At 42.0% G+C, this 72,089-nt stretch overlaps 2 protein-coding genes across 3 annotated transcripts; one reads left to right on the top strand and one right to left on the bottom strand.

Annotated features, from left to right (window-relative positions):
• Positions 1-12,888: 12,888 nt before the first annotated feature.
• On the top strand, positions 12,889-27,190 carry cracr2aa (calcium release activated channel regulator 2Aa). Of its 2 annotated transcripts, none has more exons than XM_068723510.1 (18): positions 12,889-12,984; positions 15,916-16,311; positions 17,790-17,901; positions 17,991-18,180; positions 19,193-19,339; positions 19,460-19,550; positions 19,659-19,754; positions 21,183-21,370; positions 21,742-21,813; positions 22,162-22,207; positions 22,401-22,489; positions 22,601-22,931; positions 23,068-23,200; positions 23,968-24,049; positions 24,275-24,389; positions 24,676-24,777; positions 25,094-25,170; positions 25,721-27,190. In XM_068723510.1, the coding sequence occupies exons 2-18, from the start codon at positions 16,090-16,092 to the stop codon at positions 25,806-25,808; spliced, it is 2,181 nt and encodes a 726-aa protein (XP_068579611.1). In that variant the 5' UTR covers positions 12,889-12,984; positions 15,916-16,089; the 3' UTR covers positions 25,809-27,190. The 2 variants fall into 2 exon arrangements, with proteins under 2 accessions (XP_068579611.1, XP_068579612.1); XM_068723511.1 differs by lacking the exon at positions 12,889-12,984 and adding an exon at positions 13,205-13,685.
• Positions 27,191-27,653: 463 nt separating this feature from the next.
• LOC137881849 (protein arginine N-methyltransferase 8-B) lies at positions 27,654-54,900 on the bottom strand. Its single transcript, XM_068724000.1, has 10 exons — positions 54,267-54,900; positions 49,143-49,388; positions 45,867-46,022; positions 41,014-41,077; positions 40,011-40,153; positions 38,773-38,860; positions 37,438-37,553; positions 34,193-34,343; positions 29,611-29,732; positions 27,654-29,124 (listed from the first exon to the last, which is right to left on the bottom strand). The coding sequence occupies exons 1-10, from the start codon at positions 54,333-54,335 to the stop codon at positions 29,041-29,043; spliced, it is 1,239 nt and encodes a 412-aa protein (XP_068580101.1). The 5' UTR covers positions 54,336-54,900; the 3' UTR covers positions 27,654-29,040.
• Between the last annotated feature and the right edge of the window lie 17,189 nt (positions 54,901-72,089).

Raw genomic sequence — 72,089 nt, 5'->3', positions numbered from 1 at the left:
ATCCTGTGGAGTTTCAGGGTGAAAATATATTTATTGAGAGAACTTTCAAACCATTTACATTGTGGCATTTCTCACGGGAGATAGTAAATGTGTTGTTTCTCTGCAGCCAGATGTAATGAAATTCACTTCCAGAAACGTATAATAAGATATGAAATTATGTTTGCAAGTGAGCAAATCAATTGCACATTCACATTCACATTCAAGTTTCTTTAATATTCTGTACAAGGTATGAACTGTATAATGTGGCTTCCCAAAGGTAGGGAAACATGCACTTCCATTTCAATAAAATTGAACACAGAAATGAAGCCCACATCTGTTTGTAGCACTATCATAACTGTTTGTCCAACAACTACTGCATTATTAATTCCTCCCTGGATTCGGCCACAAGATTAAGCATTACTGTTCCAGAAATAAGCAAGATTGATAAAGGTATCGTTTACACATGATACTGTTCTATGCCTGGAAAGACTTTCTTCTTACCACAAGAAACAAAGCTTTGAGCTGTTATTCTTGTGATTTCACAGCTTAATTTAAACACAAAATACAAATGAAAAATATCACATTATATAACATTAGCTAACAGTGCAAACTAACGCAAAAGGGCTGACAGAGCTAAAAGTGTTTACGTAACAGCAACGTGGGTCGGGACTGCTTTATCAGCTGTAATCACAGTGCAGAGTGGCGGCCATGAGCTAACCAGTGCACTAAAAGTATGCTGTTATATTAATACTCTAAATATTGAATTTAGCACCTTTAAATTCACTCATTTAAAAAAAACAACTGCAATAATTGTTTTTTGCTGACCAGCAGAAACCAGCTGTAAAAATGACGGTGAATTATCATCTTTTAAGTTGCTATGGCTAATGTGTTGGCACCTATCTACACATGCAACAAATAAAGGGCAACATTAGCATTCCCTTGTTGTTGTGTATCTGGAAACCTGTTGAATGTCAGTCCAATGTTCTCTTTTTAACTCTCCGCTAACTTTCATCACTTACTTTCTCAGCTAGTTGCTAACTTCTTCAGTTTGTTCCTTATTTTTCTCAAATGATTTCTTGGAAAATAATTGAACCTGATTTTCATCACTAATTCCAGTGTTTATGCTCTCACAGCAACAGTGAGGTGATGCCTGCTGGCTCAGTTCATTCTTTAATTCCCAGCACTGGAGCGGCTTACAAACTATTTATTTTGGCTAAACGTTGCGAAGGAATTCATTCTAGAAAACGCTGGGACTTCACACAGAACTTCTGAGCAGCCTCTCATTTTTCTGTGTGGAACACCGAAAAATAAGACATTTGTAACACTCTACTCACAAACACCCGATTCTAAAGAGAGGGCTGTCACATTCTGGGTTTGTTGATCAATTAACGCGTGCTGCTGCACACAGACATCTGAAACACTGCTGACTGTAGGGGAACTTCACAACCATTTCAAGATGTGCAGTGCAGTTTGAGGTATCCTCTGCATGCTATATTGACATGTACTTTATTTCATCTTATTCACCTCTTTAAGTTTTTTCCTTATGGCACTTACTTTATCTTTTAGCAATATGATTTTGATCTGATCATCCTCAAGAGGATCCTATCAAATCCTTTGACAATTTGTTTGTGATAGACCACAAGATCATTTATATTGCATTGAGGTAAAAGTTGTGGCAGACCAAGTGAATTTACTACAGACAACAGAGGAATGAGACTCAAGCACTAGAGACTGACCGACAGAAGATGAATTATTTCTCCTGGCTGGCTACCAGCTTCATAAATCAATCAAGTATCTACGGTCAGGTCTTTAAAGACTATGATGGCTACTATGGAACTATGATTTTACATAGTACCACCTTGCATATTCCTGTGTATGACGCTGATATAAGCTGGTTGGATAAGTTTAGGAGACACTCAAGAGGCCCGCTACTCTAATAGGTCAAAGGTTGATCAAAAGTAAGTGGGTGTTAAAATGGTGCAAGACATAGAGTTCACTTTTATTACCGGAATCACGTACATTTAAATGTTAGTGTACTTGCAAAGAGGTGCTTGATTGCGTTACAACAAACCGATTAAGTTATGAAATGTGGTGCTTTGCCAGCTAGTTTTGACAGAGTATGTTTCATTTCACTGCCCACTTTATTTTATCATTCACCAGAACTAGACAAATGTGGGAGAACCTGTTTCTACGAAGAAAAACCTCTGATGTAATGTTCCTCTCTGGAACAAAACCATCAGCTTTCCACACTCAACTGGGCAGTAGACCAGAGGTGAGGGGAATTTGGTTGGAAATATGCTTTTACATAAGTGATTGTAGCAGATGGGACAGGTTAGCTTTTCTGCACTACATTTCTACAATACTGTATTGTATTCTGGCGACTTGCAAAAAAGCAGCATCTTTGTAAAACTGCAGTGTGAAATATACTGTACAGGTGAAACTCGAAAAATTAGAATATCGTGCAAAAGTTCACTTTAAAGGTGAAACTAATATATTACATAGACAAATTACATGCAAAGCAAGATATTTCAAGCCTTTATTTGTTATAATGTTGATGATTATGGCTTACAGCTTATGAAAACCTCAAATTCAAAATCTCAGAAAATTTGAATATTACATGAAATCAATCAAAAAAGGATTTTAAATACAGAAATGTCGGCCCTCTGAAAAGTATAATCATGCATATGTACTCAGTACTTGGTTTGGGCCCCTTTTGCACGAATTACTGCCTCAATGCGGCGTGGCATGGATGCGATCAGCCTGTGGCACTGCTGAGGTGTTATGGAAGACCAGGATGCTTCAATAGCAGCCTTCAGCTCTTCTGCATTGTTCGGTCTCATGTCTCTCATCTTTCTCTTGGCGATGCCCCATAGATTCTCTATGGGGTTCAGGTCAGGTGAGTTTGCTGGCCAATCAAGCACAGTAATCCCATGGTCATTGAACCAGGTTTTGGTACTTTTGGCAGTGTGGGCAGGTGCTAAGTCCTGCTGGAAAATAAAGTCAGCGTCTCCATAAAGCTTGTCTGCTGAAGGAACCATGAAGTGCTCTAAAATTTCCTGGTAGACGGTTGCGTTGACCCTGGACTTAATAAAGCACAGTGGACCAACACCAGCAGATGACATGGCTCCCCAAATCAACACTGACTGTGGAAACTTCACACTGGACTTTAAGCATCTTGGATTGTGTGCCTCTCCACTCTTCCTCCAGACTCTGGGACCTTGGTTTCCAAATGAGATGCAAAATTTGCTCTCATCAGAGAAGAGGACTTTGGACCACTGAGCAACAGACCAGTTCTTTTTTTCTTTAGCCCAGGTAAGACGCTTCTGGCGTTGTTTGTTATTCAGGAGCGGCTTCACAAGAGGAATACGACATGTGAAGCCCATGTCCAGGATCCGTCTGTGTGTGGTGGCTCTTGATGCAGCAACTCCAGCCCCAGTCCACTCCTTGTGAAGCTCTCCCACACTTTTGAATGGCCTTTTCCTGACAATCCTCTCCAGGATGCGGTCATCCCTGCTGCTTGTGCACCTTTTTCTTCCACATTTTTTCCTTCCACTTAACTTTCTATTAATGTGCTTTGATATAGCACTTTGAGAACATCCAACTTCTCTTGCAATTACCTTTTGAGGCTTTCCCTCCTTGTGGAGGGTGTCGATGATGGTTTTCTGCACAACAGTCAGGTCAGCAGTCTTCCCCATGATTGTGAATTCTACTGAACCATACTGAGAGACAATTTAAAGGCTCAGGAACCCTTTGCAGGTGTTTTGGATTAATTAGCTGATTAGAGTGTGACACTTTGAGCCTACAATATTGAACCTTTCCACAATATTCTAATTTTTTGAGATTTTGAATTTGGGGTTTTCATAAGCTTTAAGCCATAATCATCAAAAATATAAGAAATAAAGGCTTGGAATATCTCACTTTGCATGTAATGAGTCTATATGATATATTAGTTTCACCTTTTTAGTTGAATTACTGAAATAAATGAACTTTTGCATGATAGTCTAATTTTTCGAGTTTCACCTGTATATCTGAAAAGCTATCCATGTTCAGCTAAAGCATTACTAACAAAAATAGTGATCCAGCTCTTTCTCTGTGCAAAATTGTGAAATTCAAATGCATCATTACTCAGGAAGGGTGTATTCCCAGCTAGAGTGTGAACTACGACCTTATCCTACAGGAAGAATGGAGATGTAGTTTTATTCTGGTCTCTTCTGTGGTAAGACAGCAAAAAGATCATAGTTTGGCTTAAAAAAATTCAGACAATTTATTCTAAAACAGGCCTGTGACATGATTGAAAAAACACGCAACTCATTTCTGCGAGGAGCATTTATCTTGAAGCTGTGCAGGCCAGAAAATGTGCCTTTTTATTCCTCCGAGTACATGATTTGACTCCTGTGGGTTGTAAAACGGGACTTGTGAAAAGCTTGAACCAAATAAATGATAAAAAAGATAATGTTTTCACTCACAGAGGTTGTGGAAGTGGCTGCAAATAAAGCAGCTGGGACACGTTTGTCAAACCTCACACTTGGTAAGTAACTGGGGAAACGATTCTGCAAGGCTCAAGTGCTCTTTTATGAAACAAAAAGTGCTTTATTACAGGTCTAAAAGTGAATCTGGTCCTTCAGATTACAGTTAATCAGGTTGGAATCAGCTTTGTTGCTTAAAGGATAGTCTACTATCAGTTATGGTTGAACGTGAAAAGATCATGATGTTAAAGTGTAACTTCACCCCCAGGTCTGAGCCTATAAGTCCACCCACTACATCATTTTGAGAAAAGGGGCTGAGAGATGAAACCCCGTCCACTTCTGTATGACGAAAGCCTCAACTCATCATCAACCATAGACCTTACATAAGAAGTCGACGTAGTCATCGTGACGTCACCCATTGGTTTGTGAACTGTCGTTTTGAAGCCTCGAGTTCGGCGACTTTGCTGTCGCCATGTTGTTTTTTTCCGCAACCAATGAAGAGAAGTTACCATATTTGGAATGCGGAGAAGTGACGTAGAGACGCTGTATACGGCTCCGGTAGCAGCAGCGACATGTCAAACACAGTAAAGCATACTCCACTTTATGTTCTCTTTTACTTTAAAAGAGAACATCATTTACTAACTGAACATCATGCTGTATTGAAGAAGACTTGAAACTAGCGATTGACACCATAAACCAGGGGTATTCAATTAACATTCCAAAAGGTCCAGATTGAGAAAATTTCCTCGGGCAAAGGTCCGGAACATTACAATAATATCTAACTTGCGCTATTTACTGCCATATATATATATATATATATATATATATATATATATATATATATATATATATATATATATTTTATTTGTATTTTTTTTCAAGAAGCCTAGTAGTAGTAACAACGTCTCTGTTGTTTTTCAGATGGGATTTTAGAGGAAATGGTGCATAGTTACAAAATCACTTCACCTCAGGTTGATAGCAGACCACCTCAAGGTTCCTCTCAAAGAGAACCAGGACATTCTGATGTAGCATGCGGCGCTGAACAAGTGCCGTAAAGGCTGGAAAAGCTGCGCCAGTTAAAATAAAAGCGCTCCGTCAAAATGTAATAATTCTCACTTGATTTATTCTCTCAGTAAACATTGTAAACATGAGTTTATGGCAGGGGTCACTAATAGGTGGACTGCGGTCCGGATTCGGACCCAGACGCCGTCTTATCTGGACCCAGGACCTAAAACTGATAGATAATTGAGAATTATTAAATTTTGACGGAGCGCTTTTATTTTAAGCAGCGCAGCTTTTCCAGCATTTACAGCACTTGTTCAGCAGCGTAAATCACATCACGTGATGCAGCTCAGCCAATCAAATATGGGTATTCTGACAAGATTCCTGACTCGAGTGAGATGTAGACACACGGGGAGACGAGGAATGAGAACGAGGAGTATTATTACGTGAGTCAGAGAAGTTATTTCACATGACGTTCTCCAAAGAGAGAGAAGTGGTCAGAGAGACCAGAGTCTTTTAATGACTCTTTCAGAGGTTAATTCTTCCACGGACAGTTTAAACCCAGTGTGTCTCATATGTTCAGAGACCGTGACGATTATTAAAGGCGGTAATGTGAAGTGCCACTACAAGACAAAGCACAATTCTTTTGAGCAAACGTACCCACTCACATCTGAAATGAAGACACAGAGAACAAACCTAAGAGCCCAATATGATCAGAATCCTAACACATGAAGTCACTGACCAACTATGATGTTAACAGAGATAAAAGAGCTGAAACAAGTAGTTTAATAACCACAGAAAAAGTCCATGCTCACACATTTCTCTTTTTAGAAGATGAGAAAAATATAATATCGTGGCTTTTTTGATTGACATCACTTCACACCTGAATAAACTGAATTTAAAGCTGCATGGTTATTTAGTGAAATACATTTTAATTTTTGAAATGCTACATCAGAATGTCCTGGTTCTCTCTTAGTGACACCTTGAGGTGGTCTGCTATCAACCTGAGGTGAAGTGATTTTGTAACTATGCACCATTTCCTCTAAAATCCCATCTGAAAAACAACAGAGACGTTGTTACAACTACTACGCTACCATATATATGGCACTAAATAGCGCAAGTTAGATATTATTGTAATGTTCCGGACCTTTGCCCGAGGAGATTTTCTCAATCTGGACCTTTTGGAATGTTAGTTGAATACCCCTGCCATAGATGCTGTGGGGAGAGGCGAGGAGGGGGTCTGATCAGAGGACGTTCATTTTTTTTTAATTTTGCGATGTAGATTAGTCCCCAGTCGACTGAGGATATATGCCACATATGTCTACACTAAATATGAAGCTATTGCTAGCAGGTGATTAGCTTAGCTTTGCTACAGCAAGTGATACTTACATGCAATCATGTCTAATGCAGTTTCAAGAAGGAATGGAAATCCCTGATGCAAATGTATAGTAAGGCAGTGTGCAGATATGCAACGCTGGTGACCATAACAGCTTCTCTAATCTATTGAAGATGTATTCATCACAAAGGCCGACTGGGATGGATGTGTGATGCAAGAGTGTCAGCTTTCCACTATGTCACACCCCAGGCTAAACATTCTGCCCTCAGTGTATCAGCAGCCATCCTGTAAATGGAGCGTGTGATAGCTTGTCTTACACAATAAGAGGTTGTGTGATAACAAGCGGTTGCAACAGCATGCTTGCTTTGCATGTTAGGCAGACTAACATGCTTCCAACTCGGCAACAGTCAGGGGGCCAGGTTGCCACATGAGAGCGTGCCAACCATCACCACATCCTCGGAAAATAAGTCCTATTGGTCAGATCTTTCATCGTTGCACTGTAAAAATAGTTAGACATAGCAGCGGAAAGAGGGAGAGCATTAATGACGGAGTTGTTTGTGACAGAAGTGCCACTTGTGGTATTTCGCTGTAACAGCAAATTACCCATAGCTCGCAGAAAACACCAAAAGAAACTAAATCTAAAAAGGCAAAGTTTCCATTTCATATTTACTCTGCCAGTAAACCAATGCACAAAGGGTTTGATTTTCTGTCTAAAAATAATTGCTTTTTATGAACAACACATTAGAGTCTTCTCTTGCAGAAATGTGCGGCTAATAAAAGGGAAGAACTTGGACTATCCATTCATAAAAACATTTCCAGCACTTAGCAGCGATAAATTAACTATGACACGCTCCATCTCCATATCCAGAGCTCATTAGTGTGAGCGCTTTGGCTGCAAATGAAGTCCACAGGTGCTGAGCTGGGCGTTATCCCAGCATTAACCTACTTTTGAGTGCCACCTAGAGGTTGTGATGAGAAAGTGAAACCCCAGTGGAGGAACCCATTAAAGGAAATTATAGATGGAAAAACTCAAAGATTATAGAGTAAGGTTAACTTATTGGGTTAGTTTTTGTTAAAGTTCATATTCAAATCTCTTCTGATGAAGATACAAAAAATAGGTTATATGCAAAAAATAAGACATTTGTGAAGACAATTAGGCTAAAGTCGTCCTGAGGCTGCGACAGAGCAACTGTCAGTGAACCTTAAAGGGGCAGTGAAGTAAATAAAGCCAGTTGGGAACCTCGAGGTGAAGATAAGAGCAAACACACTGTGTCATAGCTGTTGGAAATGGCCTTGTCAGTGACAACAACCCTTCGAAGTAGGTCTGACCTAAATTTTAAATTGTTCACCCAGAATGCAGAGATGCATTGACAAAAGATTTAGCACTCCTCATGAAGTTTTTCATTCTTCTGCAGCACAAAAAATGGGAACGAGTTCCTCAGTTTTACTTGGCACAAAAATCCGAGACTGAGAGCACAAAAGAGCAACGGCTGTACGGACAACCAAAACCCAAACCCACAAAGGCCGTGGCTTTGAGTGGATGAACCGTCCACATCCCCAGGCACTGGAATATCTGTGATCACAGCCACATAGCGTGATCCCAAGGGCACTGAAAGATCGTCTGAAGGAGCGCCACAGAAGACTCCAAGCCCCCAACCACACACCCTCCCGTACTCTGTAATGCAGAGCAGAATGAAACTCTCCAAGTGTGATGTCAGTCCTTCCAAGGCCTTCAACCAGAGCAGTGTGGTGACACTGCTCGCTACAGTATGTCTCTCCCTTCCTCTCTTCCTCGCTACCCTGCTGGATACTTCTCCTCTCCGCCGGTTGAAGTTCCTCCTAGAGGTCCTGCAGCAGTGGATCTGTGCTCGACTTCTGAGTGCGGCTGTAGCTTCCTATCACTGCGCCTGCTTCATGGATGAAAGGGTTTGGAAGAAATGTATCCCACTCATGAAAACTTGAGGAGACAATCAATGAAGTTCTTTAAAACAGATCATTAGAAATACTGCGCGGTGAAAAATATCACATTCCCTGAATATAAAATGTAAAACCAGTGGGATCAAAAAGAGAATTATCACAACAATGTTCTTGCTGCTGTCTGCTTTCACTCATGCAAGAAATGAATGCTTTTCCAAAGACTATTACTCAGTGTCTCAAAGAGTAAACACATCTGGCTCCGAAACCTCAGCTGGAGCATCGCCTCCCATACATCTGTTTGCTGCAAATCAGCCTTTACAAAACAACTTGACAAGGAGACAGTCGAAGCTCAAGGGTCCTCATCATCCACCACACATTGTGGAACATCCATGTTGTTTTTAGTCCAGGAAGAGGGAAACTGCAGCAGACCTGCCTGCCTGTGTCCTGGGAGAGTTTTTACACCTGCTTGGCTGCTGTGCAATGAAGCAGACGCAATTTTTATGGGACATTATGAGACCGTTTTCCCTGTAGATTCAACCCAATTGTTACAAAGGGCCCAAGCTCATCCGTTCCATTTATTAGACTATATCCGTCCAGATGGACAGCATAAAACCTGTTGCAGCATGTTGGAAGTTCAATATGTATAATATTTACTTTTTCAAAAGCAGCTGATTAAACATGAGTTTCCTGGTTTATAGTGGAGGGAAAAAAGTGTGGAAATGCAATTCATTTAATTTCAATGAATTCATAAATGGCCCTTCACTGCCATCATCTGATGGTCATTGGTATTACAACTGCACAACACTTTATTGCACCCTTTATCAATTACCAGTGCAGTGTATGTTCAAAGCATGCCTGTTCAGAACAGGCTGAATGCTTGGCCTGTGTTGTTGCTGCTTGCATCTCATACAAACAATTTCACACTCGACACTGCGCTTCTATTGGGTCCTCAAAACTCCTGCCATGACATAGTTGCGTCACACACACAAGTTGTGGCTACACACGGCCAGATACACCAGTGACAGCATACTCCGCTTTATTTGACTCCAAATGGGACCATAATTTGCGAAATGAACATCATGCTGTATTGAAGAAGACTTGTGATTGAGACCATAAACTCATGTTTACAACGTTTACTGAGGGAATAAATCAAGTGAGAAGTGGAGTAATTTTCTCATAGACTTCTATACAACCAGACTTCTTTTTACAACAGTAAGAGTCGCTCCCTGGTGGAAAGTAGAGATAATCCAAGTTTTAAGACACTTCTGCATTGGCTTCACCTGTCAGAACCGGAGCTTTCTGCCTGGTTGTATCCCTTTCACCTGAGGTGATTCGTGTTTGCCTCCAGTCTTTCCTTTGCTTTGCCTCCAACTAACACTGTGACGTAATCGTGACGCCGGCTATAAAAGCAGCAAACGTAACCGATCGGTCTGCAGAAAGTGGATTCTGTGTGTGCTTACTGTTACTGTGATTTCTGGGCCATTTTTCCTTCTGACTGTAGTCAGTTTGATTACTTCCACAAAAAGTAAGTAAGGCCTCCTGCTGCCACCTGCATCATTGATAGTAACTAAAGGATAGGATACAGTATATTGTCATGTTTACTACAGCTCGGTATTGCATGTTACATATGTTCATCTCATTGATGTATTGTATTTCAGCATGCTGCAGACCTGTTAAGTGGTCAGAAACATGACTCTAAATGAATGTTATATTGCTCCGTGTCTGAAGGTGTAAAAAGGCCTTAGAGGCCAAAGCAAATGTATAAACCAGTGTTATCTGCTAACCGTGTTCTGATGTTTTCTGCCCTCTAGTAGCTTACGCATTGTATTTGAACACAGACGGAGCACTCTCCATTCCAATCTGTTATACTACTAACATTATCAAACTAAACAAAAAATGTGATCATGTTAACAAGCCTCCTATATTTTGCGCACTGGTTACAGGTTTACGTGGAACACGACGTCCTCTCCTTCACTGACAAAGCTTTTGTTGTCTCCATGTTTAGTTCTTTTGAGACAAAGAGGGACCTGTGCAAGAGGTTGCTTTGGATTGGTTTCATTAGCCAGGGTTAGTTAACACTAAGGCTTAGTGTGAAATACAGCTTTTCTTTGGAATACCCACCCACACCGTACACATCTGACACACTCTAAAAAGACTCAAACATTGCATTTGACCTGACACTTACTGTCCTAGGTGAGTATCGTGCCACCCTGCTGCAGCACCATGAGTGTCTTCCTGTGAACAGGGCCCACACGTCTGTCACAGAGGCAGCACAGCTACGGCATCTTAAACAGAGACCTCAAACCCAGCATGTGAGTCCTCAACCCGACCCTTTGGAGAGAAAAACATACACATTATTTGTATTTTTTGTGTGTCTGTTTTTAGGTCGTCCTTTCTTACTGTTGCTTGGTTCGTCCTGCTTTCTGTTCTTGCACGGTAGTATTTACAACATCGGTGTGAATTCCGAGTAAAAGTGCTCAGTTCCTGGAAAATCAAACTCAACATAATGTTTTTCTCTTGAATCTCCATGTGTTTCGCAGCCAAATGCCCGTGTCCCCCTGCACACTGTTCAAGCAGATCCTGCTGTCGACAAAGTAAGGTGAAGAAGTTGCAGGAGGAAGAGAATAGGGAAGAGCTGGAGCAGACTGTGAGGACATTGATGAGGCTTATTAGGAAAGAGGTCTTAGAGGACCTCTATGATGAAGAGGAGATAGGGATCCGTCCTGGGGTTTTCCTTGGCTACTAACTGTTGATGTTGTGCGTCTATAAAGATGTTTAAAAAAAAATACTACAATATTTACATGTTTCCATCGAATACATTGACTATGTCAGGATTAATGTGCCTTTCAGAGGGTAACTTTTTACGTGATTACTTTCCTCATTCAATCAAAACACCATATTCTAGATTTACATATTTTGTATTTACATTCAATTATTTAGATATCAGATCATAAAGTGCAACAACATGGGACTCAGTAATTAAATCAGCAACTGGTGGATGTAATTACTTTGCACTGTCAAGCTAACTGAACTAACAAGTGACTTCACACAGCTGGTTTTATAGAATGAGCACGCTCTGTCTGCACAGAGAAAGTTATCGGGATAGGACATAAACCCCCATAACCTCACAAAGACAGGCTCCTAGATGTGACGCAAGAAGAAGAAATTGCCCAACATTATGTTATAAATAATAATAAATAGTTCAGATAAAGTCCACCTCAACCAGCTACAGCATTAAAATGATGCTCACACATTTACAAACGTATTTAGTAACAATATGTGACAACAATGATAAACGGTGTATGATATAACAATAGTGCCATAATAGACCATTTTTGCAGCAGATATTTGGACTGAAAAACCAACAAGTATTAATAATAATATTAGTGATGACGGCTGTGTTCTATTGAAGTGTACCAGTAAGCCACGACAGTGAACCTGAAACTGAAGCAGCTAAATGGAATCCAACCACTACTTTTTTTATCATTTCCAAGTGTGCTTTTCCAACTGTGACATGTCAAAATGCTTTTACTTTTGATACAAAAAGTAACTTTTGTTCTGATAATATATCTACTTGAGTGATGTTTAATGCAGGATTTGTAATTGTATGGGCGCATAACAGAAAAAAAAGGCACATATGGTTTTCCTGCTATGACATGTCAGATGTCTAAGTAAATTGTTTCTTTACCTAATTAAAGGATCAAAATACTTCCACCAGAGCTCCACCAAGGTCAACAAGAGCTCTATCCACATGACAGCACACTGTGTTCTTATACTGGGACAACTTCATCTCTATAGGCTCTATGTTGACATTTGCTCAGGTTACTTCCTGATATGTTAACAAAGACACAGATCACAGAAGATGTGCAACATGTTTTACTCTACAAACAGAAATAAATACAGCCTCTACATGTCACCTGTGTGTTTAATTGAGAAAAGAATAAAACAATGTCACATAAGATGTTGCTGCCCTCTCACACATAATGTGTTATCAGAGCAATACTGTGTCCAAATCTCTATAAAGGAAACCAGGTTTTGTTTTGTTTTCCATTTCTAACGTGAATTCTGACAAAGGACTTCCTGGTTATTGTTGCTACGGTTACCATGGATGACTTCGTTGAAGCCCCTCCCCCCCGGGTTGTGCCTCGTCGGTGCTCCGTCAAACATTCCTGCACTCAACAAGTTGCCTCGTAAACAGCGAGGGCAACTGAGAACGGATGAGGTTGATACAAACCAAGTCAATGAATTCCTCCGACTTGAATTTCACTTTTCACTCACCGGCCGGTACGTACAGTTCACTTTGTTCCCCGACAGCTGCTAAAGAGCCTTCAGTAGCGCTAAACCGGACTTAACGTTACGACTGTTGTTAACCACTGTATTAAGTTAAGTTATTAAATGCTAATGGAAGTTAAAGGAAGGTCCTTCTTAGCTTAGTTTATGTCAAATGTGGATTTACACTACAGTTTCAATGAGGCTTTATCTGTCACAGGAAGTTTCACAATAAAAGAAAGTGTCACTACGGGGAAGGAAGTAGACGTTTTATCTTATTACACGTGTTATGTGAAACTGTAACTACTCCTTTCTGCTGGCATCAAGTTTACATATTACAAGCGTTTGTTGTCTTGTTTTTTTAATGACATTTCTGATGCCACACTTGAAAAGTATTTGGCAGGTGTAAGAGGAAACTTCAGTCTCGCAAAACGCCCCCCAGTAGCTGCAGATGACGCTGTTGTGATTGTTGATACAAGTGGAAATGGTCGTGAACTCTCTCCAGGAAGTAGGCGACGAGTTTGGCGACTCGAAGTCACTTGAAATTCCTCCAGCATGTCGGACAAATATTTGGACAATTCTCAGTAGCCTACATTAAAAAAAAAAAAAAAAAGCCATCCCGGACCAGATTTGTTGAACCGTGCTGGATAATTTACTTCACAATATGTTATTGCTGTGAATATTGCTGTGAAAACCGGAAAAAAAGTTGTTGTGAGGTAGGTTCAAGGGACAGGTGTCGCAGCAGCTTCATCTCATTGTAGTTTATGAAATGTAAAAAAAAACAAGGAGAGAACCGAGCAGCATACAACACTCAATCTAATCTCATTTTTATTTATATGTGCATTTATATTTTATATATATATATATATATATATATATATATATATATATATATATATATATATATATATATATATAATGACCAACTTTATTTGTAGACGGTTGACATTGTTGATTGTGGCTTTTTAAATCATACCATTAATGTTTATAGTGACAAGACTTTTTTTAAGTCGTTAAAGTGTGCTTTGCAGAGACCCGGTGAGGTCACGACTATAGACCACAAACTGTCTCTGACCACTAAGTCAGTGTCTGCTTAAAATGTAGCCGATGATTACTGTGTCTCCTTTGACGAGAGAGACTCATGTCTGCTGAAGACACAGAGTCTCATTTTGAGGTATCCTGTAGAATAGTAACATATTGACAGTCATCTGTCAGCCTGATCATTAATATTAAACACATGGACGTTTCCATCGATGTTTCTGCTTTTTAGTTCATTTGTGTTTCATTAAAGAGAGTCTTAGTTTCTGGCTGGACTTGTTTTGCTATCGCTCAGACAGCTGACAGCTGTTCCATGTCAAACCCTGAAACAGATAAGACAACTGCATGCAAAGCAGGAAGCTCCGTCATTTAAACGTTAGGCCTTTGGAAAACGACAAATACTTTAGTTTCAGTACAAATATTTTATAATTGATTGTGGTCAGGAGACAAATAGTCTTTTCATTGCCCAGTAAGTATCCACGTAGAAGCATATGAGTGTTTTATCTTCTCTGACATCCTTCTACTCTCCCTAGCTCTCTAGCCTCCTGCCTCACCGCACTTACAATGTTTTAACAAAGGAGCCATAAACCTTTCTACTCTGTAAAGATTGGACAATATTATGCATTATCATGTGCCTGTGAGGACAAAAACACGACATCACTCTTTCCAAACACCAGTTCACCTAACTTCCCTTTCTTATTTCCTCTGTCATGCTGTAAGCTGTGTCTCTTGCTCATTGTGGGTTGATGACTTTCCTTGTGAGGGCTGTTACGCCTGCATGATGTTGCATAATGTTTTGGCTCAAACTTGCAAGCATGCCGTATTCATTAATAGCAAGTAAATTATAGAAATGTTGAGACGAAAACAATGTTTGTACACTCATCTTCAAGTACTTCTCTGAAAACAAAATGTTTTCTACGCACAAATATACATTTGAATGGTTATTTTATTATCGGGGGTCCAGTATATATTCATATAAATGGCAGATACGACAAAAGCGAATACATTTCAGATTAACTTAAATGCTTCAGTGAGCTTTATGAGCAAAAGATATAGATTATGTTTGTGCCAGTACTATAGTTACACGGTTTGTGTGTGTATTGTGTCTCTCTCCCTGCATTCTCCTCCGTTGTTCTACCTGCCTATACATGTCTGTTTGACTTATACCAGTGGGTCAACACACACACACACACACACACCCACACACACACACACACAGTCATTAATCGACTGAGCCGACTCATAGTGCACAACAGCCCCCGGAAGGCAGTCTTCCAGACCAGTGCACAGAGAACAGTAGTCCCCACCAAACCCACCACTAACTGAGTTATGAGTCAATATTTCCGGGCAGACAGGACCCTCCTCGTCATACCACAACTTTCTTCTCAGTTTTTTTTTGGCTTTACTTGTCAGGTGACATTAGTGTCAGCCGGGGCCATCGTCCCCTGAAGTAAAGGAGAAGAGCAGCAGTTGTTGTAGGTGTACAGAGCCCTGTGAGTGGCCACCTGTTTGACAACGCAAAATGTAAATCGCACTGATAATGTGTGAGAGAGATGGCAAAAAGTGCGAGAACGAGCACGAATGCACAAAGACTATTGCATAAAGACACTCACTGGATGCTTTTTTTTAATGAATAATTAACAGCGTAACTAATTAAAAACTAAATCAAGGTGCTCCTCTTAGAAACAAATGTAGTAATCAGATCTCTCAGGTCTGTTCCTTTAAATGCAGCTGTTATGGAGTTATTTATATCCTGGAAACAAGGATGATACTTCTCCCTCTTATAGACTTTACATTTTGTTCAATAACATGTTTTTGATGCAGCACCTACATTTAAAAAAAAAAATCTATTTCTATCGGGCAAGGAGCTTATTTAAACTGAAGACTCTCCTTCCGTCTCTCTCCTAGGTTTCATCGACTAATTAAAGAGGCGGTTGCTAAGAGATGACAATCTGTGACATTGGTGAGAGTCTCTGATGTGGAGCAGCCTGAAGCTCCACTTCTCCAGGTTCTCTGTCCTCCGCGCGTCTGTCTGTTATCGGCTCATGCGAAGGACGCAGAAGGAAGAGACTCACAAACACCATGGCAACTTTTACTGCTGCTCCTTGCACCAACACCACCAACACCAACACCACCAACACCACCACGACCCGGACAGCGCGGCAAAGCCGAGGAGGCAGCGACAAGGCGGGCAGGTGTGAGAACGGGGACGTGGGACAAAACACTATCGTGGAGAAAACCCGGGAGTTCTTCCAGATGTGTGACATCGAGAACAAGGGCTTCATCAACCAACGGGACATGCAGGTGAGGTTGCTGACACAAGTGGGACTGAGCTTTAAGAAATCTTTGTTGCATGAAAGTAATTCAAACTTCAACGGTGTAACGTTTGCTTTGGATTACATTTAGGGTCTTACCGACAGAAACACATTGTTACAAACTTTAAATGACTTGTGATGACAAAGTATCAGTGCAGTTTTAGGACCAATTTTTGTTTTGCATCCACATTGGGCATTTTTAGAGATAACAACCTCTTATTCATCCAGAACGAGTGTGAAGCGCAGGCATGGTCTGTGCACTCATCAATGATGCTGAACAGGACACAGGCAGGACATGTGCACCTCCATTCAAAGCGCCATGAAAGAGACACAGAGAGCCATGCGGAAGCTTTGTCATGCAACTACTCCACTCACATTATTGTGCAGATTTCACTTGCCCGTCTGATATTCATCCCCGCCGCGGCTGATCCTTTGATGAAGCATAAACACAGAGAGGGGAAGCTTTGATCTGGTATTTATGATAATGCCTTGGAAATTAGACAGCGGTCCGGTCCTCCCTTTCGTCTATTTATATGACCGTCTGTACTGAAGAGTAAAATATGTACTTAAAAGCAGCGCTTGTTGCTGTTATGATGTCACAAGCTGAATGAGTGGTACTGCTTACGGTTGTGTGCACTCTTGACACAGCGGGGGGGGGGGTTGTAGTCACTAGATTTTCACAGCTTAAATGTACGTTTCACACTGCGACCACCGGCACGCTATAGCTTTTACAATTCTACTGTTTGCTGACGTCAGGGATATGTTCTGCCCCGATAACACACTTTTACAGGAACAGCTGACACTGTGGACCCCTCCCCTGGATTGTATGGGATGCCTCGGTCAACATTTCGCAGCAGTGTAAACACGGCGTAAAAAAAAAAACCCGAAGCTGCTTACAGAGGTGTGGCTGTGTTTGGCTTTTCTTGTTAATGATCCAGCTAGTTACTGTCATGGTCAGAAAGGGAGGTTCTCTCTCTGCCGTGTGCTTTTGGATTAAATCCTTAGTTACAGAGCAGCTGTCTCTCCTTCCCTCTCAACTAGCATCTCTACTTAAAGTCTTCTGTTAAAAGACTTTTGCCAGTCTCACTTGAGCCAACATCTGTTCCTGTGGAGCTGCACAGTGGTCAATCATTATTAAGACTGTAGCTGCACTGGGAAGATCCCAGGTGTCAAGGTGTTTCACTGTGTGCGTGTGAAGCCCTATGTTGCTGAAGGTGATAGAATAACAATGAGAAAGAGGCTATTTGGAATATAACTGACATCCTGTGTTAGTTCGGCTGCTTCAGTCTAATTATGAAAATAACGGGGGAAAGAACCGCCAACTGTTCCGTTGCACATGATAGCCGCTTGGCTAATGACTGTCCTTATGAGTCTCGAGCTGTAGTTGTTACAGCTACAGTATTGTTACAGTCCTCGAGGCTTTGTTTCTTCCCAACAGCAGCTGTGTTTTGTGTCTTTTTTAAATAGAGGCTGAGTGCCGAGCTCCCTCTCAGCGCGGAGGAGTTGGAAAACGTATTCGTTACCCTCGATTCCGACGGCAATGGATACCTAACGCTGGACGAGTTCTCCTCCGGCTTCAGTACGTCTACTTAAAACACCACCGCTATCACCAGTAGGTGTCGCCGGATGTTTTCGATTGTGCACTTGAAGGTCTTGGTTTATTTCTAGGTGAGTTCTCATTCGGTCGGAAGATTTCTGCAGCGGAAGGCATGGGGGAGAAGAACGCCTGTAAAAGCCCAGCAGAGGTCCTGTACCAGAGCCAGTGGGAGGAGAGCATGGCAAGAGGAGACGAGGATGAAGAGGAGAAACACTTCTGCATGCTTATGGAGAGCCTGGGAGCCAACAACGTCTTTGAAGAGTGAGTACCGCGTGCACGAGTGTGTGCTTGTGTTTTACTCTTTGCACGCTTTGTTGACGTCTGCTTTGAGTCTATACCTTACTTTAGGTGACTTAGCCTGAGACCATAATCAGCTGTTCAAACGAAACAAGAGTTGGAAGTTTCCACTCGCAAGCAAAGCTGTTCCTGTGCTCCCTCTCTGAGCAATCTGTGCTCTGCCTCTCTGTAGTAGAACGGGAGTGCTTGAGTATTCAAGTCTGTTTTAATAGTATCGTGTTTGGAACGTAGAAATCGTGTGTTAAAACACACAGATTTGTGAGGAAGCTTCACTTCCAGACAGCATTCACACTCAAAAAGCCTTCGCAATCTTAATCTGAACCATCAACGTCAACTTTCTCTGCATCGGTACGTCATTCAATATTCATTAGTAACTCTCGTTGAGCTCTGTTTAGACATTGCTTTGTTGGACTGTGAGATGTAGTGGATAATGACAGGATCTTATGAAATGCATGACTAGACTCACCTTTAACAAACAACTCCGACTCAAAAGTAAACAGCTGTGGAGGTGGATGCCAGATTTACACATCCTATTGGCTTCCGCCTCCTACCCGGTTAGCTCCAGCTGACATTTTAGATGCTCAGATCAGTTTGTGCAGCACTAACTGATATTGATGTTGACAAGACTTTTAGGATAAGTACTTGTAACTGTTGAAAAGTCTTCCAGGGATTTGTTTGACTTTCCTTACCTTATCATAGCTCACTGTACTGGCACAGTATGCAGCAGACGAGCAGTTATGACTGAAGTGTCCGATTTTTCTTTTTTGCTGCAATAATAAACAGATGTTTCAAGGCAAAGAACGTCATGTTCTTTTAGAAACCACAAGGATCTGGTAGCTGAGCTGCTGCCTCTATGTACGTTTATGTGTTGGACTGTTGCTGTGCTTGAATTTCAGCCCATGTCCTTGAATTCTTCTGTTTGTCTTAAAAAAAAAAAAAAAAAAGTTCCTGTTGACTCCTGCTTCTGTCCCCTCAGTCGCGCTGAAGTGCGCAGTTTGTGGGCCCAGCTGAGCCGAGATGAACCCCACCTTTTATCCAATTTTGAGGACTTCCTGGCCAGAGTGACGTCCCAGATCATAGAGGCCAACCAGGAGAAGAGGGAGATGGAGAGAGCTCTCAAGAGGTCAGGGACACATGTAACTCGGGTCAACTACCGTTTCACTTCAAGCGTGTTGTTCTAGGCAGTCTAGGCGGAGTTACACACTGTACAGCACATCATCGCATCTGAATTGTATCCATACAGGAAAGCAGCAACACACGATGATGAGATCCAGCGCCTTTATGAGGAAATGGAGCAGCAAATAAAAACTGAAAAAGACAGGATTGTGCTGCAGGTACAAACCTACCTTGTTGCTAAATATATCAAATAGCGTACATCTGCCTCTTCTTCATCACACTTGCACTCTGTCCTCCCGCCTCCCTCCTTTATCCCTGCACTTAAGGACTATGAGCACTTTCTGTCTCGCAGTCAGGACATGGAGCTGCAGCTGTCTGGTAAGGAGAAAGAGCTGGAACAGCTCTTTCAGAAACAGAGACGGGTGAGTACGAGATAGGCCTAGCGAGAGGATTACTCAGAAAGTGCACTGCAGTATTCACTCTCCACGAGAAACACTTTACATTTTACACACACTTCCTGGTTTCAGTTGTCCCATAGGGAAATTCAGCTGTCAGAGCAGCAACCCACGTGAAACACATTAAACAAGACGACAGATAACACAATGCTGTAATTAAGCTAATAAAGCAATTTAATGCCACTGTGCCATAAACGCACCTATTAAACTATCATTACACAGTGATAGATCTCTGAGCCCAGTAACCTACACAGACGTTTTCTCATGTTCAAACACCAAACAATAAAAACTGTACAATTTGTCGAGTACTTAACATGCATGAGTTGGTTTATTTCTCAGACTATGATCCTGCTTGTTAGGCGGTGCAGTCTTTACTTGATGTGTAGAAACAGGATGGTATGGACTGAGACTGATGCTGTAATATTTAATCATCACTAATGTTGCGGCTGTTAGGGGTGGAGTTAAGGGACTACGTTATATACTGGCTGGTAGCTTGATCCATGATAAAACATTATCATTTATTAGTTGATTTATATTTTGTAATATTAACCTCAACATTACAAAGTCAAACATACCTAGTAACTAGTGTCAGAGAAATGTAGTGGAGTGAAAAGTACAATATTTGCCTCTCAGATGTAGTAGAAGTATAAAGTAGCAGAAAATTAAAGTACTCAAATAGAGTTCAAGTACCTCAAAGTTGCACATAAGTACAGTACTTCAGTAAATGTACTTAGTTACATACCACCACTCGGGTTAGGATCTAATCGATGCTTCTCCAGTGAGCTTTTCCTGCAGCAGCTTGTGTGGATAGATACTGTTCGATGTTAAGAGGTTCTGCCACAACTCCGTTTACAGACGTGCACTCCGGCTTCTAATTGGTTAACTTAAATTAACTCTGGTCACACCAACGAGGACTTTTCTTCTTCTCACAGCACCTTAACACCTCTAATTACTCTGCTGTTTACCAAGTGTTTGTGGAGGACAGTTGTCCACACAGTGGCATACAGGCTGGTCCAGCTTTAAAAGCCTTAAGTACGGTTCTGCTCACCATTGCACCTGTTGATGGAATTCATCACAATATTTAAAGGCAGTCAGCTGTTTGAAGGTATTACGTCTTCACATCCTGCCGTCTCCTTACGTTCACCCTGTGACTGTGGGTTAAATAGGTCACTGTACATTTAACGGCCGAGAGCACAATGGTTGGAGTCGATTGTGTGAGTGTGTACCACTCGGGGTCGCTAATGTCAGACATTTTTATCTTCCTTCACATAGTGCTCCGGATTGTATTTATGTTGGTGTGATCAGAGAGGGGCTTCGGGGACACGTGATTGAATAGTGTTAAGTTAAAGGTCAGTACTGCCACAAGAAATGGGCGCGATCTTTTTTTGCCTCCAGTTGGAGCTTGAGTGCCAGGAGCTTCAAAGTGAACAACATGTGACCAAGGTGGAGAACGTGAAGCTGAAGCACAAGAATGACGAGTTGGCACGGGAGCTGGACCACACCAGCCAAGAGCTGATCTTGGCGCAGGACCAGCTGAATGTGCTGCAGGAGCAGTCCACGCGGCTTCATGAGGACAAGGAGATGTGAGTTGCAACTTTTCCTTCTAACTCGAGCTTCACTATAACTCCTGCACTGATTGGTTGGCCTCTCGGGTTCTTATTGCTTGCTAATTGGTCAGGATGCGATCACATGTTTTCCCTACAAACCAAAGTGATAAATACTTTATACACAATTTATCCTGTCAATAAAAAATGATTAAGATCATATACATGGTAATGCTGACAGTCTTACTGTCTTATCTTTATATACTGCGCATCTACATTATATTATAAAAGACAAATGTTGTGATACTTTATCTTGATTTCCTCACGAGTTTGAAATAAAGTGTTTTAAGTGCATACTGTGGCTGGTCTTAGAGTGTTTGTAATAAAGCATGCGTTGTTGTTCAACACAGTGAAATCTACAGACTGACTGAGGGACTGCAGCGAGAGCGAGCGGGCCTCCTCAAACAACTGGACCTCTTGAGGTTTGGATCTAGATGTGCAGCTGTACTGGCCCCACTTAAGACAAAACAAAACGCAATACAGAGACAACCACTGCTCCAGGGATTCAAGCTAATGCCTGCTAATCTTTACTCAACTGACATATCGTGTTTAGCCAAGGAACTACCTTTTCCTGTATACCTGGGGAGAGCAGGATGCTCCAGAGCCACCATGGCTTGTTTATTGTTCACCAGAAAACAGCCTATCACACCAGGCCAGGCATTCAAATTGATAATGGCCAGTTAAACAATACTGAAAATTGTGTAAAAGTTCAATTTAATGAAAAGGTTCTCCCTCTCTCTTTAATATCTTTATTTCTTTGTTCTCTCCAGGGAAATGAACAAACATTTACGGGATGAAAAAGACATATGCTTCCAGGTATGTGCCGTTTATTATAGCGGAATGATGCACTGTATTACTTAAAGTTCCGCTGTCCGCACTTTATATGGCCTCTTTTTAAAGATTGTAGGAATTGAAGAAAGATGCAAGCTCAGAATAGCCATCCCAACCAATCCAAATCCTGAATCTCATGCTGTAGTTAAAGCAAAAACTTAATGTTTCATTTCTGCAGATTCCAAATAATTCTACGAAAACACCAAGTTTGAAGCCGAGGCCTTCCATCAATGTTGTGAAACACACAAAAACAAATACCTTCAAAAGGTAAAGCATCACCCAAGCCACAGTTTGTACGGTGCATGTTCTGCTGTCATCATCAAGTGTTGTTTCAATTAGCACTGTTGTGTGTCCCACAATGTCACTTTCTATCTGCAGTGAGGATGAGGAGGAGCTCACCGCCAGCTCTGGGTCATGCCAGTCCTCTTGCACAGCGAACACAAGAGGGCACCTCCAGAGGATCATCTCCATCGAGGAGGACCACCTCCCACACCTGCTCCACAATGACTGTCGGCCCCAAACATCGCTTCAGGAGTGTAGTGAAGAAGAGGAATCCTCAGACAGTGAGGAGCATATAGACTTGGTGATGAGCGATATTTACCCTAGCGCGTCCTCTGCCCAGCAGCAAGAGTCGAAGGAAGACGTGGAGAAAAGTGAAACCCCCTCATCTCCGAGGGGTCAGCCCGTTGGCAAGGAGACCAGCCTAAATGTAAGCAAGAATGAAATTACTGTAAGTGTTAACACAAGTTATTTTAATGGAAAAAGGCTTGCTTATTCCAAGCTAGGTGGTAGATATATGGAGGAGACGTGTTCAATCTCTGCTGCCATGCGTCCTGTCTCTTCAGGAGGAAGGTGGTCCCTCTACGCCCGACCGCCTCTTCAAGATCGTCCTGGTGGGGAACTCCAGCGTAGGAAAGACGTCCCTCCTTCGGCGATTTTGCGACGACTGCTTCCACCCTGGCACCTCTGCCACTGTGGGTACGTGTAGTGATGATTCTTGTGAGCAAATGCAACAGAACACCCAGCCCCGTTGACTTCAGGCTCTGTATGTGGTTGCTTACAAAGCACTTAGATGTGGCACTGGAGACAAACATATTTTTTTCTCAGTTAGACTGTGCATAGCCTTGTGCTGTGGCTAATCATTGTGCTAAACATTCTGATAAGTCTGTCTATGATATACTGTCTTATGCAGGGTCTCGGGGGACAGCTAACCAGCTGACTTCAACTTTATTGTCGCCTGTCTAGAATGTAATAAAATGAGGCGAGACTTTCTCTCTTAAGGTCAATGTGAGACATTCAGTCAAAGCATCACGTTCTGGTCTTAATAAATGTATCAGTGTAAGATATTTGGTTTCGGGCACGGATCGGCCTGTGAAGAATATCTTCAAAGTTCATTCTTTAAAGCTTAAAAGAAATAAAGGTGCTTTAAGGCTTCAGTCAAGGTGCTGATGTTAAGCCTTTGAAATACCTTTTTCTTTTTTATAAGTAAGTTAAGTTAAGTTTGGAAGTTTTTCCATATAAAAATGTCCAGTTTTAGTTCTTCAGGTCCGATGAACTAAAACTATAAACAATAATCATGTTTATACTGTTTTACTTTAACATTGGAAACAATCACATGCATTCTCAGGTCAATGTATACAGTAGATTTGCATATTGGCACAATCATTTGTTTAGTGTTGTTGGAACAGTAAACAATATTAAAACAGAATGTGCTGACTAAACAACTCTCTTGTCTGTGTGTGCAGGTATAGATTACAGTGTCAAGACAATAGCTGTGGACAATAGCCAGGTGGCACTGCAGTTGTGGGATACAGCAGGACAGGAGAGGTAAAGACATGCACACATTAGAAAAGAGTATGTACTGCAACACGACTTTGTTAAATATGTGTTTTGAGCTTAATCCACCTCAGATTGCATTTATAAACATTGTTCCTATATTTCCTCACGTTGTACAAAAGCAACTGAAGCCAAAAGAGTTTTCAGGGATTTTTGGAGCAGAAGCCAAACACTTCATCTTTTGGTCTCCCCCACCCCCCCCCTCTCCTCCTGCAGGTATCGCAGCATCACCAAACAATTCTTTCGCAAGGCTGACGGTGTGGTTGTGATGTATGACATCACTACCGTGCAGAGCTTCACAGCCGTCAGACAGTGGCTGACAAGTGTAAAGGTAAGACGCTAACAGCCACCCTGTGCTTCACAGAAATACCACGAGCACAACAAACGTTTGGCTTTTACTTTGTGTAAAAGTAAGTAAGAGTGGGTATGTGTTGAAAATATATTTTAAAGTTTTGTAATGTAGAAGATATACGGCAAATGAAGGTCAGTTGCTGCGTTCATACACCTGGCTGGTTTCCCGCTGGGGAGCCAATAGCAACAGGGAAGCTGGTGGCCTAGTCTTTTAAGAGCAAGAGGCTCTTTTAAGATCTGTATTCTTTGGTTCTCTTCTTTCACAGGAGGGCGCAGGCGAGGACATCCCCATCATGCTCTTGGGAAACAAAACAGACAAGGAAATCGAGAGACAAGTTCAGAAAGGAGTGGGGGAAAGACTAGCCAAGGTCTGTTGGTGTTTCATCCGCTAAGCTCAACTAGCGGACTGGCACCAGCCAGTGGTGCTTTTTGTTTAAGTTATGATAAATGAAAGAAATATGATTACAGAATAGAGTCTTTTTACGAGAAAGCGACCTCATCTCATCCTAGTTCTTTTTATTCTTCTAGTATTTGATGTGTAATGTATTTTCTATGGTGACTGAAAAGGTGAGGTGATATTGCTACATGAGATTTTTTTGATGTGCTTTTGCGACTATTAGTACAGATTTGACTTTTACTCTGATCAATGTGCAAAAAGTTGAAACATGTCCGCCACTTTTCCAGGACTGCCAGATGACGTTCTATGAGTGCAGCGCATGCTCCGGACACAATGTGATGGAGTCCATGATTCATTTAGCCAGGTGAGCAAAAGTAATGGCTTTTGTGTGCGGCACTTAAGTTTAACACGCTGCTTGTTGTCTGTTTCCAAACTCACACCACACCGGAACGACACCGCTGCCAGGATAATTGGGCTCCCCAATTATCCTGGCACAAAGGACTTTTTCTTATCAGCTTGCTCCGGAAGTTTCATTGGCGTGAAGCGCACAATCAAACGTTCATGTCAATGTTCAAACCATATTTCGTCCTCTCTGTGTGACATTGATGAGACATTTCTTCAAGTCAATTACAGGTGTACAGTAAACATGAGCCGCAATGTGCTTCAGTTGATCTTCGTTACTACTTGACCTCGTGGCTCTACTCTCAGGGGGTTAATCCCACGCTGTGACAATACAGCACATCAGCGTTTAATACACACCAACATGACAAATAAGCAGGGAGTGTTGCGACTAATCCCCAAGAGCCTGCACAAAACATGCGTACGTTTCCAGAGCGAATGTGAGCCCACCGGACACACAGCGGCGTGTCCTCACAGAACTGGTTCATTTGTTTCTGCCTCATCGTGTCCCTCAGAATCCTGAAAGAACAAGAGGACAGGGAGAAGGAGAAGACGGTCCAGCTGGTCGGCGGCCCCTCAGAGAAGAAGAGATCCTGCTGCTGACAGTACAACAGCTGACACACACACACACACACACACACACACACACACACACACACACACACACACACACACAGTAGCACTACCCTTTTACTAAGACCACATGAGGACACGTTATTCTGAACGTCAGCACAACTGTTTCTCTCACAGTCTTCCACTTTGTGGCACTCTGGGTGAACCCAACACCACGGGCTGTATGTACGTTGTCATGTGTCACAGATGTTAATGCACTATGAACAGTCCACTCTATGTTTACCCAAGTTGTTTCCAGTTTTTAGGACAATTTAGTAAAATGATAATAAGAAGTAGAATAATGTAAGAAAGGTTCAAGGGAAAATATATATATACACATATAAACAGCTGAACAAATGTAAATCAAGCTGAGCCTATTTTGAGTCAAACTAAGACTTTTTCTTTTTTTAAATGTACAATGTATAGTCTGAGTGTGTGTGTCAAATATTTATTTAGCTTCTGGAGGCCTTTTATCTTTCACATGTGGGCATTTTACTCTATATATTTAAGTATTCAGTCAGTGTTTTGTGTATTTTTTTTTAGCTGTTTTAGCTTTTACAAATACATGACATGGACATAACAACGCAAACAACTGTAAAATGTAAAGCTTTATCAAACAACCTTGCAGTGAACACTACCTTGGTGAAGCTTTTGGCGTATCAGAGGTGTTGATTTTACTATTTGGGCTGAGATTAGCTGCAGTTATGTGGCTTTGCAGGATATGACACGGGTGTCGTAGTTTCTTCACATGGTGGACAAAGCAACTACTACCATTCATCACAGTACCAAAGTAATTACAAAATACATGGTGTATTTGAATTTAGAAAAACTGAAAATGGTTAGCTTCAAATGTACCATTTGTTGCAGGGCTGTCACATTAGCATTTGCAGCCATTTTTGTTATTTTGTCCTCTGTATATTTTCAGCGATCTGTAGTTTTGTTGTTTTTTGTTGTAACAGTGCTGAAGGTTGTTCATTTAGTTGGGAGGTTGGCTCAGTTGTGTGTCTAGAAAATAACAAAGATATTATTTTTCCCAAATAGACCAAATGATGTTTATCACCTTAATCTGCCTCTGTGCCAAGTATTGTATGTCAATGGTGTCACTATAATTTGTTAAGCTAGTTATGTAATCTGTATGTTACAGCAAGGTTCATAATTAAGAGGCTTTGGTAAAAAGTTCTGATTTCACCATTTGATATTGCACTATGGTCACTAATAGTGCTCCACTACTGCCAGTGTCTCGCACATCACTTTAATGTATATAAAACACATGTAAATACAAAAAACAAATAAATACATGTCAATGTCAATGTCATGTGTAAAGGACGTCTTCTTCCTGGTATCTTGAAATTAAAATAAGTTCTACAGCATCACCCAGTGGACGAGTTTGGACATTGCTTTTTATTCAATTTTTTTTTAAGTTGACATAACAGTATGTGAAACAACATATTCCATGTTTTGTGGAATTAACATGCCAATTCACTAGAATTAGTGTGACTTATAAACTATATAGTTTGGGGTTTCAGTTGAGCGGCTGGCTTTCAGAATACGTTTTCTGTAAAGGTGTAACTGGCAGATGCTCTTTCAACACCAGTATTGTTCTAAATAAATATGACTTCTCATGTATTGTTGACTGTAAGCACTAATGACTCATAACAGTGTATTGCTTATTTGTACCAGCCGGCGCCCTGTGGAATACGCAGGATGAAAGAGTGTGCTCTGAGAAGGCAGCATACTGCACTATTTGTTGATTGTTACTAGCATTAGTTGCATGCTTTATATTATATATATATATATATATATATATATATATATATATATATATATATATATTGGTCCCAAGTGCTCATACTTTGGTAACAGCCCTGAAAAGATTCATTGCACGACATATATAAGACATGGGGATAGAGCCCGTTTCTTGTCTGTGTCATCAATAGCATTGAACACACTCTGGGATTAACATGGGAAAGATAATGGGTTTGAAACGTATTTAGTTGAGCGTAGCAGTAGTTTAAAGCTTCACTAGGAATACTAACGTGAGGTAATCATTGCCCAGATCCACGTGTTGAGTGAAGAAACCCCTTCAGTGGTTGGCGATGACCTTAGTAAGAGCACAGGTGAAGTGGAAAGATGGTTTTGTAGCCGTGTGCAACGCAGAGCTGCGTTTACAGTCTGTAAACTCTGGTACCACATCGTGTGACGGTACTAAAGGAACCTATATATGCATCTTCTCAGTCTCTTTAGATTCAAACCCAGTTGTTGGTACACGGTGACTGCAGGTCATCTGGTTTGCTAAGACTTAATTAGAGACGTGGGGTTCGATTGCTTGTCGTGGATCAGATGTAGTAAAAAAAGCTTCATGGCTTGAGACTGTGTTTGAAGCAATCTCTAATATCTAAACTATTAAAAAGAGAGTGGCTAGCATCTATATATAGAAGGAAGAGGAATGAAGCTGAATGCAGCAGTGCGGAAAAGAACTAGGAACATTTTCGGCACTTGGTCAAGGCATTTAGGACGGGGAAGGTATGTTATTGGCATGTCAACATCACTGCTCAAACTGACAACACAGGGAACATCTGGAGTCCAAGCTGTGCAACAGTGCGACGCCCTCTATTACACACTCACAGAAAGCTACTAGCACGATGACTATGCAAACACATGCTACCTTTCACGTTACACATATACGCAGGTTCGTCCTTGGCCGTGGCGTTCGGTTGCGGTCAGTTTTCCAACATTGCTAAATTGATACAACTATAAATGAAAGTGTTTCTCAGATCATTCCCTATACGGTACATAATATGACATAAGATTTACACCGTAAATGTAATGTCTACCTATAGCAGAATGTGGACAACACAGTAAGTGATTACATGAGCTCTACTGTAATTCAAAAATGGCAACTATCTCTCCAAAAGTTCCAGGTTATTGTGGAAAACAACGAAACACACAGGTACGTCACTCCATCTCACATGTACGCACATCAATAATCAATAACATTCATCATGACGAGGAGATATTCCTGACCTCTGTTTGTTGGTGTTACATTCAGATTTGTTTAACAGTGAGCACGAGTAACTTCCTGCTTTCAACGGGGCCAACTCTGCTTGGTCTTTGGCCTCTTGCGTCACACGTTGTGTCTGTCTCTGGACGTGGGAGTGTCTCTTGTCTCCCTCTGGTGCTCAGGGGTTGTACTCGGCGGGGCACCATCGTCCCCCACCCGAACTTAGCGCATCTTGTAGTCATGGGATATGGCCGCTTCACACAGCTGCCCTTTGAAATCCAGCTCGAAGGTAAATTCCAAGTCGCGCTGCAGGTCAAAGAGAGGGAGAAAAGAAAGACGGCTGTCAGACGGACGGGAGGCAATGAGTAAACAAATACGTGGCAGAAACTGAAGAAAATAAGACCGGAGACTCAGATTTTCCATTTTGACCTGACAGCAGAACGTGGTGTTAAGTAAGCATGGACGAGGACAACGTCAACAATAGAGTTTGTTTGTCTGCAGTGCTGCTGCCTGTTTGACTGCTATCCAACACTGAGGAGTAAACAATCTGTCGTGGGCAGGCAGGGGAGGAAATGAGTCATCTCTTAGCTAGGATACAGGGAATAAAGATAAGAGCTCAAATAACACTGTGAAACACTTTTTATATTATATTTGTGTTATTTATTTTCTCACATTCTATATTTTCTTATGTATGCAGAGATAAATCCCTTAAAGGCAGATGTCATTACCATTGGTGTTGTGATTCCACATACCACACTACGCATCAGGGACATTGGACTGAACAATACTCACAATGTTTTTCTCATTGGGCTTCATGTCAATGCTGCCGACTATCTCCTCTCCCCTCCGCACCGTCAAATAGTCCTCCAGGTAAAACACCGTCTGCTTCCAGTGGGTGTATTGAGCATCTGGTGCTGGGACACACACACACACACACACACACACATATACACACACGCACGCACGCACGCACACACACACACACACACACACACACACACACACACACACACACACACACACACACACACACTTTTAAAATGTACATCAGTCATTTTAATATTCTAACAAAATGGTACCACAGTCTAATAAGACAGCCTTTATACATGATTTAGAAGTTGTAACTTATGTTTGTCGTGGTTTATAAATCATTTATTGATGCTTTATAGATCAGTCATAAGCCATTTATAAACTTACTGGTTGCCAGGTTGTGAAATATCCCTTTGTGTTTAGCCCACAATGACTGAAAGACAACTTACCTTTTGGGAAAGGGCTGCAGAGAATCAAAACTTAGTTTTTAACAGCTTATTTACGTTTACAAAGGCAGAGAAATTTTAAATTCTTAATCAGTGACTTGACATTTCTAACTGCTGATTCATTAGAATTTGAGAGACATAATAGGGTTTTTCCGCTATCTCGGGTCTTATTAACAAGACCAACCGAAGGTTAGTCTTGTTAATTGCTTAAAACTGATATACAAAGCATTAGTAAATCATTATTTAGCCATTAAGAAAGCTGTCTGTTACATTTGAATTCTTTATAATATTAATCAACTTTATTCATAGAGCACTAGGAGATAAAAACATCTTTCTGCATCTCTAAAATATAAATATTTAGTTTTTGCAATATTTCTCAGGTTATAAAAACGTGATACATTGCAAGGTCACTGAGATTACTTGCAACAGGCTTGATTTGTTGTGACAGGTGACCAGTAGATTGCAGTATTTGTTTAGTGATATCCTTGGGCTGGGGCCCAATAGCAAGTATATTTCCATTTTATTATAATCCGGTAGAGGACTCAGCATACTGAGGTCAGTGGGCTTAACAGGGAGGAACAAGTCTGTGACATCCACTTAATAATGAATAGAGTTACCATGTGTGTGGATGACACAAGAGGAGCGTATATGAAGGAGAACAAAAGTGGTCCAAGACCAGACCCTTGATGCGCACCACCAAAGACGACATGAAGTTGTTAATTGTTAATCGAGACACAAAACTTGTTATAACGAGAACCAGTCTAATGCAGTACCAGAGGGTACCAAAGGGACAATACATTGGTGGTCAGATACAAACATGTCTATGCTTTCACAGACTAAAGACTAGGTCTAGAGTGTGAACAAGATTATGAGTTTAAACTGACACGTGTTGTTGAAAGTTAAAAAAAATCAGTAGCAAGGGCATTGGTAGACTAGTCAACGTGAATATCAAAATCACTACAAAGAACTATTCTATCATTATTTAATACAATACAAGGTAGAAATTCAGGGAGCTCCTTCAAAATGGAGCCAGCTGGTTTAGTGACTATGAGTGAAGCACCAAGTTTAAACATGTAAGCACTCTAAAGCAGTGGTTCTCAACTGGTCTGACCCACCATCACCCCTTAATGACCCAATTTTTCAACTTCTCAAATGTATTTAATGAAAAGATGGTGCAGTTTGAACCTGTGGAGCTGTGGTCTGTTGTCATCCGGCATGTCTTCATTCACCTACTTATAGTTTAATTTGACAGAGGTATAGTTTTCAGTTTATCCGCTGCGGATTGATCCAACAAATGCCGCTTCAGTTTTGACTTTCTTGTGCCAGAACCTCGCTGTGCGGGTGTGTATTAGCATTACAAGGCCAAATACTGTTAAGGAGTATGAATAACTCCGCTGCATAAAAAAAATCCCCTTCAAAATAAAAGCACAAGAGTTGTTGTTTTTTTCTGGCAAAGGTCCGCGACCCACCAGTTGAGAATCACTGCTCTAAAGGACAGACTGACGGGAGGTGAACCAGGTGTTGGGGCTAAAGGAGTCGGCTACAACGTCCCATGCCTCGGTTAACAGAGAGTAAGGGATCGTATTTATCTATAAAAATAAAAAAGGTGTCGTTGGTGCCAACATGAGCAATGACCTTTTGGACACGAGGGTAGGTTGTAAGAATACCTGGTAAAATATCAGTAAACCATTGCAGCTGGAAGGCAGAAGGTCACAGCTGCTATTGGGTTACTGATGATGAGGAGCAGCGGAGGAAGAGGCTCAGGACTTCCCAGTCTGGGGAAAAATCAATACCCCGCGGACGAACCTTTGCACAATGTTTCCACACGTAGTGCTCCGTTTGGCACTTTAAACGTCCATGACATGTAGCTGAACTCACCGGAGGCCTCATACTACCCCCGCCGACAAGTGCCCATGCCTCCGGTGGGACATGGCAAAGAAGAAACAGGTCTTCTCAAGTCTGGAGCTCCTGTGAAGATGGAGTGGGAGCAGCAGAGGAGCCCAGGACTGCGCCATGTTTTGCCTGGGCCGTGGCGACGAGCTGGACTTTCTCTCTGAGCTCGGCTTCCAGTCAAGCGACGTTTTCCTTCAGTTTAGAAACGGTAAGATGGCGAGATCCACACTCGGATATCACAAGTGCAGTCAAAGTAAATGAAGTGCCAAAATGTTCTTTAGAAGTCCTTAAAAGTGCGAAAAGCTTAAGCATCATAACAGACCAGACCAATAGCGACCAGCTAGCCTAGCCACCGGGCTAAAAACCAACAAGCAAGCTAGCAGCAGTCCAGCCAACTGAAACTTCCTGATAAGAAAGTTGAACCAACAAAGGTTTAAACTTTGGCAACACACCAACTAAACGACTGAGAACAGTAGATATGTCCTCTTCTTGTCTTTTATTTCTCTACCCAGTCAACCCTCTCATGTCCATGCTAGCAAACGCAGGGCAGAAGGCAGAGAGACTCCATGGACGGGTTGTCAGTCCATCATGGGGTTGACAGAGATGTACAGTAATACGGGCTTCTTCTATCTACCTGGCGTGAATGTCAGGATGAGAATAAACAGAAGCTGTACAAAGGAAGAGCCGAGGCATTGAACGAGACCAAGAGTGGAAGTAAAAGGCAGGAAATGCATGAAGGCATTCATGACCTCTCCACTTCTGCTCGAGTCAATCTTCTTTCATCTCTTTGTGTCTCCTCATGTGCACTCATCTGTTTGTGGTCAAATCTGACACCCCAACCCCAAAATAAGTGTGAGCATCCCCCAGTGCCCTGGACATTACCGATGGCTTCACAGAGACTCAAAAGTTCGGTAGCCTTTAAAATTGAATTTCTGGCAGCTTGGTGGCGTTGCCTTTAAAGACGAGCTCTCTCTGAGTCCACAGATGAGAGGGCTAGCTGATCACCAAAGCTGCTGCACCGGCCGGGCTCTCTGTTTTTTTGGGCAGAGTTCAAAAGAGACACTGACAAGCTGCGTTTCTTATGCTAATTCAGTAGATGACTAGATGGGCATGTGCTGCAATCTTTGACCCCCCCACACCCCCGCTTGCCTTTTTCTCTTTTGCTTAGAGTCTGTGTGTGTCTGATGTGAATGTCAAATGGGGAATAAATTGCACGTTTGGCTCTCTGTGTGTGTGAGTTTAGATCTGTATCTTAAAGTTTTGGCAGACCAGGAGTCCTCAGGTCTGACATTGGAAAACTTGCTTGATAGACAAACTTACAGAAAATCAATAGCGGCGACGTGGGGAGGGCAGAGAAAGCTTGGGTTAAGAAATGATTGTACATAAATATAGTTCTTTATGGATAAAATGCCAGGTTCTGATGACACCATAGTTTGATAAATAAAAGATTATCAGTACCAGAGGATATATTGTTCAAACCAACTTTAGAGTGATACATTCTGCTTTAAATATCACTTCAATGCACGGTATTCAACACTACCACTAGAGGTCAGTCACACACAGATGTTGACACTACGTCCCCGCTGCTCACTCTAGTCCTGCTCTGTATGGATCATGTCAACCAGCCTGATCTGAATTGCTGTAATGTAAAGTGACAATGACACTTATTGTGATAGATGCCTTCAGCGTCTCAACACAGACCACATTAGAGCTTTCTATTCCTCTTTGACTTTGGCTACATACATACTGCAACGGTCTAGTAGTGAACCTGCCCAACTGATGGTCTTGATTTCATGCTTCTTGGAGCATTCAGTGCTGTATAAAATGTGCTTGTAGATGTGTTTTTGTCTGCCCACTGAAGTGAAATGCGGTTCCAGTTTGTATGAAACACGTCCAGTACCGTCCTCCCTTGTTCTCACATTTTGCCTCCCCTGCAGTAGTGTATGAAGTGCATGAGCCATAAACCACAATTCACCTACAACATAAAGCCAGATACTCTAGTTGCAAGTATAAGTGAAATATCCATTCTGCTGTGCTGTCAGAATGGAGTAATACTGAACCTGACCTCTGGGTGGTGCTGTGTTATTGCTGGGAGGGCAGGGAATAAAAAAGCTCTAACGCTTTAAAGCCACACACACACACACACACACACACACACACACACACACACACACACACACAGATCCCTGTATGTAAAGTAAGAGACAGTGTGTGAGGCATCTTACCGGTGGAGAAACCAGTCTTCTTGTGACACTTGGTGAACTCGATGTTGAAGTAGGTGACCAGTGCGTGGATGTAGTCGTTCCTCTGGATCTGCAGGCAGAATGCTGAGGTAAATGAGAGGTCCTCGAGCTTCACTGTGTAGATGTCCACCTCCTGCGGGAGTAAAGAGACGGACTCAAAAGTGACACCAAAAACCATTGGTCACATTAAACTCTCCCTATTCACAGTGTTCTCTTTTTTAAAGGGCATTTTGGGAAGTACACTATGCATATGTGTTAGCTAGCCCAGAGTTAGTTGAGAAGATGCCGCTCTAATGTCTGCCTGTTGAATATGAAGCTACCGCTAGCAGCTGGTTAGCTTAGCACAAAGACTAAGAATGGAGTAACAGCTCGCCGGCTTAAAAACTGCACAAAAACTAAAGTGTTGAAACATGTTTTGGATTAGACAACCAAGATGTCACATTTTAATAACTAAGCCAAGCTAGTTGTGTTCCCCTGTTTCCAGCCTTTGGACTAAACCATGCTAACCTGCTGCTGGCGTCAGCTGGATGTTTTAGGGTGCAGACATGTGGGGGATGTTGTTCTTCTCATTAACTCTTGGCTATTTCCAAAAATGCCAATCTCGTAGTTCTGACTTCAACCAGACCTTTTCCCCATTCAAACCTCCAACTGATGATCTTGCAACTTTACAACAATTTAAAAATGCGGTAGAAAAAAAAAAAATCAAGAAAATGTTATATGTACTGCCAAATGCATGACATTAAGGAGACCCAAAAACAACACCAAGAAATGCAGTACAGCTTCTACCTGCAGAAGGATATAGGGTCATCATTATACTCCAGTGGGACTGTGCCAAGATCCTCATGACAATCAAGAATACAAGGATAGGGGGACTGGGCTCGTCCTGGGAGCTCTAACTATTGTGAGGCTCCAGTTGTTATTCATGCATGGTGCTTGCGACCCAAAATCTATAAATGTCCCCTGATTCCAGTCAGTTTAACAGGGTATCTGATAACCCAGCGTCCCACTAGGCCCGGTTCAGAGAAGAACATGTTCCAGATCCTGCCGGGTGAATGGCACTGTGCCAACATATCATGTAGCTTTGAACACTGAGGAACACAGGGGAGTGCAGCCCACCTGAAAACACACAGCGCCCCGCAGGGGTAAACATGTAGGCAGAGGTGTGATAGCCATGTTTCTTCTGCCGTCGGCTATGTTAGACATTCACTGCTAGCTTTGGTGCCAGATGTCACATTGGCTGTGGAGGAATGAGCCTTATGTTTGCTGGCATATACAAGAATGCAATATTAATGTCAGATTCCCCCTGCTGTCTTTAGAAAAGAATCACTCCCATAAACACATTACAAGATATTTACTCTGGTCATGCGGTATTAACTTCTCAAAGTCACATTTCAAAGTTTAAGACTGCAATATAATGCAGTGCAATGTTTACACCCTTGCAAATACTCTGAATGCAGAATAACAGATTTAAGAGCCCTGTCATGCAGGTGGTTATTTCTGCGGGATAATACTTTGTCTTGATCCTCAGTGAGTATTGCTACCAAAGTTTCAAGCAACAGTTTAATAACATGAGGTCCTATGTGTGCTACTCCTCAGCTATACAACTTTAATGAGGTCGGTCAGTAATCCATTTAAAGACAATAAAGCTTGTCAGCAGGGTATCGTTGTGGTAAGGCTTCTTTTTTTGTTTTTTTGTTCACAAGATCCCAAGACAAGCAGCATTCTCATCAGCTTCATAGATATTTTTTATTAAAATGTCATGACTGATCGTGTTGCTTGATTTGTGTAATATCTCGCTGCATTTAAAGTGAAAGGCTGTCTGATATCAGAGGGGGAAAGAAAGTGGGTGCTTGACAATCAGCAACGCTGAAGTCAAGGTGTGATCACAAAGCAATTTTCACCGAGACAGAGGTGAGACGGGGCCGAGCCGTCCAATCAATACCAGAGATAAGAAGGTCAGTGTGACAAGGACCACAATTAGAAGGACTAGACGGACTGCCATTGACATGCATGGCACAGCAGCCTTATCAGTGTAATCCACGCAGTGAGAGGCACAGACAGGGCAACAGCCACACATCACGGTTGTACTCAAACCAGCCGCAGCGTGCCATACAGTATGTTTACCACTTATTTCACTTGTAGTTAATGTGGGTGGGTTTTACCACTGCAACCATGCTGGCAACTCTGCGTTATAGTTTATAGTCGCCATCGTAGTCAGCATTGTCTATGGGACGACTTCTAATATATTGATATTGTAGAATATAATCACTCTTTATTACTGTACGGTCAGCTTGTTTACTTCTGGTACAGTTCTTGAGTTGACGAGTTAACCAGCATTGGGTATTGGCGGTAACGGCGTGTTGCACTGTGAATACCTTGGTAATAATCAGTAATTTAAAGGTGAGGAAACAATCTCACCGCAAAAGGTCCATTTAGTAGCCATTCTTGGGCTTTTTATAGGAAATGATCTTCATCAGTAGATGGAGTTTGCTCCGTTGTTGAGATTAACATTTTTTCTGAGCACTGTCAGGTCTTTGATGTACATGTTAGCTCAAGAGTTGTGGGGATATGACTGAAAGCCCTAGAAAAGCTAATACATGGACCATGTAGTTTTCTCAGCTGCTGTCAATGTACTTTGTATCTCAGCTTATAAACCGACGTGAACAAAAGTTCTAAAAGGGCTCCAGAAAATTTTTAAACTGAACATTGATGATTGCCCGTGAGGCAGTACTTACGCACGGTGGTGCATGATGCTGAAAGCTAATGTCAGCAATGCTAACGTGCTGATGCTAAGCAGGTGCAAAAATTACCATGATAACCATCTTAGTTTAGCATGCTAACATTTGCTTATTAATACCAAACACAAAGTTCAGCTGAGGCTGATGGGGATTTCATTTGTTTTGCAGGTCTTTAGTCATAATCTAAAGTATTAAAGAGGCTGCTAGATGAAAAGTTAAGGAATCACCAAAACTATGGGAAAATTCATCCTGAGGGGGAAATGCATGTGCGCACAACAATTGATGGCAATCAATCAGGATTCATCTTCTGGGCACCATGAATATCTGTACCCAATTACACGCCAATCCATCCAATAGTTGTGTGAGAATAACTGTCATTGTAATCCAACTGTATACACCAACGTAAAGTCTCATTTTCACTGCATTGGTTCTACAGCTGACAGTTGTGATGAATCCATTATCTGCCATCAGCTAAAACATGTTACCAACCTTGATGAGGCAGGCGTTTGTCACCACCTGTTTGGGGTCCACTACGTCCACCAGTGGCTCCTTCATGGCCACATTACGGATACAGGTCATGTCAAAGCCATACACGTTCTCCCACCCTGGTAAATACAGCACGATTGAGTCACTTTGCCAGCATGTTCTCAGTTATTCTTTGTAAAATAAAAACAAATGACAAAAGTTTTCTTCTTTCCAAGTTTTGATTCAGTTTGTTCAGTGTTCTAGGGTGGGAAAAGCCACAGGAGATGCAAACAGTTGTGCTGCAGCTGTAAAACAACAGTAGTCGCAGTCTTACTCGTATAGCTTCCCAGAATAATCTGATATAAGACCCCCAGAGTGAGACCCCCATTTTAATTTTGACGGATGAAAGTCACATTGTACTCGGGGATGATTTGTAAACATGAGCCTCCTTGAACGCAGCCCACACTCTTGCTATGAATATCCATGCAGCTTTGGCTAAATCGTTCCATACATTATTCATTAAGCTCCTTAAGATAGTGTGTGTGAGCAAACATCTCTATCATGACCCAAAAGGAGAGAGCGACTTTAGAGCGCAGGAAAGCTGGTGATAACGAACAGGTCGCAAACCCCCACGGAATTGCATGAGCTCTATTTGAATATCTTGCTGCCCACTTAACTAAGGCAGTTTTCAGCCCAGAGTCACACTAATGTCCACAGGATGCTCTCAGAATACTGGAGTGCTTCCGAAGGCCACTTCTAGTTCAGTCTAAAGGTCATCTCGGCCAGCAGAGAAGAAGTGTTTGGTCAATATATGCACTTGTCTCACCACTCAGTCTGGCTATGTGTTCAACGTCAAATACAGAATAATGGTATCCAGACATCATTGGAAAGCTTTGCATAGCAGCGAAGCAGTGTGAGATGACTTTCCCATGGTGCAGTGTGGTTTTCGTGATTTCCCAGATGTATGGGGGAGTGTGAGTAGGCGGCCTATTGGCTATTGTTCAGTTTGCATGATTGTTGTCATTTTAGGTTGTGCACTGGCTTAACACGGACTCCAGCAGGAAAACTAACTCAATTATCACCCCCAGTGTTATGTCTGAGGAAAAGTTCAAAATCATTTGCAGAGCTGGAAAGGTCGTGTGTGAGTATGCCCACACTCGTGCGAGTGCAATGCGGAGGTGTGGACGGTGTTCTACACCTGCGTGTTCACTTACAATGAAAAGACATCATCCTGTTTACAACCACCCAAGAGCTACGCAGAGGACTCCAGCGAAAGCACAAGTGAGTGTTGATTCACAGTCCAGGGTCAGGTAATGCGCTCGCCCAGCCCCACTTTACACACACTCACACTGAACTCACAATGTATTTTGAAGTCTTTGTACTGCCTGTCCTCTATGGCCACCACGTACAGAGAGGCGCGATCAGGAAACATTAATCCGCCGGGTTTCTGTTTGACAAACGAGGCGAAGAAATAACTCTGCAATTAATCCTGAACACATTATAAAAGGTCGACATCACAGCATCGGGGGCCTAGTACCAACCTTAAATTATTGAGACGTTAGTGTTCCCTCTGTGCACAGACTGGATTAGAAGAGCTGTTCATGATGTATATACGACTATAACTATTATTTTCCAATCACAGAAGATAATAAACAATATAAGTGGTTTATGCAACATTCCTGCAAACATTATAGACTTCTTATTAATATAATAAGTCTTTCCTATCCTCGCTTGTTTTCTTTCTGTTAATGTAATGCTCATTGCATTATTGAGTGGATTATATTAAAGGTGCTAAATACGAGATGGGAAGCATTTCTATTGACTCTCAACGGCTGAGGCTGAGCCGGCACTTTGCAGCTAACGGTGCCAACAGCGCTAACAGTGCAAACTACAGCGACAGAGCTGACAGAGCTGAGAGTGTTTACCTGAGGCGGAACCGGAGGGTGTGTGCAGCGATTCTGCAACGTCAACACTGGTCGGGACGGCGTCATCAGCTGTAACCGCCGTATGAGAGCAGTGCAGAGCAGCGGCTGTAGGCTAACCAGTGGTGCACGCTCACATGCACTAACATGCACTAAAAGCCAGCGCGGCCGGTCCGGCTATGAGCGACTTCATTCTCTGCTCAGGTAGCTTGCTGTTATATTAATGCTCTGAATCCTGAATATTGCACCTTAAAAAATACTAAATGAACTTAAGGAAGATCATTTTGAGGTCTCGCGAGATGACTTTGTTCTACTGTTTGCTGTTCTTTCAATTATTGGATAATTTTATGTTTTATGAAGAAGGGTTGCAAGTAGTACTTAAAGACCGATAGCTACTGATTTAATACCGATAGCTGTGAATTTAATTTGGACTGTTAGATTATCAGTTAATTTGTTTAAACAATAAATTTCATTCTTAAGCTCTAGATACTGCACTCTAGCGATATGATGCCAGGATGGATAAATGTATTTGCTGATACTATTATTATGATTTATTTCATGGTTGCTGCAGCGATGGTTCATTTTGTCCCTGCGATATTTGTTACTGACGTTAATGCGGGATAAACTTATATATCATGTCTATACACACATCAACACACAGTCCACACATCCTACCAGCCACTTGTCCCTGGCAAAGATGACGGTGTTGAGCATGGATTCGTAGAAGAGGCAGTAGCCCATCCACTCAGATATAATGATGTCAACCTTCTCAACAGGAAGCTCCACCTCCTCCACCTTGCCCTTGAAGATGGTGATCACTGCAACACACAACGCGTCATTCAGGTCATAATCAATTCTCCTGTTTTGGCGTACAGAAAAGTGTCTAACGCTGAAATGTAGGAATGATAATACCTATAAAAGTGTATGAAAGTCGAAAGCAGATTAAGTCTAAAGTCAATACATCAGTTATGCATATAAAGTACGTGACAATATTGTGTCACTTCGTGCAAGAAATAAACTGCTGCGTGAGACAGAAGCAGGTGTATAGAGTAAGTGCTACCATGGCAGCCGGGGTGTTCTTATGGAAATCAAGCCTGCTGGGGTTTACAGTGGAGGGGTGAATCATTGCCCTCCCAGATATTAGCTGACTTCAGCTTTTTGTTCTGCTTTTTGTTCTGCTTTGCCAATAAGTTATTGAAGAGTCTACCTGGTGATACAAAGTGTCTGTCAGAATGACTGGGGACGTGTTCCTGCTTGAAACGTAGCATTCACTGTCCTTTCAATTACTTGTGCATACTTGATATTCATAGGCTTATAGACAGAACATTGGCTGACAGGTTGGTTTATGAAGCTATCATTTGGTAGATGCAGTAGCTTTGGACTCGTTTTCTTTTTTTTTTCAGAAGCTACAGAGGTGTTATGATTGAAAACATATGCTTTGAAGTTCCATAAGTTGGCAGCATGTTTGTGCAAATGAATATAAATGAGCTGGCCCAGTGCAGTACGGAATGATGAACACAAAATCTTCTTCTTATCCTCATGCGTATCAGCCAGCCTTCCCTCTCCGCTCCTCATTCACTATGTCTGTCACGACTGTAAGCTAGTCTGCTGCTCCCTTCACTGCAGATGAAGTGCAGTGTCTTCAGAAAGGAGAAGGGGGGGGGGGGGGGGGTCTTACCACTGTCGAGGTGATTGGACTTGATGATCCTCTCTGAGTACTCTGATATACTGGAACATTCAATCTGGCAGAAAGAAAATAGAAAAAAAAATAATTACATGACCATAGATAAATAAAAGGCTGTGATGCTTTGGGGAGGATGTCTTTAATGGAATGTCTACAACACGTACATGTCCTCAGTTTGTCTATAGCGCAGATTCACAAGACTTTAAATGTCAGCTTTACTGAAGTGCCGTTGACTGGAATGCCTCAAAAGCTCAGTCAGCATGAATTGACCGCATACATCAGCCTCAGTTTGAAAGGGGATGCAAGGAGATCCCAAGCAAGTCCCATCACTTCTATTACACCGCTTTACATTGTTTGACTCCTCAAATTTGAAGTTCATCCAGATGTTCTGTTACATTAGAGATTTGGAATGGCTAGCTGTGGTTGTAACAGGTTGTCACTAAAGACCACTGCTGGAAGACGTGTTCAGATCCTTCAGTAAAGGTACCAATACAGCAATGTAGAAAATACTCTATTACAAGTAAAAGTCCTGCATGAGAAGGAATTAAACATGTGTTAGCAGCACAATGTACTAAATGTAAAGGGTACTTTAGTCCAGCGGTTCACACCCAAGGAGTCGAGTCCCGTCCAAAGGGGTCACAAAATAAATCTGGTGGGTCATAAGATGATTAATGGGAGAGGGAAGAAGAGTTTTTGTTTTGTTTTGGGAAATAATGGATTAGGTTCATGAGCGGTTGCAATCCTAAAAGGTTGGAAACCACTTCTAACAGTGGTGGAAATGTACTCCCCCCACTGCCCCCCCCCCCCCCCCCCCCCAAAAGGCAGATCATGCTGTTTTATTATAATACCAGGATGCAATTATTTTTTTCTCAGGAGGTTTCTGGAAGCATGACGATCATTGACTGTGTGTTCATCTGGCTGCTCTACCTATCCAGGGATTCATCACAGTGAACTCCAATTCCTTGTGTTATTTGGAGTAAAGACAAGTCCAGAATTGAGACTTTTTTTTTGATGCATTGCTCCCTGCATGAATGCTTGTCCAATGCTTGTCCAACACCGCCGTGAGTTGCTCTCTGGGGTGGCAAACAAGGTCATCTTTGTTTAGTATCTCTGTGTGTGGGTGGCTTCCATTGCAGTCCCAAATACAAAACCGCTTGCAAACAGATTTGAAAATTGAAAACTGGGCAGCTGGATCTCTGCCAGTTTTTAAGAGAAAGGTGGGAGTGAGATACGATAGCTAACCAGCTTAGAGTTTGTGAAGGCATTCTCTCAAGGGACTTTCTTTCCTGTCTGCAGAGCTTGATAGCAAAAAGTAGCTTCTTTTAAATGACTTACAGTATTTTGTGACAGTGAGCCTGACAGCAGAAGGTAGCTAACAAGGGAGGGATTATCATCTGACATTGTGCTCTTAGGTTAACTTTGCTTTGCAAGAGACGTCCAGGGGTCAAGCTGAAACTGTGGAAGACAAAGGAACAAGACGGGATAGAATTTGCAAGGGGACCAGACCCTGGAACGCTGCCAGGGCATCTTGCTTTAAGTAATTAGGGTGAAGATTAGTCACTACTCAGCTGCAACCAGTCATTTAGCTCCAGTGGGAGCTTCAACCTGTAGTTTAATTAGTCTTTTGACATTTTAAATTCTTTTAAATTATCCTCTACTCCATCGCTCTCCTTCTGAAATATCCACATTTCTGTCACATTTTCCTCTATGCCCTCTCTGTTATACTTTTTTTCTCTCTGAGTCAACAACTCCTTGCTTGACATATTTTGCACTTCCTCCGCCCACCAATGCAGGACTCATGGCTGATTTATGGAGGTGCCACCAATAGCAGAGTTATAACGTAATAAAGCCTCCTTCATTCATCAGAATAAACCCCGGACACTTCTTAGTAAGCAGCTCTCAAACAAAATGAGAACATAATTCAGGAGGAGGCGTTTGTCAATACCGATCTCTTTGAGCATCGGGGAGTCTGAGAGTATAGATTTCCACCTGTGTGTGTGTGTGTGTGTGTGTGTGTGTGTGCGCTCTTTTCCACCTCCCCTGGGACTCTGTGTGCGGACTTATTCATGCGGCAGCAGATCCATCTGTTCGCAATCAAGCAGGGGACTTCTGAATGAACTCTGCTGTGAATTGTTATAAAACAAAAAGGCAAACCCATGCTGGGACCCTTGTGGAGGGAGCAGGCTGAAAAATAGCAGCACTCAGCTGTTGCCTCGAACTCTCATGAAGAATTAAGTGTTTTGTTTTAGAGGCAGAAAAAAAAAAGGGTTATACAGTAGAGCCACACACCAAAGATGGACAAATTAGGAGATATCATCTTTTTTTGTAGTTGTTGCAGTATAACACACAGACTGAAATTGAATTCTTGTGCTTTCTAGCTGAGGTCTTCAGTTTCCCCACTGAGCGTGAATGCAGGGTGCAGGAGCTTGACATTAGAACAGCGTCCCTGGAGCAGCCCTGTTCTCTGCTGCCTATTAGTGGAGGGCTGGTAAGAGGCTGCTGGTTGCGCCCACGGTCTTCTGTCCGTCGGCTGCTCACACGCAACACCTATTCACGTTTCGCCCATTAAAAACCAGACCGTATCAACTGCAGGAACAAACGGGAACGCCAAATGTTGCACCAGGTGTACGCATCCCCGCGCTTTGCTGTGATAATAGGGCTTCCAACGTCAGCCCTCTAATTGGCAGCGATTCCTCATCTCTTTTCTGAATCGCTGCGACAGGAGACAGCCATTAGCCATGTGTCCATCAGCGCCACGCTTCAGTGGGAGCGCTGAGGCCTCCAGGCGTGTTTACAGTCAACACACTCTCGCTAGTGTCGGGAGGAGTCCCTGTCGCTGTCGTGCTGCCACAAGTCCTTTTCTCTGGAGTCGCAGCAAGTGTAAGTTTCTGACTTGGCTCAGGTGTCACACACTGCTCCTCTTGAGACTCATACAGTTGAGCCACACTTTGATTTGATTTTGGTTTCACTTCGATTTCTTTAGTTTTATAAGAATGTAAAGCATTCTACAACAATCACATGAACAAGCTTTGATATACTATTACCTTAACATAACATTCAGCAAATGCTTGCTTAATGCTACATCAGGGAGAAACAGCTGTTGCATTCAACTCAACACATTCTGGACTAAATGTTATGGTCTATCAAATTCTAAGAAAAGTGTGTTTAGTGGAACGTAGCTAAAGCTTCATGGGAATGTCACATCACATGCTAATTTGCATATCTGTGTATTTTTTACAGACTGTATAAACCAAATTATTTTTTGGGGGGGTTCTTACATCTCAACGTATCGGACTAATTGGCTTTATCATTCCCTGTTATTATTATTTTTTTAACAAGCTGATATCATTTCATGAATATGCATTTAAATCTTCTTTTGTCTTTTAGGTTTAACCGCAATGCAGAGAGCAGTTATCTACTCGACAAGGCTCTTTGTCACTCGTGCACGAGATGCAACATGTATTGAATCCTTGTGATCCAAGGCTGGATCCGATCCTGTCACTGTGCTGCAAACCCAGCACACATCAAACCACCTGTTAAAGCCCTATTCCCACGATGACCTTCTTTCAGAGTCGCGTTGGGTGTTTGGACTCTGATATATCTGCTTGCAGATCTAGTTTACATCGGCCCTCTGTGATTTCATGGCGGGCAGTTTACAATCTGCTCTTGTGAGCTGGTGGACTGAAGTTGCCACCCATAGTTTAATACCAGGGGTTGTTGAGAGCTGGAATGATTCAAGTATTTACTGTACTTGTTGGGGTTTAAATAAAATCCCACATACTGCTCTCCTGCCGGTAACCGTTCCTTTATTGCTGCGGCTCTGTGAAATTTTACATTCTTCAAAAAAAACGTCCCCCTAAAACGTTAGCAGGGAGAAAAATATTAAATTCAAAATGAACGTCTGTTAAGTGTGAGCTCAGTTTATCATGATTATATTACTCTGATAGGTATGGAATTCAGCAGAGGGTCTTTTATGGTTACTCTGTGGAGCCAGAATAGAGGTTATCACTTTTCTTTTTTTATGTAACGAGGTCCATATGACAGAGTGAAGCTATCGTTGGCCCAGAGCCCAGCCCTTCCACCTCTCAAGCCCATCTTTCACGTGGAGCTTTACGAGCTTCAGGTATGATGAAGGTGTCGGGCATCATTGGTGCAGAACTCAAACTGAGAGCATCCAAGTTAAAGGTGAACCAAATCCCCGAAATATTAGCCCCATTTACGTTGATAAAGCCTTTCCAGATGGGCAGAAGTAAGGCTAGCGTGTGGTAAAGCATGAAGTGAACTTTAAAGTACAAAAAGAGAGATCTGAGAGGAACTGAGCGAGACCGCAGAAGAGGGAAGGAAAACAAATAATGGATGCGAGGCAAAGTCACACATAAACACATAATGTCAACCAGTAGCTTAGAACAAGTCTCTTGGCAATTCCAAGTTAATCACTCACCCCCCCCCCCCCCCCCCCCCCCCCCCCCCCCCCCCCCCCCACCCCCCCACCCTGCCACTTATCTGGAGCAAAAGTACGTTCCACGTGGTTATCCCAAACTGTTGGTGTGCATCCGGCATTTATTTCTCAGACGTGCCCCGACTACCAATTAGTTCTGCCGCGGTACACAATGAAAAGAGAGCTCTTAAATCGCTGCGGCTCAGCCTGTCAACCTGCCCGGGCGGCCTCACACTTCTATCACTCGCCTGTCAGACGAGATATTCCTCGAAAGATTACAGGGCGTCAGACGTACAAGTGGTTGGTATGTACACATACAGGACATGCACCGAGTGCGAGCGGCTCGGCAGTGATTAGACCCTGATGGTTCAGCATGATAACGCTCCACTGAAATGAAAACACGTCTTACCCCATACACGTGCTTTGCCCCCGCTTTGGCCGCGAACATGGACAGGATCCCTGTCCCGCTTCCAACGTCCAGCACGATTTTGTCCTTGAAGACGTGCTTGTTGTGGTACATGGAGTTCCGGTAGGTGAGCGTCCTCACTTCGTCCTTCAGCATCTCCTGGTTTAGCATATGACAGATGATTTGAGGAAGATGTTGACACAGCTGGAAATTTGTTTTGTTGAATTGAAAACATTGGATGGACATGGAGGTCTGGATTTGCTGTGATATCCGCAGTGGAGCGGTGACAAATAGCACACAGCCTTCACTTCGTCTTGCACTATTTCGTCTCCGCCGTATGGCTCTATATTCAAATCCATAGTTAGTGTCACTGAATAATCACCATGAGCCTCCAGGCTCAGTCCGTTTGCATTTCTTACCGAGTGCATGCATGTGTGAGTGTGAAGAATAGTCAGAAATGACAAAAAGAACACACCCGACCTACTTTCCAAAAAACATTACGGATTTATCTCAAAGGTCACGCTTTTGTTTACAGTGTCCTAGGCATGCAATGCAGCTGAACCAATACAATATTCAATTCTTAAAATCATATGAGACACATAAAGAGAGATTTTTCTTTAAAGTAACGGCTAAAGTATATCTTAAGCAAAGTTGCACCAATCCTCTGCCATTCGCCATCAAGTCCAGACTTTGAGCAGAGCTAAGCTAGAGTTAAGGCGGAACTTCCTCCCAGGCAGGGTTCAGATCTCATGTTCTTTAATGGGATAGGCTGAGCGTAACCCCAGCCATGGTTCTGACTGTCTATGACAGGGGTCACTAATAGGCGGACTGCGGTCCGGATTCGGACCCAGACGCCGTTGTATCCGGACCCAGGACCTAAAACCGATAGATAATTGAGAATTATTAAATTTTGACGGAGCGCTTTTATTTTAAGCGGCGCAGCTTTTCCAGCCTTTACGGCACTTGTTCAGCGGCGTAAATCACATCACGTGATGCAGCTCAGCCAATCAAATATGGGTATTCTGACAAGATTCCTGACTCGAGTGAGATGTAGACACACGGGGAGACGAGGAATGAGAACGAGGAGTATTATTACGTGAGTCAGAGAAGTTATTTCACATGACGTTCTCCAAAGAGAGAGAAGTGGTCAGAGAGACCAGAGTCTTTAAACAATAATGACTCTTTCAGAGGTTAATTCTTCCACGGACAGTTTAAACCCAGTGTGTCTCATATGTTCAGAGACCGTGACGATTATTAAAGGCGGTAATGTGAAGTGCCACTACAAGACAAAGCACAACTCTTTTGAGCAAACGTACCCACTCACATCTGAAATGAAGACACAGAGAACAAACCTAAGAGCCCAATATGATCAGAATCCTAACACATGAAGTCACTGACCAACTATGATGTTAACAGAGATAAAAGAGCTGAAACAAGTAGTTTAATAACCACAGATAAAGTCCATGCTCACACATTTCTCTTGTTAGAAGATGAGAAAAATATAATATCGTGGCTTTTTTGATTGACATCACTTCACACCTGAATGAACTGAATTTAAAGCTGCATGGCATTTCAGTGAAATTGTTTTTTTTTTTTTAAATTAATTAATTAATTTTAACCTGAGGTGAAATGATTTTGTAACTATGCACCATTTCCTCTAAAATCCCATCTGAAAAACAACATATACATATGGCACCAAATAGCGCAAGTTAGATATTATTGTAATGTTCCGGACCTTTGCCCGAGGAGATTTTCCCAATCTGGACCTTTTGGAATGTTAACTGAATACCCCTGGTCTATGACATCAAGCATTGAGTTGTTATAGGTTGTAGTCCGGAGCAGGAGGAGGCTGAGAGAGACTCAGTTCAGTTTTTTCAAATGTCACATGTGCTGATCATTAAAGAGCTTCACCGATACACAATAGAGGAGTCTGAAATGATAAGGTCCAAGAAGAGAAGAAAAAAGAAGGAAAAGAAAAAACTAAATGGAGACCAATTTGAGCAGAACAAAAGTAACTATGAAAGCCAATTCATGATTTCTGCCCGGCCACTGTTCTGGCAACAGCAGTGTGTTTTCCTACCCTGTGACACGAGTGTGTGGATGAAGCACAAAGCTGTTAAATTGCGCTCGTTTACTCTGGCTTTCTGTGCTTCCTAAAGTTACTTTGAGGTTTTACTCGTTAGACTCACTGAGGTGAGCTTCCTTTGCTTGATAACGGAAGGTTTGGCCAAAATCTGCGTGAAAACAATTTACAGGTTCTTTAACGTAAATATAATGAGCGCATTCTAATCATATACAGAATAATAATAAAACACATTTATTATGCATTATAGACATGGGCTTGCAAAAAAGTAAGTAAACAGCAACTGTATTATGATACTTGATCCTATGAGTCATTATAAGATGTTTTTTCTTTTCTTCTTTTATCTACAAGCACTAACCTTTGTAATTCAACCATTGCTCCTTTGGATAAACCACACCATCAAACAGGAAGTCTGCAGTTTGACTATATTTTCTGAGCCACTTATGGGGAAGTGAAAAGGCAACTGTCCATTTAAACGTCAACAAGATATTTCCTCTTTCAAATTTGATCTATTGCATCTCCAAACGTAATTGTGTTTACATCCAGGTTTGCAACAGGATGGATGATGGTGTTCACTGATGATGGCGTTAGACGCTTAACAGCAACATCTTGGGCAGTTGGTTGTTTTGCTGTTGCATTCTCTGTCTCCAGAGTGGCAGACCTGGAGGTTAATCGGGGGACATGGGACACACCTGGGCCCGGTGTTCCCTATGAATATAAACCAGAGCAACAACCAGTCTTGTGTCTTTGTTGGATTTATTAAAAAAACCCTGTGTTAATAAATAATTCTATACGTGAGTAAACCCATATGAATCTCTTTTTTTTCAGTCTGGCTGTAACTTCTTAGCATTATGACAGTTTTAATACACTGCAGTAAACTATGAATGTATTTGTCAGAGTTTTATTTATGACTTTACACTCAGCAGAGCAGAGCTGGGATAACCATCATCTCATGAAAGATTTGTGTTTAAAGGAAGATGCATATTTCACGGGGTCAACAAGTAACAGCAGTGCAAGAGAGAGCCTATGCTTGTCCTCGCGCCTGAGATGAAAATGCAAACAGGAATGTGCAAACCTTTAGCTCCAGAGACCATTTGGTCAAAAACAGTCATCATGCATGTCTCACATCTGTCTAATTATCGCCGACAAGAACAGACACAGGAACAAGAAAACAGATTAAAAAAAAACAAGCATACCTCATGTATACCAAAGTGGGCATAAGAGTCAAAGTAGTAGTCTCGTGAGGTCATGTCCTCTGGGCTGAGGAACTTGGACATCTTCCCTCGCCCGGGACAGCTAGGGAGGCTGGCAGCATGGGGCGTGTGTGGCGGCAGAGGAGACCGTGAGGCATGCTGGAGGGAAGGCACCGGCTTGGGCAGCGAGGTGGGCTGTGCCGTCTGTGATGAAATGATGCGGACCGGCCGTGGCTGTGGCTGTGGTTGCTAGAAAGAGAGAGCGAGATAAAGAGGAAAAACACTTCATTGAGGCGGAGGGCTCTGGCCGTTTGGTATTCAAATCACTTTCCGAGGAAGAAACAAAACATGGATGCAGCAAGCGACTCGACATTACATGGTTCAGGCAACGATTGGCTTGTCTCGTCTTAATAATTTCATCTGCTCTCATCCCTCTCAGCTCAACTCTCAGGCTAGCGTTCCATGAAGCTTTCTATTGAGTCGGGAGAATACTCTGATTACTGACATGAAGTCAGCCTGTATGTCAACAGAAGACGGAGATGGCAAGAAAGCTCTGTTCTGCACAGACGGTACACCCACAATGCCCTGATTATCACCTGTAAGGCCAGCTGGGAAGATAGCCATGGTGTGTGTGTGAGTGTGTATTGGTTTGCGGGCGAGAGAGAGAGAGAGAGAGAGAGAGAGAGAGAGAGAGAGAGAGAGAGAGAGAGAGAGAGAGAGAGAGAGATGAAGAAACAGACTCCCAGGATCTCAGTTTTGAGCCAGTAAGCCGTTCTGGTGTTTGTACTCATTCCAACTTTCAGCTTTCTAAAAATAAATGATAAATAGTTGGCAAGGTGGATGAAAATAGGATGCTCAGTATATCTTATTGTTAATCTCGGAGAAGAAACTAACTGCTAATGAAGGTATGGCAGAAGTTTGTACCTGAAAGACATCTTTTCTCATGCATTTTCTAGACTGTAATTTGAACACTACTGCTGTTATTTCTTCTTCAGTTTGCATTTAGACAGTCGGATCTTGCAGCACACCCTGACACATACTTTTCTTGCTGTGGAAAAAAAATTCTTTTCTTGCATGTTTTGATTTTGCTACTGTATCTTTCAGAGCTTCACCTCAAACCGAGGCCATTCAGCTTTTCAAAAAAAGATTATTTCCCATCTTCATTGTTGAGGCATCCTTCATGCATCCTTTTAATGTAATGTAATAAGGCCGGCATGTAACAGAGTCAATACGGTGGATAACCTTACTAATAGATGAAGTCATACTGTTGTGACTGTGTGGAACATGGATCTAGTGGACTTAAAGTAGGATATCCGTCGGTGACATTGATTGTTTTCCCTTGTTTGAGAGAATCAATCATCCTCCTCCCACCTGTGTCTTTCCCTCTAGGATGGCCATCATATTTATCTTTGTCCTCTCTCTTCCTGCTGGGCCTAAATGTCATGGACTGGGACATAGTGACTGGTCACACTGTTGCCTTAAAGCTGACAAGTCAGGTGTTAACCATGCTAGCTTCATGGCTCTAGAGTCTAGACCAGGGGTGGGCAATTCTTTTTCCAAAGGGGCCACATGAGAAACAGGGACTGTTGTGGAGGGCTGGATGAACTCAATCCTGCTCAGTATTATTCCACCTCTTTATAAAAAGCAATAAATTGTATGGTTTTGATAAGCTGTGAGTGGTAAGAGTAAATATGATCAGTGGTGGAATACACCTAAGTATATCTGCTTAAGTACTGTACTTATCTACAAATTCAAGGTACTTTATTTGAGTATTTCCATTTTGTTCAACTTAGTACATCCACTCCACTACATCTCAGAGGGAAATATTGTACTTTTTACTCCACTACATTTGTCTGGCAGCTTTAGTTACAGAATTTTTCAAAGCCTTCCTAACTACCCAAACTGAACAACAGTGTATAAAGGAGTTCAAATGAGCTCCACCTTAAACATCTGCAGCAGAAATAATGATCCAAAAAATATACATTATGTAATATCCATATATAATAGTAAAACACTGACAGGGATCATGTTTCTGCATCGCCAACACATTCACGAACGTAGCAATGTACGTAAATAAAAGCAATGCAGCTGTATTCCGTGCATGATGTACACTTATTTACATTTTATTCCTAATTTCCCTCTGACGTGCCGGGGGCCTTACAATGCCAAGGTCTGCTCTAGACGGTGATCTCGGGCAGTTCACCACTTTAGACCGGACTGAAATATCTCCAGAATTATTGGATGGATGCTGACATTTTGTACAGACATTCATGACCTTCCCTCATTACCACCACCGAGGTACCTTTGAGCAAGGCCCCAACTGCTTCAGTGGTGCTGATGGCTAGATCAGACTGTGACAGATCAGTGCATTCCTGGAAAAGAGAGCATTGCTCTCTGTGAAATTTGAATTTGGTTTTGGTTTATGACCAGAAACTAATCAGCCTCAGCGGTGTGTTGTGTCAAATAATGCTAATTAGCAAATGTAAACATGCTAACACTATGAACAACGTTGGCATTGTCACTGTGAGCACGTTAGCATGCTAACATTAGCATTTCGCCCATTTATGAAGCAGCTGGCTGTAGACTCTCACGTACTGTGAATGACAGCTAATTTCATAGCTATCCAGTTAGCCTTCTGCTGCTATACATGTCGAGTGCTTCCTCCTTAGTACACCTGCAACATCCAAGCATGCCTTACTGAATAAATCATTCAATTAATAATCAAATCATTCAAAATCTAAAGCAAAAGTTGCATTGGAATCCTAAAATACTGCAGAATGAGCTAGAATAGCAATTGTTAGGCTAAGTAATAATAATTTGAGTGCTGCCTTCTTTTAATGGATTTGAAGTTGATTGATACAAATTATGGTAGTGATAAAGCATTTGTATATAAAAACTGTCTTCTGAGCATTTAGCTTTTTAGCATTCATCCCAACAAACACACTTGATGTACCAGTATTTCATTAAACATCAGCAGGGAGCATGAGATCATTGAGAAACATCAGTATCTCTGCTTGGTCGATTTCAGAGAGTGTTTGATTGTTTGTTGTATAAAAGATCTCACACATTGCGAGGGGCTTATTAAAAAGGAATGACCAACTGTTGAGCTCTTAATCCTTTAAGGCATGATGTTGATCAGATGAAGGGGGCAAGTGAGGACAGTGCAGCATATCAAACTACTTACAGATATTCTCACAACGTGTCATCAAGGAGACTTAACTGCAATTGCCTAAAGATGTGTTTTATTGATGTATTACTTCATTTGTAAAATCTAAAACGACAGACAAAATATGCACACATGCCTAAAGACTGCAGATGAAATCTTGGCATGCTTTAAAAATACATTACAACAGTGAACGACAACACGCAGGACTTGATAAACAGCTGTCTCCAAGCCATCCCTTAAAGAGTCAATGATTACAAGACAGGACCACAGAAGCGCTGATTAAGGCTGCCAAGTTTAAAACTCAATCAATGAGAACTTTCTAAAAGTTGCGCTAAAACGAAATCGCCCCTGGCCATCATTAACGGAGAGATTAAAGTAAATTTGGATTGCAGTACGGTCAGAGGAGAGCAGCTGCAGTGAGTGTAACTGAGACACGTCCTTCCCTCTGACCCCGCAGACAGATAAACACAGTTCTATTTCAGACTGGATCCTCGTCCACACACTGAGGTGAGAATTGTTATTTGAGAAGGGCATTCAATTGGCACTCAAGTGTTTGTAATTGTCTGGCTGTTAAAGATGGCGCCTGCTTGTTAGTCCTGAAGTCAGTGATGACGTCAGTAGGTGGATACGTGAGGAATGCTCTGGAGGAAATTGGTCTTTTAATGCATATCTTAAAGACAGATAGCTAAAGATAGTTAAAGGTGATAATGGCCTACAGCAGGAAGAGCTTTTTCACTGTGATAAAGTCGAAGGAAATCAGCATCAATGTCAGGAAAGACAATCTGTTTGGTCCTCTGCCATTACGGCACTTAGGTGCCTCTGAGAACACACATTCCAAAACAGCAGAGAGCAGAGGAGGGCAGAGATCCATCCATCCATCCATCCAGTGTCCTCTTATCGTAATGTATCAGCTGCCTGCTGTCCTCACTCGTGAGCTTATTGACAAAATGTTCCGTTTGAGGGATGCTTCGCCCATGAATAAACTTGCTTTGAGGTAACTTTTTTTTTCTTTTGATGAATAATCATTAATATATAGCAACATAAGGCCATCTCCAACTTCACAGGGTGTTTGTATCTTTTCAGTGTTACTCATCAGCCCTGCTCCCTCAGCAGTCACATTGTGAATACAGATGTGGCACTGCACTTAACAAGCTACATTGGATGAATTCTTCAATGAAACGTGAAATAATGTAGATCACATAATTGCATTTGGGACAATGCATTATCAGATTTTTATTTTGGGGAGGGGGCTGCAAATTGTAGACTTAAACTATTTCCTGCATCCTGGGGATCTCTATTGAGGGCCAGGGGCGACCAAAGAAGCCAATAATGTAGACTCGTGTTCAGCTCACCCTACTTTTTATCCTCCAAAAGCTGCTCCATACAAGTCCCAGCGTTCTCCGTGTCGTCTGGTCTGCGAGGTGCTGCAGCACCTTGGACAGCGCAAGTCATTCAGATCTCAGCAGCACACTGTGCCCCCGTTCAGCCTCATCATCCGCTCAGCGTCTGCCTGATTTAAACGGGTTGTCTTCATGCAAATGCCTTCAAATATATTTAGATTTCTTTCGACGGCGTCTGGGGGGGGGGGGGGGGGGGCAGATCTAACGTCCTGCCACTGTCCCGTCTTCTAAAATATAAGTGAAATCACACCGCAGAGCACTTGGGAGCTACACGGTTAAAAAACTAGACCAATAAAAAGATGCATGATTTTTTTTGTTCAAGTGTTTTCGATGTTAGAAATATGTATTTGCCTCAAGCCTGCTCTGCACAAAATGTTTTATTTCAACATCCTTGCAGAGATGCAGCCTATATGTGATCACTCAGGCTGCTGTCTCACTATCCGGACGGAATCCGCATTTTGTCCGGGATGCAACTTCTGCTAACGGCAAACATGCTGCAGGACTCTGACAGAGCCCTCTCATATATATGCTTTATATATAAGGTGTCTCTCTCACACTTACCTCAATGCTCTCAGACTCCGCCATTTTTCTCCTGAGGAGCATGCAGCGGGATGAGTGTTTGATTCCCATAGGAGCCAGAAAAAAAGAATGCGCTCAACACTTGATAGAAGTAAAGAGGATGAGAAAACAGTATGCGCCTCAACGATGTTCTCCTTAGCTTTTTATCGTTCAATTACAATTGTCATTCACATCCCAAACTGCAGTGTTCTTTAGAAATTCTAAGACTGGGAAAAGACACGAAACTACACGAGGTCCCACACGCAGTGCAGCCGCTGTTGCCGTCATGTGTAGCGGATTCCATGGTGCAAAAGTTTGAGGTCCACCGGTGTGCGTTCCTGGAGAGCACGAGAGGAGAAAAAGGCATCATTTGGCATCAGAGATCAGACTGATGGAGATGCACCGTCCCGTCCTCTTGACCCTGCGAGCGCAGACATGATTCCCAGAAGATTGCGGCACTAAAAGCAGCAGATTGTCATGAAAACACCGGTTTAGTCGCAGTTTGATTGATTCCTCTACCGCGTTTCTAAAAATAGCGCATCGTCAGCTGCTGCCTCGCAAGAGTGCCACAGAGAGCCCACATGCACGGAAATCTGATGACTCTTAAAACGTGCCCACGGATTTCTTATTGCCACATGCCATCATTAATGCCCCCCCCCCTCTTACTCTTTATTTTGCATGGAACTCCTCTGGAAGCTTTTGCTCTCCATCCTGGCAAAGTGCTGAAAGCTGCCTGGCCAGAGAAAGTTGGAGTTTGGTTCACTCCCTGTTGAAGAGCGAGAACGCTCTGTACTCAGGTTACACACACACACACACACACACACACACACACACACACACACACACACACACACACACACACACACTCAGAGATAGTGTGAGGAAGTGACCACTCCTGTCTCATTGGCCGGAGGGGCAGTGACAGGGCTGGCTACTGTTTGCATGCCTGTTATATGCTTCACCTGCTCTGCTCTGTCCGGGGATGCAGCAAAACATCCCCAACAAACACACGTTCATGTGTGGACACCATTTTCCCTGGTGTCTGTCTTTCCTCTCTCAGCTGTTAGACACCCTTGCCTCTTTAATAAAATAATTGCAGGTTTTCACTTAACGCTTAACCAGGATGTTCTCTTGAGGCATTTTGTCAAAATGACAAAAAAAGAAAAAAACAACATGAAACTGCAGTGGTTTTCTTAATGACTGCAGGATGGCATTGCAGTCGGAGCTGTTTCATAACTAAGCGTGAGCTAGCGTATATCTTCTCTCTGAAGCTTTCTGCTTTTACACCGGAGTCTATTTTGAGGAGAGGCCATCCCTCACTGCCACCCACACCACTTACCACTTGTTACATTATTCAGTAGAGAGGGGAGGCAGACAGTCTCCCGGCACCAGGAGACACCAGGAACCTGCCAAGATTTTTGGTGCCCACACCTAAAGCCATCATACGCACAAATACCCGTTACCCGCGAAATGCAAGAAAACCTGGATAAGTACATTATGTAGAGATAATCTGGGCGATTAAACATGATAGCTACGCAGGGAGTCATGTAGTTTGCATTCATGTGTCCATCCACATTAGCGGCTCTGTAATGCTATTCTTAGACATTTGAGCAAACCGTAGCCTGCTAACATGCTCACAAAGATAATGTTCACATGTCGGTAATTAGCAGGCGCCCCTCCATCTGTCCTGGCTGACCTCCGCTGTCAAGTGGCGAACAATGGAGGGTCGTCAGCTGATTACTCTTCGCCCTGCATTACAATGCTTTTGGTTTAGCGCTTTCAGAACGTCCACAGCACATACGGCTCACATCCATGCATTCTTTCATTCCTGATGTGGCTGATCCACCCGCTCCAGTGCTTGCTTTCTGTTAACCTTAGTTTCATACATTCTTTGCTTTAAGTGAATCTCTTGCTTGGACTCCCTCCTTATCACATTCCCTGAGCCAGTTTGTGGCACAGGTTTGTCACCATGCTCACCATTATAGTTTTGCATGGTAGCATGCTAACATCTGCTAATCAGCACTAAAAGCTAAAGCTGAGACTGATGGGAATGTCATTAGTTATGCAGGTTTTGATCATTAACCTGAATAATGGGTAAATTAACATTTTGATCTGAAAAGTCGGGTGATCCAAGTTATGTCAGTGCATCTTCTGGGCAACATGAACGTCTGTATCACATTTCACAGCAATCTATACAATAGTTGAGTCAACAACCCGTGAGTCATTAGCATTCATCATCTGGGGACTATGAATGTTTGTACAAAAGTTTATACCAATCAATCAAGGAAGTGTCGAGACATTTCAATGACTCAGTGAAAGTTTTTCCCCGACAAGGAGCAGAGTGCTGCAGAAATGAGTCCTAAAACCTGGGGATGAGTCAGCATTTTTAAAGTTCCAGTTGCCACTGAATGGGTTTTTTAGTTAGATGCCTGAAAAAAGGTCTGTGGTAAGATTAATAAATTGTAATGCTCTGTTTTACGATATAAAATACGTCAGCAAATACCCCACTTGTGAATTTTGAAGCTTTTAAGCGTCTTAAAAATGGCAATTGCTAAAAAGCAGTTGAATTAGAACACAAAACGTCATCATGCTGACTAGTCCGCCTCCACAGCCTCGTTGTGTACTCACACTCATGCAACCGTGGTGTAGATTCTTTATATCCCAACATTAGCTTTTTGCTTCTAGTGGTTGCATTCAAGCTTAAAAAAAAAATCATAAAAGTGCTGTTCTGAACAAGACTTGTTAGTATCATACACTTATGTTTTCCACAGAGCTTATTTTCAGCAATAATCCCAAATCCAGTGGAATCCCATTTGTCAAGGGGAGCAGTGTGATGCTAGATTCCGGGGTTGCCCCACAGGAATTGTCATCCCTGCAGCATTCATGCATCCCTTCTTGAGTACCTGGATGAAAACGCCACGACAATCCATCCGATAGTTGTGAAGATATTTCACCCTGAACTACAAACGTTAACCTCATGGTGGCGTTAGATGAAAAGTCAGGGGGTCACCAAAGTCAGTATTCGTCTTTAGGGAACCATGAATGTCTGCACAAAATGTCATGGCAGTCCATCCCATAGTTGTTGAGGTATCGTAGTCTGGAACAAAGGGATGGACGGAGGACATAGCCATCCTTAGATCCATGCTAAAACCACCTGACGAGCCCACAAAGTCAGGGTCTTGCTAGAGCACGAGGATCAATATTTCACCACACAGATAATTGATCATGCAGTCAAGCAGATTACAGATAAATTGTTCTTTGATCTCAGTCTAATTGCTCTGCTATGTGTGGTATATCATTTCTGACAATGGCAGTGGATGACTTGGATTTCTCACTAGGTCGTCGCTCCTCTTCAGTCTTGCAGTGAGAGGATCAGATGCACTGAAATCGCATTCATTTCCTAATTGTCCCTCCCTCTGATGTGTGTCTTGTGTTCTTTTATCATCACACGGCTGATTGCGCCGAAAATACCAAACTTTTTGTCTGATAATGGTAATAGTCCATCGTCCAGAGTAACAATAATGTCTTCCTCCTCTCTGATGTAGTTAGGGGATGTGTTTTGACTCGAGCGAGACATTATCATGAGAAGATACTGCAGCCTTGCAAAGCTTAATTAGGCAATACTGCCTCTTTCATTGCAACATGAACTTTCTGAATTGCAGTTACACACTTACAAAGACCCAGAAGCAGCAAATGACTTGGACTTCATTAACTTCAATGTACAGCGAGAGCTACAGGAACAACTGTCAGATGTTGTTTAATTATGTGCACACAGTTTATTATTCAGCTTGGGCAGCTGAACAAAGATTAGCACTCTTGTATTTGCTGCTTCACTTATTCATTCAGTTCAAATTTAATAAATATTCAAACTGTATTTCATTTGCCCACCCACCCTCTCTCCTGTGCCCTTGTTTGATTTTGGCGTAGCATTTGTTCTTTCCGTGTCTGTTTACCCAGAGTTCACTGTGGGTTTGTCTTCAGCAGCTGAGTGAAGGAAAAGTACAAATTGTTTCATATAAGTTTGTCTTCAGTTCACAGAGAGCAAATATGACTTTTCATATACAATTAAAACAAGAAGCTGATGTTCTGTCAAAGCTATGATTTGATTTATGTACTTACAATGCATGAGCACAACAGAAATTACTAGCAAGCAAAATGCAGCTTGTTGTAGGAAAACATTTCTGTAATATATTGTCCCTTAATGATGCCATTAAAATGTGCCTTATTAAGTAATTAAAAAGCTAAGGAACATGGTGTTATGTTTAGGAAACATGTATAAACTGGTCATGTATCAGAGTTATTGCATTTACCAGTTTCCACTTGTGAATGGTGTTCATGTCAAGTCATTCTGCAAGTCCCGAAAAACTATAAGCAAACAAGGAAGCCTCACTACAGCCAAAGTCAATCCTTCAAGGTATTGTAACCCAGCCGAACAAAATGGGTTAAATAGAAATGAATCACGTTATTGTCACAACCCGACTCTTAGGCTATGACAAATACGGAAAAGAGACAGAGAATGATGGTAAAGTAAAGTATTTATTTGAACAAAGTAAAGAAAGAGTTACCATTGTGAAGTGTATCAGTTCGTAACATCAGTAATGTAAATGTGAATGTGTGTGTGATGAAGTGTGGGGTGTTGTCAGCGAAACAAAAGATCAAAACCAAGATTATAACCGTCAGCCACTGGCAGGTATCTCTCCACGTACGCAGGAGGAAGGCCGCCTCTCGACCAGCACTGGAGCAGGGCTGTGATGCCCAAGCCGCTCCAGGACCAGCTGCTCTGCATCAAGCAATCTGCCCTTCAGGGACAAAGGGACAAAAGCATTCTCCACAGTGGTTAGAGACAGGGGCCATCACATTATGTCACATTATATACACGTTTTACAGTTCAGTTACTAAAAGTAACAGGGAGTTTTATAAGTGCAGTTTGCCAGCACTGACGGAAGTCCCCATGTAACAACATTTGGCTTCACAAAAGTTGAGAAACAGTAGGCACAGACGTTAATTAAGTCAAAACAGTTTTTGAAGTGGAGCAGTTATCAGACCTCAGTCTGATCTGAGCTCAAACAGTTGACTTTGACCAATTTTCTCTACTTGGAAGTTACTTGAAACTGTTGAGAAACCCCACAAATACACATTATGACTGAAGGCGATCACCAAACAAAGCTCCTTTTAAGGACAATTTTCTTTGGTTTAAAAGGGTCCAGATTTCTTACCTGCATATCTGTGCAAATGTTGGATTTCTTTTGCTCTTCATATGCATACTAAAGTTGCAGTTAACTGAACTGACTTGTGTTAACATGTTTTTGGTTAGTGCAATGAAAACATAGCTCCTTTCTGAATTAAGAGCGAGGTGTACAGTAATAAAATACAAATTTAATGAATATAATGTCAATTATTAATACACAGTTTTTAACCGCTCACAGGACTAACTCTGGAATCATACAAATGTCTTGAGTTGTTTCATGACAAGAGCAGGAATCTTTCCTACCTCTGCCACTCTTCATATAAGGTGTAAATGCTGCATACTGTATGGTCTTATTCAGCATATCATTTTAATTAAAGAGCCTAACAATTTTCTCTCTCTCTCTCCCATAGAATGAAGAAGAGACAGTGCGCCTTATGCTTTCCACATATTCATTTAATGTGGGTCAGCTTATTCATTCTCTAAGATGAGGAAAATCCTGGCCATCAAACTGAAACCGCTGCCTCTTTGAAGGTTCATTGTAAAGGATTCACTTTTTTCCTGGAAATATGACTTAATGACAAATTTGAGAAGGTTTGAGATCAGAAACTTGTTGATTGGAGAAGTTTGACTTTGATGTTTTATTGCTGCCAGTTGATCTGCCAACCTTCAGATGCAGCCGGATGGGTTACACAAACGTCAAATGATGGAGCAACAGAGCAGGAGACGCTGCACCTTTCATTCGTCACCTGTAGAGTTGACTGTGACTGCTGCTCATTTCTAACTGTCCGTAGCCTACAGTGTTATTTGTGTGTCTACAACGCTGTCACAATAATTCCTCAGCAGTTGCATTGAGTGGGTCTTAACATCTCCACCTACATCATTCACCTCAAGATATCTGCAGTATATTTTCACTGTCGAGCAGAGACACCTTCCCCGCCCCAGAAACACGTCTCTCTTTTGAAGGTGCAGAAGTATTTATTCTAAGTATGTCATCTGCAGACATGCAGGCTCTGTGGAAACAATCTCTCTGTGTTTTCCAACCATTTTCAGCTGCTCAGTCATTATCATACTGTATGGCAGGGCCTCATATGTCATCCAATTATGTTTACCATCTTCTGGCTTTCATCCAACCTTATGCAGCTCATTTGATTGTGTTTTGGGATTTAGATGCAAATAGCTTCCACAGTACCTTTACCAGACTACTGTATAACATCCGCCATAGGAAGGTATCCTTGTTTCCCATGCGAAGCACTTAAATAGCATTCATAACCTTAAAAAAAAAAAATTCGGCACCACTCTCACATCTGTGTGGTAAATATGTAGCAACAGCTGAGAGATGCTTAGCTTAGCATAACGACTGGAAACAGGGGGAAACAGTTAGCCTGATTCTGCACAATGGTAACAAAATCTACCACCTAAAAATCTCAATAATTAACACATTTCATTTCATTTTTTTCAGACATATGACAGTCTTGATGTCCCTGTAAAGTTGCCAGGTAACCAGTGAAGACTTCATGAAGTTATTGCTCCTGGCACATTACCTCCACGTAGATACGCAACTTGTTTTCACAATTCAGTTTTTTTACGGATCTCACTAAATGCAGGGATACTGGCATCAGAACAAAACTGCTTATTAGGTACTTTGTGTTGGTTTTGAGCAAAAACTCACACACAGAGACACAGAACATACTGTGCCCCTTTGTATCCAATCAAAGTCAGTGGGCTCACAGTGTGCCAGGTACCCAGGTGGATCATTGGCCTTAGGTAAGTCTGGGGCCTCATTACTGCTACACATCTGGGTTGTTTTTCCACCATGAGGTCCAACAACTAATAGACTCTGTTGCTGATCTTCCACAATTCATCAATCTCTTCCTCACAATTTGCAAGAGCAGCCTCGTTTATTCCCCCTCGCCTCCCCTCAAACACACTGATAAGACACGAAGCAACAATAAACCTGAAAGATCCCTATTAGAATTTGCTTCCCTCTAAGACCGGGAGCAGCGATCGTCTGTTCGCTGTTTGCTTTTGGCAGCGTTAGAACAAAAACTGAATAATTCCACGTCAGCGTTAAGCCGACAAGATGCAACATGCTCTCACTCACTACGGTCTAATGCTGTTGCTGTTTTGTTGGCTGCGTTGTTTGGCTCTTGTTTGTTCCGTGTTGATTAGACCTCACTGTTGTGAAATGAGGCTGAGGATGTGGCCGTCATTCACGCTTACTGCAACACAGTGCACACGATGAGATGAGTGACAGCTCAAAGGCCGACGGGGAACCTTGTTAAGCTCTTTCTGTCTGTTGTGGTTGAGCGTCGTCTGATTGTGTGAGGTTGTTTTTGGCTGGTTTGTCAGATACCCTGCAGTCACGGATTGGTGACATTGATTGGCTTCTGATGATGAACTGTGTTTACACTGGCATGTAAATGAGTCGTGGGGATGTGTGAGCTTTGCAGTGGCTGATGTCCAATGCCTAGTCCTATAAGAATGTTCTACGCTGCTGCAGCGAGTCAGAATACTGGAAACAGGAATTAATGAAGCTGTATATAGTTCTTCCTTATAATATTGTCAATATACATGCCAGGAACCAGAAGAGAGAGATAACCACATCAATCATTCCATACGGAATTCATTGATCACTGCATGAAGCAGTGTAAGTACTAGCTCCATGCCGGTTTATTTTTAAATATCCGCTACAGAAAACATTGCAAATTACACGGATTATACTTTCACATACTTTTTTCTCACGTTGGAAGTGTTGTTTCAAAGACAAAGCCCTGTGTTTCCAACTCATTATCAGCGGCTCGGCGCAGCGCTCTGTGTGTTCTGTCCCTGCGTTGGAAGTGGATCAAATGGAGCCGGCTGAATTAATTGACTGTCGCGTGTGTTTTGACTTTGATGAGGCGAGGTGGTAGTTTGAGTAGACTCTCATGGGAGCAACAGGAAACTCGGGCACGGAGAGTCCATGCTCTCGCTCCACTGCACATGCTCACACAAATACTCCTCATTCTCCACACGCATACACACAAACAGCTTTCATCATTCCAGGGTCTTCCTGATGTGCTTTGTTGTTGGCTGTTTGACAGGACGGATACGTGGCAAATCGACAGGTTTCATGCAGCTCTGAAAGATGTAACCCAAAAACCTGCTGCTGTCAAATCCACCTGACTGATGTTATAATATAATTATAGTATCTTATAACAATACTAGTTTTCTGTAATACAGTTGTGTCTCTTTTGATGCTTTAACTTTGTTGTTGATCTAAAAGTAAAGATAATGTCAGGAGGTATATTAGATGGATGGAAACTATTTTTTTTTTATCTAAAACCAATTTTCTGAAATGTTGCTGCTGCTGCTCCTGCAGCTCGCCCATCTGATTGCAATCTGTCTTTATTGCAAATAAAGCAATTGCATTACTTTACTAATTTCTCAAAAGTAATCTGTCAAATTACATGTGAGGTGACAGTCATTACTCACAACAGCTCCGTCAAGGGTGCCTCTAAATGACTCCAAAGCCTCCATATGTTTTGGACGTATTTCTTCACCATCAAGCTAGCTGAACGTTAGCATCGGTGACGCAGAGACATCAAACTTCTGTCAACCCTCAATCAAAATCCTGATAAGACTAGGGCTGTATTCAAAACTACATACTGCTGACGAAGGCAGAATGCAGTATACAGTACATTGTGCATTCATCAGTAGTATGCAGTAGAAACAGTTGAATCGGTTTAATTTGCAGTATGTAAATTATTGAGCTTTTAATTTTGTATAATGCACGGTTTATCTCCCCACCTCTTGAACTATTTATTCTAACAGCTCGCGATGAAACGAGACATCAACATGGGGAGAGTGTAAATATATCGCTCCAACAAAATGTGCTGAAAATGCTTTTTCAGTTACAGCAACACAAAAGCGCACTAATATCCCTACAGTGTGTGTTAGTTTTAGTCAAACCTAATGTTAAAAAGTTCCATGTTGTATTTCATGTTGTATCGCTGCCTGCTTCTCTGCAGGCCCTCGTGGAGCGAATGGACATATGTGATATGATATTTAAACAAAGCATCCAACAACAGGGAAATAAACGCCTCTTGTCTACGAGACCGATCTCTTGAGAGAGGCTAAAATCAGACTCTACTGCTGCAGCCAGCTCACAGCGGGGCTGTGCTTTGCATTGTGGGTTACAGTAGGCGGTGTAGACCGGTCCGATGCACAATGGAGATTTTTTTTCCAAATCCTGGTATTTTCGGCACACTGCAGATTTTGCTTTTGTTTGCATACTGCATACTAGATGCTACATTTTGGCCAAATCAGTACGTACTGCTAGTATAGTGTGCGACTCTGAATCCAGCCGAGGAAAGAACCCAAACGGAACTGGCATTAGATATTGCATTTGGCAGAGTATTGTGGTGTTAATTGTGTTAACTCCTTTCCCTCACAGTCTAATGACATCTATTATTAAATGACAAGAACTTTCTCCTTCAATTATAATTGCAAGCCTTTCACTGACTTGTGCTACAGTCACAATAATTGCAACGGTTGTGTTTGTGATAACTAACTGTGTCTGTATTTGAAGGAGATGTATCAGACACTGCAATATATGAGATTTAGCCTGTGCACTCCCCCCACAGAAGATGCTCAAGAACTTAATACTTTTTCAAATACAACCAACTGCAAGATAACAGACCGATTCTCCCAGAAATAGATGCCCCAGAGTCACTCCAAGCAAAACTGCAGCAGTCTTTGTTTCTGTCTTTCACAAAACCGCACTGTGAGAAATTGAGGTCATGCTGAGCCATGCATGAGGTGAGTGATGTTACAGCTGTAGGGGGGCATTAAGGGCATTGGGGGCATGGCCTACATTGTTTGGCCTAGAATCCAACAGGTTGGGGGAGGCACATTTGAGGGAGGAAAGACCTTCATCCTGAGACTGGCAGTGGGAAGGAGATACACGTGTCTCATGCCATTTTCTTATTAGCTATACTGATTGAAATCATGAACACTAAACATTTATCGTTTAAGTATGAGTAATTCTAGGTCAATGTCAGGATAATTGATTCATCATCAACGTGTTTGGCAGGGAACGAAAATTGAAAACGCAGCCTGAGGACAAAATACTGTGATGTGACCTCTGACTGCAAGACTAATATATCTAGACAGTGTACACAAAGGTAAATTAAGTTGTTTTATGCATTTTTTTTAAGAATCTGTGTTTGTTAGAGAGGTGAATAAAATCCACAAAGCAGAGTTCGGGATTTAGATTGGGAAGACTAAAGTATATTTCAAAATGTTGCCATTGATAAGAGGGTTACATGTTTGTGCCTTATTGCGGCTTTCATGCATTCAGCCCTTGCTCTTTCTCTCTCTCTCTCTCTCTCTCTCTCTCTCTCTCTCTCTCCCTCTCTCTCTCCCTCTCTCTCTCTCTCTCTCTCCCTCTCCCTCTCTCTCTCTCTCTCTCTCTCTCTCTCTCTCTCTCTCTCTCTCTCGCTCTTGTTTTTCTCCCTCCCGCAAGTTCCTGCAACTTGTGTGACACTCTCTGGGGAGAGGATCCATTTTTAATGACCTAGCGATAACTGCATGGAAATGGGCCAGTGTAGAACCTAGCAACAGGCCCATTGGCTCATTGTCATGCTGCACTGCTCTTTTAGGGAGACGGCAAACTTGTATTAGTGAAAAACACATCCATTCCCCAATGGGACATCCATGGCAGGGTGCTAGCTTGACTTTTTAATGGGCCATTGACTTCGAATGTTAAACAGCTGAGGAGAGCACAAATCAACCTTTGGACTTAAATTTGATAGCTATTGTCTGTTTACTAGACTTGTTGATTGTACGAGATAGGCGATGCCAAAGGCTGACTGCTCATCAATCTTCATGTCTGAAACACTTTAGAAATAGAATACCGATTTATCTACCCAGGTAGAATAGCTGCCTGTCCACACTGACCTGTTGTTGACCAGCCTTGACAATGAAGCTCTTACCGCTCACTCGTTTTCAACAAGAGCTGACCGTGTGCGTACGTGCGACTCGGTCACAGCTGTTTGTTTTGTTAGATCTATCATCACTGATCTCCATCTCATTACGAAGAGACTGGAGCCCAGATTGGGCCTTGTAAGCTCATTTACTGGAGCAAAAGCGCAGGGAGGCTTAGATCTCACTGACCGGCAGAACGTTTGTGGAATACAGTATGAATCATCAAAATACAACCCTGAAACCATCTAGACACCGAACAGGTGTTAGTGTGACAGCCAGCATTACAGTGGAAAAAAACGGAAGGTCTAGCTGTCTGATCCACTCTGATCAGAACCATATACACATCTTACCTGATGCCAGTTAGGATGATTAATAAAGCACTTTGAATTATGCTGTAATACAGTAAACCATAATGTGAAAATAATGTTTGACAACGATCTCGGCCAGATCTCTCACATCAAATTTGTCAAAGTCTTACCATGCATACAATGTGTATAAACATGAGTACTTAATGAGTATTTGGGCAGCGAGCTCAATGAATAATGGAGTAACTCGATCAGTTTGCCGCCAGTACAGAGTGCCTCTAAAAAAATATGTTCTATGTTGGGTTTTTAGGTTGGATTTGGTACCATCTAGTGTGTGTGTGTGTGTGTGTGTGTGTGTGTGTGTGTGTGTGTGTGTGTGTGTGTATGTATATATGTATGCAACTGTGCATAAATCACTGCAAAACCCAAAGCCGGGTCATGAAAGCCATTTCATATGTTGATCAGAGCTCGATGGTGCTGCAGGCCCTCACCATGTTTGTTATGACTTCTTAAGGAGTCATTTAGCATTAGGCTGCAGTGATTTAAACCTCAGTGGTGTGTCCTCAGGCCAGACATGTTCCCTTTTAAGATTTAATGCAGAAACCTAAACATTTAGAAAGTAACAGAAGTTATTACAACCATGTAACAGTCAGTGGCCTCATGTACACTTGCCATAGCTAGTATCTGTATTTAGTACATTCACATTTACATAATATATGGGAAGTAGTATTGTGCGTCTCTGTTGGCTGGATCAAACATCTGACTGTAATCTGTCTTTGTTTATGTAAATCAGGATCCGCCCTCCTCCAGTCCAGAAGGAGGTGCTAACACACCTGAAGCTTTTCTGTAACTGATTTAGATTCAACATTACCGGTCTAGCTAGCATTAGTTAACAACTGTCCATAAACTGACACAAACACAAAAATCAATGACATTTATGAACTGCGAGCGAGACAAAAAGGCTCAAACTCCCGCTAATCCCTCACCATGTTTGTTCTTGTTGCCTGAGTGAGACGGAGAACAGCAGCTAATTTCAGCGTATTTTTAAGTGTACTCTGCTGTTATCGAAACGACAATGGCAGTCGGATTTCAATCCGTCTTGAATGCTTCTCGGATGCACTTCAATTTCAGATAGCTATCCAATCCAACATATGCTAACGGCGGTGTGTTAAACGTCACGCCGCTTGATGCCAGTGTGCTATCTGAAATCACACACTGGGGCTGCATTGCATTACATTGCAGGTCTGCCTATTTGTTTTAACATTTGTTGCCTCAGCTGGTATAAAAGAGCCAAGTAAATCACCTTTAATTTAGGATGTGATTATCATCATTATCAGTATGGCGTAAAACCTCAAACAATGTATATGAACATCCATCAGGCTCTAACAGCCAATTGGCCCTGCTTGGTATGCAGGAGCGAGGAGGGCTATAAAACGGCTCATTGCAGGTGACATCGTCCTGAGGGCATTGTGCCAATATAAAGGCTGAAAACTCATTCATTCTGGAGCACCAATTCATATTCATTACTGTCTCACATCTGCGGAACATGACAGATTGATTGAGACGGCCCGAAAATGCAGACACAAACCGTTTCTCCGTTAGCCAACTTTCCCTCAGCAATAACCACATTCTTCTGTGACTTGATTAATTATCGCCGGGGTCTCTGGAGCACGGAGCCAACTGGAGAGCGTCTGGGTGGAGACGGGATTAGAATGAAGAAGTTGAACATCAGGGGGACTAGGTCACTCCTAGAGGGTAACAGTAGTTTGTAGAAGAGTAGAAAAGGAGAAAGAAAGGATGATAGACACCAAGTAGTTCAATATAACCTTTGCACAACATGCACAAAATTCCTTTTCTATTTTAGTTATCTATCAGACACTGGTGTTAGTACTACTTCCTATACACTTCTATTTTTACTCTTGTTTTTAATCTTATGTTGTTGTAATTTACTTTTTATAATTCAAAGATTGTTTTTACTATATTAAAACGTACTCATGTTGCTATTCTGTTTTGCACTGGTGTCAGTATTACTTCTTATACAGTTAATACGTAATTAATATCTGTTGTTACATTTTTACTATGTTGTGTTTTCTTAATCCTCTGTTGCGATCTTTGATCAATCTCTGGCACAATGATTTCCTCCGGATTGATACATTTCTATCTTATCTTATCATAGTTAATGTTACAGTAATTTTCCACAAGCAGTGATGGAGGAAATATTTAGATCCACTGCTTAAGTGAAGTTAGCAATACAGCAATTTAGAAGCACTCCAGTAAGTAAAAGTATTGCATTCAAAATGTTATTTACATAAGTATAAAGTTTTATGTATTTAAGTAAAAGTAGTCATTCTACAGCATGGCTCTATGTATATGTATAATGTTAAATGATCAGACTATTATTGCTGAAGTGTGGTACTTTAATGTTTTAGCTGTGACTAATTTGAATTACTTGATATAGGCACTTACACTCAGTGGCCACTTTATTAGGTACACCTGTGCAGTCTAATGCAATCTAATACATCTGTTCTGCTGTAGTTTTTTAGACGTAAATGGGAAGAACAAAAAAAAAATAGAAACACTTCTCAATATAATGAAGTCCAGTTCACCACTGCCTTTGACTATGACCTCAATTTAATATGAAATTGAATTTACACCTTTCTGACAATGTCACCAAAAACGGAACATTATAATCTTCGTAAGGGTAATTTATGGCAGGGCTGTTGTGCTGCATTGTGATAGATTGCACAGGTGTACCTATAAAGTGGCCACTGAGTGAATAATAATTCATTGTTATTTTAATCCTAATTTGCAAGTAGCTGTCAAATAAATGTAGTGAAGCGGAAGGTAAAATATTTCCCACTAAAATATAAATATATAAGTATAAAGTAGCTTATGCAGCGGTAAGTACAACCTAAATATTGAACTTATTTTATGGGAGGCCTGCTCTGTTGAGATTCAACACCAAAAGGAAGTATTCACACCCTTTACTTAAGCAAAAGTACTAAAACCACACTGTAAAAATACATTGAAAATGTTACTTAACCCTAAACCTGGCCTCCCCTTTGGCCGCCAGCGCTCAGAGCCACTTCGAAGATACAGAAGTGGTTCAAAATTGGCAAAGTATCACTTTAAGCACTTACTTAGTAAATGTACCATGGAAATATTAAGTATCACAGCTTTTAGTACAAGTACTGAAATTATAACACTTGAGACAGTGTGATTAGATTCAGTCCACCACTGTCCAAAGAAGAAGCAAAGAAGTTGATTTATTTTCAGACTGTACATCTGGGCAATGAAGAATGATAGCTCTATCACCTTTACTTCATTTTCCTATTACACAAATCAAACACATCTTGACACAAGTTAATGCAACATTCCACAATCTGGCTGAAACACTCCAAACTTTGAATCCATGTTTTGACAGTAAAGATTATAAATCTTATCCCGGTTAGGGACAGCCCCACTGATGTGTGTTTTGATGGCTCTCTGTTTGCATGTGAAGGAAGGGAAGATGGTAGCAGTCGTTGTGGGCCCCGCTGTGGCTCAGCAAGATAAGAGCTACCTGGCTGCTATCTTCCTGACTTTGATGACTACAGATGACGGGGATGATGGACAGCAAACCTTATTATGGATTCGACATTCAGATCATGGGGATCAGAGGTACAGACGCCGGGCCTCAGAGGGCATTGACGAAGGCTGTCTGCGGTCCTGACTGTCTGCTGGAGCTCTGTGTTTATATGACAAGTCTCGGGGCTTTGCTTCTGTCATTTTTGTCGAAGTTCCATTGATTCAGATTGCAGTAATAACAGCCCAGATATAAAGTCAGTGCATTTTTCTACAGCAGCGTTTTGAACTACATCCATGTGTTTCTTTTTGTTCGTCGTGGTGCACAGCAGACTCTCAGACATATAAAGGGTTTACATGAGAGCTGATCATCCATCTTGATGCATCAAGATGCCACTCGTTGCCTCTTATATGTGATCTTGTCGTTGTGACCCTCAGTGATAAAGGCCATAATCAAGATAAGCGATCTCATAAAGGACGAGTGCACTCTGTGAATCAATGGCGGTAGCTCTAAGGACACCTGACCTCAACCCGGCTAAGAATAAGTTGATATTTCTTCCTCTGGAGACGGTTGAGTCCGTCACGGTGAGATTTTACAAGGAAGTTGGAGGTTAAAATGATAATGACGTTGACTAGATTCTCCCTGACTCCTTCACAAACTGCCGATAGTTTGTAAGGGGGTTCAATTCCCGGCACCTCCAGTTCCCAATTACCATATTTTTGCTTTGAGCATGGAAAACAAGAGCAATAACTGCTCGTCACTCAAGGTGCCGCCAAAAAAACTAAACTAAAAGCTGCCCCCTCTTAATCTGTCAACTAATTGAGAATAAATTGAGATAAACTGCCTGTTTTGTTTCCAAAAACACAGGAGCAAAAGTGTAAGGAATGGATTCATAAAAATTGTTATAGATGGCTGCTGACTATTTATTTCAAAATTGGGGAATATATATCAAATGGCATGGCGCTCCATTCAATTCAATATGAGTTGTTGTTTGAACACAGAAGATTTCTATGATGGCAATCTGATTCACTCACAAAGTCCTGTTCTCCGCCTGATACATTGTTGGAGGATTCACTCTCTCTGTGAAGCCAGAGACAGAATTGCTACTTTTGTCAACCCTGAAATTAAGAATTCACTTTTTATTTTTTGACGTCCCTAAAACCTCTTCAACCTCAGACATTCATTGTTGTTCAAATGCAACCTGCCACCAAAAGCACACTCTCCTATTTATACTGTGATAGCGGCATTCAAAGCAAAACCTTGAAATGGCTCGTTCTGATAAATGCACAATCCATGTCTTGTGTGAGTCACTGTATCCATTTTGTTTAAAGAGCAATCATTTATTTTACAGGCAAGGTAAAGTTCTCCTTTGAGAAATTTTTTTATGCGACAGCAGTGCAGATATCAAATCAAATTCTTGCCTGTATATTTGAGTTGGTGATCAGAAGGTTGAACCATGAAAGGGACTGATCGGCCTGTTCCTCCCATTCGTCCCTCAGTACACCAAGGGGCAGACTGATATGTGATTTTTTTTAAAGCTTGTGTTAATGCATTGCTTTAGCAATGCATTAACACAAGTTAAAGTTCTCCAAATGTGTGTCAGGAAGTAGCCTGTGGTTGTCTGGATTATTGTCAGAGAGACGAGATAGAACCAAAAGATACACATTTGGATACACACACAATCATGGGTCTTGATTGGATTGGACATGAGCATGCAAACATATTAAACCCCACTTTGTGAATTTACCCTCCCGTTAAGGATAGCGGATAGGTCAGTAATGTCTAGACTAAATAATCAGCCTCGAATTAGCCTCAAAGTCTACCTTGCTGGTTTTCAACACACACACACACACACACACACACACACAGATTCTTGCGCTTTAATTAGAAAGTGGTGCTGACGGGGAAGAGAAGAGCTCTGAGGGCTCTTTCTCCATCGGTGGCTCCTAACCAATCTCACCAATCTTCTCTAATCAGGTTTAACTCTGACTGTGAGGGGAAAAAGAGGCAATGCAGGGTGAGCTTCTGATTTCTCAGTCAAAGTGCTCAGACTGAGTGCTTCCACTTCCCCCAGCTACCTGCACTTGGTTTGTAACGTGATTAAAGCTCAGGGAGAAGCTTTGAAGCTGCATCCAAATTCACTCCGCGGTCGGAGGAAATAGATCCTAACTCACACCGGGTGTGGGGTGGACCTTCGTGTTTGGGAAAATGGGTATTGAATATTTCACAAATTGGTAACATTGTTTGAGCTCATCGCTCTGTAAAGCTAATACTATCCACTCCTCAAGATGTATGGAATCCATTAGTGAGACTCAAGAGAGTTTTGTTTTAAAACTAGAAACAGCAGAGAACATGTATCAGTGTTTTGTCACTGGAATCATGCTTTGTCTTCATCTCATCTCATTATGCTGCAATACACACTTAAAAGTGTAATTTCACCTCCATGTCCACCCACTGCATCGTTTTGTAAAATGCAAAAGTGGGCAAGAGGCTGAGAGATTAAACCACGTGCTATTCAGTACGATGAAAGCTTTGACGCGGGGTCAACAAATATGACAGCTGCAGTAGCTTGAACAATCGTGATATGGAGCACCGAATTTGATGGATTTCGGAGACTGGCCAACGCGGCTGTACACAGCAACTCAAACTCAGCCAGCGTAAACCCTAGCGCCTTTGCTTCTGGAAGCGGCCATCTGCTCTCCTTCCGGCTGTAGTCTCCTAGCGGTGGGGAGCAGGGAACCAGCTCTGCTCATTTGCTGTAACCAGTGTAACGTTAGCATGAAAACATGGTGGAATTAGCAAGC

The sequence above is a fragment of the Cebidichthys violaceus genome, unplaced genomic scaffold (genome assembly GCF_023349555.1).
Source record: "Cebidichthys violaceus isolate CVI_PGR_0920_01 unplaced genomic scaffold, fCebVio1.0.p SCAF_3, whole genome shotgun sequence".
In the NCBI taxonomy this organism is placed as follows: Eukaryota; Metazoa; Chordata; class Actinopteri; order Perciformes; family Stichaeidae; genus Cebidichthys; species Cebidichthys violaceus.
This window is presented reverse-complemented; position numbering and strand designations above follow the sequence as displayed.

Coding starts and splice junctions, on each gene's coding strand:
- cracr2aa (XM_068723510.1), top strand. CDS start 16,090: ATGGCAACTTTTACTGCTGCTCCTTGCACCAACACCACCAACACCAAC. Junction 21,814..22,161: donor AAACAACTGGACCTCTTGAG/GTTTGGATCTAG, acceptor TGTTCTCTCCAG/GGAAATGAACAAACATTTAC. Junction 22,208..22,400: donor AAAAAGACATATGCTTCCAG/GTATGTGCCGTT, acceptor TCATTTCTGCAG/ATTCCAAATAATTCTACGAA.
- LOC137881849 (XM_068724000.1), bottom strand. CDS start 54,335: ATGGGAATCAAACACTCATCCCGCTGCATGCTCCTCAGGAGAAAAATG. Junction 46,023..49,142: donor CCCACTTTGGTATACATGAG/GTATGCTTGTTT, acceptor ATGCTAAACCAG/GAGATGCTGAAGGACGAAGT. Junction 29,125..29,610: donor AGCCCAATGAGAAAAACATT/GTGAGTATTGTT, acceptor TTTGACCTGCAG/CGCGACTTGGAATTTACCTT.